This window comes from Oryctolagus cuniculus, chromosome 7 (assembly GCF_051225735.1).
Source record: "Oryctolagus cuniculus isolate XC-2025 breed Fujian yellow rabbit chromosome 7, ASM5122573v1, whole genome shotgun sequence".
In the NCBI taxonomy this organism is placed as follows: Eukaryota; Metazoa; Chordata; class Mammalia; order Lagomorpha; family Leporidae; genus Oryctolagus; species Oryctolagus cuniculus.
In genome coordinates this window covers 49,019,941-49,089,448 of record NC_142873.1, presented here as the reverse complement: position 1 = coordinate 49,089,448, position 69,508 = coordinate 49,019,941, and the positions used below count along the sequence as shown (strand labels likewise).

At 49.0% G+C, this 69,508-nt stretch overlaps 1 protein-coding gene and 13 non-coding genes across 14 annotated transcripts in view; 7 read left to right on the top strand and 7 right to left on the bottom strand.

Moving 5' to 3' along the window:
• LOC138850400 (NBPF family member NBPF6-like protein) overlaps window positions 1-1,355 on the top strand; it is a 12,570-nt gene extending 11,215 nt beyond the window's left edge. Inside the window, exon 8 of the mRNA XM_089299388.1 lies at window positions 1,255-1,355. Coding sequence (XP_089155514.1) covers window positions 1,255-1,355 — 101 coding nt within the window. The remainder of the gene's footprint in view (window positions 1-1,254) is intronic.
• Window positions 1,356-5,434: 4,079 nt separating this feature from the next.
• Window positions 5,435-5,506, bottom strand: TRNAQ-CUG (transfer RNA glutamine (anticodon CUG)). The gene has a single exon. It is a non-coding gene; the product is annotated as a tRNA-Gln (tRNA).
• Window positions 5,507-17,923: 12,417 nt separating this feature from the next.
• On the top strand, window positions 17,924-17,994 carry TRNAG-CCC (transfer RNA glycine (anticodon CCC)). The gene has a single exon. It is a non-coding gene; the product is annotated as a tRNA-Gly (tRNA).
• A 9,321-nt stretch (window positions 17,995-27,315) lies between these two features.
• Window positions 27,316-27,388, bottom strand: TRNAV-CAC (transfer RNA valine (anticodon CAC)). The gene has a single exon. It is a non-coding gene; the product is annotated as a tRNA-Val (tRNA).
• Window positions 27,389-28,542: 1,154 nt separating this feature from the next.
• On the top strand, window positions 28,543-28,614 carry TRNAE-UUC (transfer RNA glutamic acid (anticodon UUC)). The gene has a single exon. It is a non-coding gene; the product is annotated as a tRNA-Glu (tRNA).
• Window positions 28,615-36,756: 8,142 nt separating this feature from the next.
• Window positions 36,757-36,828, bottom strand: TRNAQ-CUG (transfer RNA glutamine (anticodon CUG)). The gene has a single exon. It is a non-coding gene; the product is annotated as a tRNA-Gln (tRNA).
• Window positions 36,829-37,078: 250 nt separating this feature from the next.
• TRNAN-GUU (transfer RNA asparagine (anticodon GUU)) lies at window positions 37,079-37,152 on the top strand. The gene has a single exon. It is a non-coding gene; the product is annotated as a tRNA-Asn (tRNA).
• Window positions 37,153-41,329: 4,177 nt separating this feature from the next.
• On the top strand, window positions 41,330-41,403 carry TRNAN-GUU (transfer RNA asparagine (anticodon GUU)). Its single transcript has one exon. It is a non-coding gene; the product is annotated as a tRNA-Asn (tRNA).
• A 1,061-nt stretch (window positions 41,404-42,464) lies between these two features.
• TRNAG-CCC (transfer RNA glycine (anticodon CCC)) lies at window positions 42,465-42,535 on the top strand. The gene has a single exon. It is a non-coding gene; the product is annotated as a tRNA-Gly (tRNA).
• Window positions 42,536-43,640: 1,105 nt separating this feature from the next.
• TRNAE-UUC (transfer RNA glutamic acid (anticodon UUC)) lies at window positions 43,641-43,712 on the bottom strand. Its single transcript has one exon. It is a non-coding gene; the product is annotated as a tRNA-Glu (tRNA).
• A 1,154-nt stretch (window positions 43,713-44,866) lies between these two features.
• Window positions 44,867-44,939, top strand: TRNAV-CAC (transfer RNA valine (anticodon CAC)). The gene has a single exon. It is a non-coding gene; the product is annotated as a tRNA-Val (tRNA).
• A 9,314-nt stretch (window positions 44,940-54,253) lies between these two features.
• TRNAG-CCC (transfer RNA glycine (anticodon CCC)) lies at window positions 54,254-54,324 on the bottom strand. Its single transcript has one exon. It is a non-coding gene; the product is annotated as a tRNA-Gly (tRNA).
• An 8,435-nt stretch (window positions 54,325-62,759) lies between these two features.
• Window positions 62,760-62,923, bottom strand: LOC127493881 (U1 spliceosomal RNA). Its single transcript, XR_007924418.3, has one exon. It is a non-coding gene; the product is annotated as a U1 spliceosomal RNA (small nuclear RNA).
• A 3,959-nt stretch (window positions 62,924-66,882) lies between these two features.
• On the bottom strand, window positions 66,883-66,956 carry TRNAN-GUU (transfer RNA asparagine (anticodon GUU)). The gene has a single exon. It is a non-coding gene; the product is annotated as a tRNA-Asn (tRNA).
• Between the last annotated feature and the right edge of the window lie 2,552 nt (window positions 66,957-69,508).

Below are 69,508 nucleotides of genomic sequence, written 5' to 3'. Positions count from 1 at the left end.
AGGCGAATCCTCCACATCACATTTTATTAAAGAACCTTTTGTTTAGTTCCTGAAGATATCCCTCGAAACGCCCTGAGGAGAAATTACCTTTGCAGAATGTTGCTTTCCCCTGGGCACAGGGGCACCAGCCGAGAGCTATGCCTTGCTCTTTACTTGGCAATTTCCCTTTTTCTGCTTCTGCTCACTCCTTTCCCCCACCCCTGCCTTCTATCTGTACAAGAACATTGACAAGACTCACCGGGCAAAGCCTGTTCCTGTCCCAGCCAAAGTCATGCTCACCCTGCAGAACATGTCCAGCTTCCTCCAGGTGGAAGCCCTCCCTCTGCCTTCCCTGACATTCTGTGATGAAGAGAACCATGTTGGTGTCCAGCTCTGGTTTTCAATTCTGAGTCATGTGGGTTTAGTCCTTAGCCCCTTTTTACCATGATCTTCTCACAGTCTTGTTCTTGTCCAAGGACCCTGGTGGCTCTCACACTGTAGGGCTCTCCCTGTGGCCCCACCCTCCTATGAAATGGATTTAGGAGAATTTTCCTGCAAATGTCTTCTCTTTGCTGTAACAAGTCTGTGAATGTGCATGTTTGAGATATGACTCTCATCCCGGGACCTGACAAAGACCTTTATTTTCTCTCGAGGGGTAGCACGGAGGGTAAACTGAGGCTGAGGAGGAGCTGGTGGGGGTCTAGCTAACTAACCTGCAGCAGCAGCTGAGAGCAGGGCTCTCGGCATCGGGAGGTGCTGGAGCCCTGTGTCCCACACCACGGGCAGCTAGCATACTTCAGGAGACTCTGACTTGCATTGCTAACGCCACCATCTCCTTCCGGCCTGTGGTCCACTCCTGTAACTTCTCCCCTTCCCCACAGTCGGGCTCCCCCTGGCCTCCATTTCCATCAGCTCCAGCACCAGCCCCAGGCAGTTGTCAGCAAGAGCACACAGAAGATTATTAATGAGTTGTTTTTGTTTGTTTGTTTATCTATTTCAGGTAACAACTGAAGTATTAAATGACTTGTTTAATTTCAATACCAAAAGTTAAGTCACCAATAATTCTCCAATTGATGAGAAAATAAAACAACAAAGCAAGTCTAAATCAAAGAAGTCACCATCTCTGAGAACCAAATTACACCGCAGGACCAATGGACCCTTTGCTTGGGGAAATCCCAGCCCTTCCGTCTGCAAATGTGATAGCCCCTAAGACACCAATGCCCAGATCAGGAGAGGATCCTCAAAGGCCCTCATCCTTTTCCCTCCCAACTTCAGCCTGGAAAGAGCAAGGATTTGGGTCCAGGAACGGGCAGAAAAAAGTCCCTGCAGATGGTTTACCAGCTCTCAAGCTCATGTTCATTTTACTTGAACAGTAGGGTTTATAAACCTCAGAAAATAAATTTTATTTTACATACATTTTGTTGCCTATCTTTTTTGTACAAGTTGAAATTAAAACTTTTATTCTCCAGCTTGAAACAGCAATGTTAATTCTTCTTTTTAAAGGTGTTTTTATTTGGAAGGCACAGTGACATGCACACACACACACACAGAGTGAAAGAGAAAAAGAGATAATGATAGAGATAGAGATATAAAGAGAGAGAGAGAGAGAGAGAATCTTCACTCCCCAAATGCCTCCAACAGCCAGGACTGGGCCAGGTGGAAGCTGGCGCCATGAGGCCAGTCAAGGTCTTAGTCCTGGCTGGCAAGTAACCCAGTCTGTGCACCGTCACTGCTCCCTCTAGGCACATTAGCAGACAGCTGGACTGGAAGTGGAGGCAGGTCTGATACTCGGCTCTGATACGGGATGCAGGTGTTCCAGTGGCAGCCCAGCCCATGGCACCACAATGTCTGCCCCTGAACTCCCATCTTTTTTTCTAATACTCAGATTAATTCTTTTTATTAAAGATTTATTTATTTTATTTGAAAGTCAGAGTTACACAGAAAAAGGAGAGGCAGAGAGAGACAGAGAGAGAGAGAGAGAGAGAGGTCTTTAATCCGCTGATTCACTTCCCAGTTGACTTCAATGTCCAGAACTGCACCAATCTGAAGAGAGGAGTCAGGAGCTTCTTCCAGGTCTCCCACGCAGGTGCAGGGGCCAAAGGACTTGGGCCATCTTCTACTGCTTTCCCAGGCCATAGTAGGGAGTTAGATTGGGGGTGGAGCTGCAGGGTCCTGGAATGGTGCCCATATGGGTAGCCGCACTGCAGGCAGCAGCTTTACCCGCTATGGAACAGCGGTGGCCCCTAAATTCCCATCTCCATAGGTGCACTCCTGTATACTACAGAGTGGTAGCACCAGTCCAGGTGCATCAATCATTCCAGAATCAAATGTCACTAAGTCCCTGGGATTACACAGAAAAACTGCATTGGGTCCCCCACTCTGACAACTGACATAGGTCAGGCAAGAAATTCTGTGTTGTAGGAGGCAGGTCTGTAGGGTGTGTAGGAGAGCAGGGTCACACAGGTTCACTGCTAGAAAACCCAAGGCAACAGTCATAAAATGTTTGCAGAGTCTTGAGAGGTCGCTCTTCACTCCTGACGTCGAAAGTCTTCCAGAGGACTCCAGATTTCCATATAAAGGTTTCAGTGTAGCGCACAGACTGAGACATGTGCCCAGATTGCACTGGGCATTTCACAAACTTCAGTCTTGTTTTATTTCTTTTTTTGAAGCTAAACTTTTCCTGTCCACTGACTTGTCTTTGGCAATCCAACATAAAGCTGGACATCTTTGAAACACAGGAAGCCCCAGGCTTACCAGACCTCTAGGCTAGCAGGCTGATTCAGGTAAGCACCAGGAAGACACTTCCCCCACCCCCTGGTGTGGGAGGGGCCTTGGATGAGAGTGTGCTGCAGATGGTGATCTCCATGTGCTGGTTCAGTGAATGCTGACGTCCATCAGCGACAAACATAAGGCAGAGCCCCACAGTTTCCATGCTGGGCGTCAGCCGGCTCTTCTCAGACTCCTGTTAAATTTTCATGCACACTTTCAAAATCTCATTTCTTACTGCACTGTAGTGATGGAGTTTAAGCCACATAGTTGTGTAGCCTGGGGTGTGTTGCTTGTGGGACTCGTCAAAGTGACAGGGGCCTGAGTGGAAAATGGAGATGACAACAGCAGGCCCAGAGGGAGAGTTGCGAAGACCATGGGAGCATAAAACGACCCTTCCCTGACCGGGAATCAAACCTGGGCCGCGGCAGTGTAAGCGCCAAATCCTAGCCACTAAACCACCAGGGACACACAGCAAGCAGTGTCTGGTCTGTTTCCCTAGCAGCAGAAGCTGGGTTGGACACACACATTGGAGAAGAACTAATCCATGTTACCACACCTGGGCCTAGTCCTGCCTTCAGGGAAGCCCTGGGAGGCCACCCCCTGCAGATTCCCACCAAAGTGTGAACCACACTGGATGCACCAGGAGCCCTTCCCACAGACAGCCAGGTGCCAGGCACTCTGGCATTTGAGATTGATGGACATGGTTCCAGCTGCCACCCAGCCACGTAGCTGCAGCTGCAGGACCTTGACCCTGGCCCTTTGCTTCCATCTGGCAGTCCCCTGCCCTGGCTCAGCAGATCCTTTTATGGGGACCTGGAGGACTCATGAGTTTGGCTTTAACAATTCATATGCACAGAAAGAAGTAAATGAGAAACTTGGACAAATTTCAGAAGTAAAAAAAGCATTCAGATCCATGCCTAATTCCTCAATCTAACCCAGTACACATTTTTGATTCAATTACTATGAAAAGGAAGGAGAAAAAAAACCCCTTTCACATATAGCTTTGCTGTAGGCCATTGCTGAAAGTTCAGAGTTGCCCTCTATGCACTAAACGTCAACTGAGCACCTCAGATGCAACTTCCCCGAGGGATTTTGTCAGACTCGTGTGGTCTTGTGTCTGCCTTTCGGAATGCAACAGGCACAGCAATGAACTAGGGCCTGGTGAGGTGAGGAGAGGGCCATGAGGAGATGGCAGTGTCCCGCCCCATGAGACTTGCCTGGTCCTCTTTGCTGGGGCAGCATAGCTTCGTCTTGGTGGAATTGTTACTGGGGAAATTGCAGGGTTCTTGTCTTCGCACAAGAATTCAGGTGTGAGACAGAGAGTAGTGGGAGGTAAAATAGCAAGGTTTATTAGGGCAGGGACATCCGTAAGGACGGATGGGCACCTCTCCAGACAGAGCCTGAAGACTGGGGCGGGGGCGGGGGGGGGGAGGAGCGAGGTTACATCTTGAGTAGAGAGATTACACCTGACCAGGCCAGGAGGGCAGCTCAGCAGAGAGGCAGAGGGCTGAGCCCAGTCCAGTTGAGGCTGGGGGTTTTTAAGGAGATGGGTCTTGCTTCCCCACCTCTGCTCCTCTTGTAACAAGGGGTTTTTTCGATGTAAATAGAAAAACTTCTATCTGAGTTTTCTCTTGAAGGTCTGCAACACTGCAGGCAGAACAGTCAAAGACTTCTCTGTTCCAGACTCACTTGCCTATTATGCTCAAAAGAATTTTTTTTAATTTATTATTTTGACAGGCAGAGTGGACAGTGAGAGAGAGAGACAGAGAGAAAGGTCTTCCTTTGCCATTGGTTCACCCTCCAATGCCCGCCGCGGCCGGCGCACCGCGCTGATCTGATGGCAGGAGCTAGGTGCTTCTCCTGGTCTCCCATGGGGTGCAGGGCCCAAGCACCTGGGCCATCCTCCACTGCACTCCCTGGCCACAGCAGAGAGCTGGCCTGGAAGAGGGGCAATCAGGACAGAATCCAGCGCCCCGACCGGGACTAGAACCCGGTGTGCCGGCGCCGCTAGGCGGAGGATTAGCCTAGTGAGCCACGGCGCCGGCCTGCTCAAAAGAATTTTAACAAACATTAGAGCACAAGAATGTTTTTCTTCTTTCAATGAAATATGCCTTTTCTTAACATCATCTCCCTTGCTCCTCCTGCCCAGAAAGCATGGGTGTCCTGGATAAGTCTTTTACCCACTCGAGTAGGTCCGACCCAGACTTTGCCGGGATCCAACCCAGACTCTGCTATACAATGGTCAGTGAGCATGCCGGGATATAAATCCACGGTCCAGACCCCAGCATTTCCCACCTGTCCCCGATAGCCATGGGTGATTTCCCCACCGGCTCAGGTTTCAGCCTCAGCAGGGCCAAGGGCAGCCTGTGTGCCTCTGCCCCTTCGTTCATGGCGAGGGCAGGAGCCCCAGCCTCGCCCAGGATGGGGATCCTCCAGATTGGGTCATTTCCCTGGGGACCGGGCCGGTGTAAAGAACCCATTTCTGGAAGGCGGACTCCAGAGAGTGCAGGAGAGCAGAACAAACCTGCGAGGTTCCAGGTGCTGCCGGGGACAGGAGGCATCGAGGCCCAGAGCAGTCCGAACCCTGCAGAGCTGCCTTCTTGTCCCTTACAAGGTGGAAGACCTCGGGAGCGGTAATAAATCCCATTGAAACAGTCAAAATGACAGTTCAGTAAGTTAAAGGCAAAGGTCCCACCGAGATTTAAACTCGGATCGCTGGATTCAGAGTCCAGAGTGCTCACCACTACACCATAAAACCGAGATTAAGACCTACCTGCTCTGGAGGCCTGTGGTCCGCAGTAACTGCCAGGCGCGGGCTCCTGAGGCGAGAAGACCACCTGGCTGCCCTGCGGCTGCCCGACCTCCCTAAGCACCGGTGGCCTGCGTGGCGCACATTGCGGCTCCCGCTTACTTCTCTGCAGTGGCCGGGCTCCGGAGCCCGAAACGTTTCCCTTCAAAGCCGGCGGTTGCCCGGGGAAGGTTCGGTCCCTGTGCCCTGGGAGCCGAGTCTCTGTGGCGCATTCAATTAGCGCGCGGATGGTCTCAGCTTCAGCTGTTGAGGCCATTTGGGGAGTGAACCAGAAGAAGGAAGACGTCTCTCTGTGTCTCCATCTTTCTCTAATTCTGTATTTCAAATAAATAAATATATTAAAAGAAGAGAAATATGTAGGGAGAGAAAGAAAGGAAAGGAAACCTGAAAGCATTTCCCTCTTGTAAATCTGGCAGGAGCGGGTTGACTTCATGCAGATGAAGCCTGTGCCCTGGTATCTTCATGAGACAATGTGGTGCCTTTCTTGTCCCCTTCCGGCCGCCATCGGTCACTTCCCCCATCCACACAGGATAACAAACCCCGCGTTTCCACGAACACGTTTAGGGTCCTGCTGGACAGAGAGGGCAGTGTCCGTTCTCCTGCGGGAGCAGCACGGGCGCCAGCCTCTGGGGAACCCGCACTCCCTGCGGCCCCGCACGCCTGCGCCTCGCCGTGCCCCCGCACGTCCCCGAAGCAGCCGCTGGAGCTCCTCCTCGGGACGCCCCGGGAGCTGCCGGGTGCCAGCCGCTCGCACAGGAGCCGCGCAGCCAGGGCCCCGCCACGGTCCCTGGGCCCGGGACAGGCCTGGCAGAGGGTGAAGCGGAGGACTGAGCCGACGAAGGCCTGCAAGGACAGCACAGTGCCACTGCCGGGGGGCGCGAGGGACATGGGTCTGCTCGCCTTGGTCCGCGCCGCTTACTTGAACTCTGTCACCAGGAGGAAGGAGCGGGTGACAGCAAGGCCCGTCCTCGAGCCACAGGAACACACGCGCTCCTGGCGGGTTAGATGTGGAGTCGAGGAACGCCCCGGCGTCAGAGCCCTCGTGTTTGGGATTGTTCTGAGCGTGGGGAGGATGGGGACCGAGCTCCAGCTGAGATGGAAACACTCAGGGGCGGCAGGGTTTGGGGGACGGGCTCGTGATGGTCTTTGGGGGAACTCAAGACCTACCTTGTTTGAAAGAGATTCCCTCGGGCGTCTGTGTCCCTGCTTGCGTGTGCGTTGTTGTCGGAGCTCGTAGCGGCTCAACTCAGCTCCTTGTACCCTGGGCGCCTCTGGGTCTCCCTCCCGCCGGCCACCCCCGGGTGCCCAAGCACCTGCGGACACCTCCCCAGAGGCCCGCTGTCTGTTCACTAAGGCTTCGTGGTTTCTAAGTTCAGCTGAAAGCCAGGCTGCCTGCGGGGCGGGGCTCCTGGTGCACCCGGTGCGGTTCGCCCTTTGTTGAGAATCTGCAGGGGGCGGCCTCCCAGGATTTCCCTGAAGTAAGGACAAGGCACAGCATGAAACATGGATCTTCTCAGACGTGCGTGTCCAACATAGCCGCTGCTCCTAGGGAAACACACCACAAAGACCTTACTGTGTGTCCCTAGTGGTCTAGTAGCTAGGATTTAGTGTTTTCACCGCCGCGGCCCGAGTTCGATTCCCGGTCGCGGAAGGGTCGTTTTATGCTCCCATGGTCTTCCCAACTCTCCCTCTGGGCCTGCTGTTGTCATCTCCATATCCCCACTCAGGCCCCTGCCTCTTGACAAGTCCCACAAGCAACATGCCCCAGGCTACACAACTAGGTGGCCTAAACTCTGACACTACAGTGCAGTAAGAAATGAGATTCTGAAAGTGTGCAGGAAAATTTAACAGCAGTCTAAGAAGAGCCAGCTGACGCCCAATATGGAAACTGTGGGGCTCTGCCTTATGTTTGTCGCTGATGGACGTCAGCATTCACTGAACCAGCACATGGAGATCACCATCTGCAGCACACTCTCATCCAAGGCCCCTCCCACACCACGGTGTGGGGGAAATGTCTTCCTGGTGCTTACCTGAATCAGCCTGCTAGCCTAGAGGTCTGGTAAGCCTGGGGCTTCCTGTGTTTCAAAGATGTCCAGCTTTATGTTGGATTGCCAAAGACAAGTCAGTGGACAGGAAAAGTTTAGCTTCAAAAAAAGAAATAAAGCAAGACTGAAGTTTGTGAAATGCCCAGTGCAATCTGGGCACATGTCTCAGTCTGTGCGCTACACTGAAACCTTTATATGGAAATCTGGAGTCCTCAGGAAGACTTTCGACATCGGGAGTGAAGAGCGACCTCTCAAGACTCTGCAAACATTTTATGACTGTTGCCTTGGGTTTTCTAGCAGTGAACCTGTGTGACCCTGCTCTCCTACACACCCTACAGACCTGCCTCCTACAACACAGAATTTCTTGCCTGACCTATGTCAGTTGTCAGAGTGGGGGACCCAATGCAGTTTTTCTGTGTAATCCCAGGGACTTAGTGACATTTGATTCTGGAATGATTGATGCACCTGGACTGGTGCTACCACTCTGTAGTATACAGGAGTGCACCTATGGAGATGGGAATTTAGGGGCCACCGCTGTTCCATAGCGAATAAAGCTGCTGCCTTCAGTGCCGGCATCCCACATGGGCACCATACCAAGACCCTGCAGATCAAAACTCACACAGAAATCAAGGGCCACTGCTTTGTTTCCCTTTAGGTCAGACTGACTAAAAGCAAACTTGAGACATTACTAATAAATGGAAACAATGTATGAGCTCCCAGTAGAGCAGGTTACCAATAGAGTTAGGACACATCCTTATATATCCATGAACAAAGAGTTTCCTTCTGCAGTCTCTGGGTTGGCTTTGGTGTTGTTGCTCAAGGTGTTAATGTTGACCTCTGTTTGGATCCCTTGCTTTTGGAATCCTCTCTAGTTTTCCTCGCTCCATCACCAGCCCCTCAGCATTCAGAGTTACCTGTGGGCCAGAGTCTCTTGTCTGTCTCTTTTCATTGTGATTCTCTGCAAAGCAAGACTAGAAAGCCAGTCAGAAACTAAGCAGGCCCCATTCAGACATCGCAGACATGGGTGGGACTCTATGAGCAGAGACTGAACCTGCTGTGTGTATACTCAGAAAGCTCTGGGAGAATTGCTCCAGGAGGCCTCTGGGTTCACCTGGATAGCAGAGCCTTGGAAGGATTTCCTATCCCCTGCACAGGGTGTACCCGATGTAGATGCAGGATGTCTATAGTGTCTTCTTCTCCAGCTCACAGGCCCTTTGCATAGTTGCCTTCAGGATTTCTCCAGCTGGAACCTTCATTTCCACCCCAAAGCTGCCCACCAGAGCGTGGTTTGATTCCCACTAATGCTCCTCCTGCAGACCCCACTGCAGTGTGGTGGGAGAGGACAGGCAACCCTGTCCACCTCTATCCCACCCAGAGCGCAGCCCAGGCACCATCAGGCCTGGGCCTCTGTTGCGCTCAGATGTTCCCAGAGGGAGTCTCTCTCTACAGAGAGACGCCAGAGAAATCCACTTTCCCAACACCAGCATCTGCTTTATCTGGTGCATAACCTGAACACTGAAAGGAAACAACTCACAAGCAAGGAATTCCAACTGACCCATTTTAGTAAAGAGGAAACAAATTCAGCATGGACCAATCACTTGATCAAAGGAAGGGCATGGATGAAATGAATTACAATGCTGAGATGAGAGCTGGCCTGGAAAAAGGGCAACTGGGACAGAATCCAGAGCCCCATCAGGACTAGAACCTGGTGTGCCAGCCCCACTAGGTGGAGGATTAGCCTACTGAGCCATGGCGCCGGCCTGGAAAATCTTTCTTAAAAAATGATCTCAAGTTTCTGGGCACTGCAGGCAGCCTCCTGGAAGAATGGAGCCGCTGTTCCAGCATCATAGATGTGGCTGAGAGCTAATTTTGAGTTGCTGGACAAGGTCGAGGCCACCACAGCAGCTGGGAAGACAAGGGGGTTGGAGGAAATCTCAGAGAGGAAAAAGCCAGGAAGGCAGTTCCAGGCATGTGTGGAGCTTGTGTGAGTTTGGGTGGCTCCAGGCAGTCCTGCTACAGCTAAAAGGACCCAGAGAGACCTCAGCTGCCATCTGCTGAAGGGGAGATGGGCACAAGCACGTGGGCCTCTCCTACCCATGGGGAGACTGGGTTGAGCCAGGTTTTGGCCTGACCCAGCCCCAGGTGTTGTGCACATTTAAGGAGTGAATTATTGGATAGGGGTCCTCTCTCTATGCCTCTCATTTTCTATCTGCCTCATTTTCTCTCATCCAAGGCCCTTCCCACACCAGGGTGTGGGGGAAGTGTCTTCCTGGTGCCTCCCTGAATCAGCCTGCTAGCCTAGAGGTCTGGTAAGCCTGGGGCTTCCTGTGTTTCAGAGATGTCCAGCTTTATGTTGGATTGCCAAAGACAAGTCAGTGGACAGGAAAAGTTCATCTTTAGAAAAAGAAATCCAACAGCCCTGCTCCCAGCTTCTGCTGCAGGTGAGTTAGCCAGACCCCCACCAGCTCCTCCTCAGCCTCAGTTTACCCTTCATGCTGCCCCTTCAGAGAAAATAAAGGTCTTTGCCAGGTCCCAGGATGAGAGCCGTAGCTCAAACCTGCACATTCACAGACTTCTTACAGCATAGAGAAGACATTTGCAGGAAAATTCTCCTAAATCCATCTCATAGGAGGGTGGGGCCACAAGGAGAGCCCTACAGTATGAGAGCCACCAGGGTCCTTGGACAATAACAAGACTGTGAGAAGATCATGGTGACAAGGGGCTAAGGACTAAACCCACATGACCTAGAGGTCAAAAGCCTGAGCTGGATACCGACATGTTTTCTGGTACATCACAGATTGTCAGGGAAGGCGGAGGGAGGGCTTCCACCTGGAGGAAGCTGGACAAGTTCTACAGGGTGAGCATGACTTTGGCTGGGACAGGAACACACTTTTCCCGGTGAGTCTTGTCAATGTTCTTGTACACATAGAAGGCCAGGGGGGGAAAGAAGTCAGCAGAAGCAGAAAATGGGAAACCTGACCTGATTATTCAGCCACACACACACACACACACACACACAAAAGACATGACTTGAGCCATCTTGTAGTCCTCAATTTCCTGTCCCATTTCCTCCCTAGCTTTCTACTTCTCCTCCTCAGATTCTTATTTATTCTTGTCCTCCTGGAGGGTGTCCTCTTTCAAGTCCGTGGCCTTGTCTATCAGGGCACAGGGGAAAAACTGAGAACTGTGCTAATATGGACAGTATTACTGCTGATTGAAATCAACTCAAATAATTGAACTTATCGTCTCTCTCAGGGTGTGTTGTGGTAAACTCCTCAGAAAAGTTCATCTTGAACATTTAGTTTTCCTCCAAAGAGAAATCTGAAGTGACAACTTCCAGAGGATGTAGAGTAAGCTCAAAACTGAAGCTCTGGCATTCACCAGGGATGAGGTGAAATAGCAGTAAAAGTTGCTGGGAGCCAGCTTCTAAGTGTGTAAAACAACCAAAGGGAAGTGATGCCTCTGTTGAGTTTGCAGATGGAGTTTACAAAAGCTGGCTTGCTGCCTTTCTTTCGTTTTTAGAGATTTATTTATTTATTTGAAAGTCAGCATTACAAAAGGAGAGGGATCTTCCATCCACTGGTTCACTCCCTAATGGTGACAACAGCCAGGGCTGGGCCAAGCCAAAGCCAGGAGCCAGAAGCCAGGAGCTTCTTCCAGGTCTCCCATGGGTTCACAGGGGCCAAAGCACTGGGTCATCTTGTGCTGTTTTTCCCAGGCCATTAGCAGAGAGTGGAGCAGCCAGGATGGGTCAGGCACCCTTATGGGATGCCAACATTGCAGACAGCGGCTTTATCAGTTAAGGCACAACTTATTCTTGAGAGAGATAAGGAACAGTTACAGGAGGGCAGTTGGCCTGCCAGTCTAGCCTTGAAATCATTTAACTACACGATGTTCCCATGATCCCAAAAATGTGTACTGTGACACGATTTCCCTTGTCATGTCCCCAGTGTCTGAAGTCTCCCCAGGTTTACAGATGTAAAGGAGTTTGGAAGAGCAGAGGATAAAAAGATGTAAGCCAAGGTTCTAGCAAGTTTCAGAGCATGACAAGAAGACTTCTTGGTGCAAGGTGTCCGGCGCATAACAAATCTTCCCAGGCAGATGAATCAATTAATTCACAGGCTTTTATGGGGTTCTGCTCCCGGGCAAGGTTCCCTGGTCCCAACAGAGCAACAGACTGGGGGCCAGAGAAGTCGCACATCAGAGATTGGGAGGGCTCCTTTCATAGATTCAGGGCATGGGGGTTAAAGGTTGAGGCAGGTCTGATCCTCATTGGTTGACCATTAGGCACCCTCAGGGACCTTGACAAGGACTCCCCCCACCCCCAGAAGTACAGGTAGGAACCTTCCATTCCCGGAAGTATAGGCCTTCATTCTATGTGGATCCCAAAGCTACCATCCCGACCTTTTGATGATAGGAAAGGGGGCGACGAAGAGTCTCTCTGGCTACTTCCTGCTGATTGGGGACATCCTCTACAGGGGCCTGCTGGGGGGTATCTTGGGGCTCCGCAGGGACAGGCATGTATGGATGGAGAAGCATCTGGTTGAGCGCCTGGTTGCTGAAGGCCTTGGTTCATTCCATTATCAGCTGCTGTAAACACTTAAACAGACACTGCAGTATACAAGTCAGGGTGAGAATAGCAACCAATGATACTAAGAGTGGCATTAACAAAGTAATGAGAGGATTTCATAAAGGAGAGGAAAAGAGGGGGTCTCTGGACCCTTGTTAGGATTGCTTGATGGACTGGTTTAAATCTGATCCCAGCTGAGATCAAGAGAAAGGCCACTCAACTTTTGCAGGTAGAGGCGTTGGTCTGTAGAGGAATTCTGAATAATCATATGACATTAAGTGGAGGAGAGGACATCAGTACACACAGGTTGGGATTAGAGCCATTGATGTTAGAGTAGAGGTTATGATTACAAAGGAATGAGACCCAAGTGGGCTAGACAGGGTCTAGAACAAAGGACAGAGTCATTATTAGAGGACTCAAGAAAGCTGCTGTCTAAGCCACAACTCAGTTTGCTGATTGAGAGGCAAATAGAACCTGACAGAAGGGGCTTGATAATAATCTAGTAGGCTTTAGGCCCTATAAGTTAAGAGGCCCGGATCTGTCTGTCTCTTCACGTGGGATACATCCTAAGGGAGGTGTGAAGCTCCTTGGGGAAGGCACCCTGTTGACTTCCATTACCTACCTGGCCTGGGAGGAGAGCTGGCCAAGTGAAGGCAGGTGGCATCTCTAACAGGAAACTTACAGTTCTGCCTGCAATGTTGCTGACGCTACTTGGCCATCTCTTCTCAGCAGTGGTGTTCACCTTGGAAGCTGGGCTGAGTGAAGCGCTTTTCAGCTTAGAGCCAATAAGATCTGTGGCTCGGACCTGAAGTCCTTCAACTCCAGGGCAGGTCCATTTCCAGTGATCCAACTCTTGGCTGGCAGAGCTGCCAGGGCTCTTCCTAAGCTGACTTCTGCTGAGGCCCAGGCTTACCACATTGAAAGCCACAGCAGTGGACTGGCCTGTTGGGACTGCTTGAGGGCAGATCACTGTACAGAACAGCTATTCATAGGCCTGCCACCTATCTTTCCATTTCTGATGCCTGGCTTTCTTTTCCTCCTGGTTTTTGTTAAAGCAGACCAGAGGATGCAAGTCCAGGGGCTGCTCAAGTCCCATCTCTAATCTAAAAATCAAATTGTGCACCTTGGAGAGTCCTTCAGAATAGAATTAGTTTCCTGGCCTCTTCTTTCTTCAAAATAACTCTTTCCTTTTAACCTTCCTTACCAAATGCACACTTCTGTACTTGTGATGTTTTCCATCTGCCAATTTCCTTGATCTACATTTCTAAATAACCTGTTAAAAATGTCAGATTAAGATGAAGGTAACACATCAAATTTCAGCCTGAGTTTCTCCAAGCAATGTTGAACTCTTTTCATAGACAGTTTATAAACTGACCCAAACTTTTTTATAGAATATAACTTGCTGAGTATACAAAAGTTTACATTTAGACACATTTATCTCATTTGCCTTTATCCAATTTAAATTAGCAGTTACACCTAAATGACTTAAGATGCTGATATTAAATATTGCTATCTGAATTCAAGTAAAGTTAAAATTGCATTCATCTAGAACAAGTACTAATTACCTGTTTTTGTTTCATTGAGTACTGATTACCCGGAAACCTGTCAAAATAAATTCAAAAGAAGTTTAGCAAGTTACAAAGCGATATTTTCAAAGGTAGTGTTCTTCCTAGATTCAAAGAGAAATTCCTTCAAGCTCAGTGTCTTTTTACAGTTACAGTTGCATTTTTCCTAAGAACACCTTAGGCCCATGATGTCATATTCAGTTGGCCACGTGGGGCTTAGGCACTTGACCTAAAACCCAGCAGACCAAAGGGGTGGGGTGAAGGAGGGAAAAAAGAGGGAGAAGGAGAGTGTGAGAGAGACAAGAGAGGAGAAGAGCTAGTGAGGAAAGAGAGAGATGAGAGGAGAGAGTGAGCAGGAGAGAAGAGAAAGGAGACCAGAGGAGGAGGCTAGAGAGCCATCTGGGGAGTGAACCAGCGGATGGAAGACTTTCTATCTCTCTCTGTCTCTCTACCTCTCTCTGTAACTCTGCCTTTCAAAAGATTTATTTTTATTTATTTTGAAAGGCAGAGTTACAGAGAGGCAGAGGCAGAGAGAGGGTTCACTCCCCAGATGGCCCCAATGGCCGGAGCTGCACCAAGCTGAAGCCAAGAGCCTCCTTTAGGTCTCCCATGTGGGTGTAGAGGCCCAAGCACTTGGACCATCTTCTACTGCTTTCCCAGGCCATAGCAGATAACTGGATTGGAAGTGGAGCAGCCAGGACTTGAACCAGTGCCCATATGGGATACTAGCACTGCAGGCAGCGACTTTACCAGCTATGCCACAGCACTGCCCCCCCCCCCCACACCTTTAAACATGTGAACTCAGAAATTGGTGGCATAACCCTATGGGAATCAAAGCCTTCTTTTGAATCTTTTCAGGTAGATTCCCTGCATTGTTGGATTTTGCTGCCATCCCACCAATGATCACATCCTCTTTGCCAGTATCATCTAAAGCAGATAACAAAAAGCCCTAGTGGCTAGAGTGTTGGTAGACATTAAAAATATATTTTTATTTGCACTGGAAATGAAAAGTGAAATTTGTCCTCAAAGTTATTTTCTTATATGGTCAGAATTGGATTCTTAGGCAGTTTTGGTGTGCTCAAAGTCCATTTCAAACTCTTGCTTGGTTCAGTAAACTTAGATCTATTCCATGAGGTTTTTTTTTTTTTAGTCCAAGGATGCAACTTGTATTTCTCATAATTCTTGCATCATCAAGCACAACCCTTCAGTAAAGAGTACATAGAAGTCTGTGAGAAAAAATAGATTGTAAATTTCAAATTGGGAAATGTGGGGTGCCAAAGCCAAGAGTGGGGCCTCCAAGGGACCCTAAGCCGGGACCCATCCAGAGCTGCAAGCTCCTTGCCTGAGGAATCAGGGATGCTTCCCGGGACTTTGTTTTTTTTTGTTTTTTTGTTTTGTTTTGTTTTGTTTTTGAGTTTGGAAATGCTGTTGACCTTTGTAGATTAGAAAGTGTTGATAGTTGAAGATGGCAGATGTCAGGTTTTCTGAAGGCAAATCCTAAAGCCCTCTCTCTGCATGGTTTCCATAGTGAAATGGTTATCATGTTCCCCTCACACGTGAAAGGTCCCCGGTTCAAAACCAGGCAGAAACAAAGGAGCGGCGTTTTTGTGGGACCTGTCAGGCATTTTATCCTGGTCTGGGAACAACAAACCGAAAACCAGCCGATCCTGTAGCACAGGTGCTGGTGTTACTTACTTGATGTCTATCACCTTCAGTTTGGTTCACTGGACCCCAAGTCACCAGGATGAGGGCATTTGGATGTGGGGCCTGGGAGAGGTAATTAGACTTAGAAGAGGAATAAGACGGTGGTCTGCAAGCCAGGAAGAGTGCCCTGCCAAGGAACTGAATCAGCTGGCACTTTGCTAGTGGCAGCCCACATTAAAATAGCTCACTAAGGGATTCAATGACAGGACTCTGCAAAGTTCATCATCTCCTTAGTTTCTTAGGTCAAGTAGTTCGTTGTCCTTAAATGTGAGTGCTGGCAAGAGATACTAGAATGATGAGCAAGTGGGAAGCAAGAGGCAGATAAGGTGCTAATGACTTAACTGATGAAAACAGGGATACTACACGGATTCAGGCTGCAGTTGTGTCCAGATTTCAGATGTGGACGGTTCACACAGGGTCCAGTGTGGAAGTGGATGGCATGGAATAGACTGGCTGAAGGGAAGGCAATTTTTCATCTGCTTTTATTAGTGGAAGTAAGAGATGATAGGTGGAAAGTAGTTGCAAAAAGTGGCAGTAAGCTTGTATTCAATAAACTTATGCCCTTTTTACATTAAACTGGAAGCAATTTACGTTGTGAGAATGAGAAAGTGCATCCAAAGAGTACAGCAAGATTTGTATTGGGAGTAAGCAAATTCAAGCCCTCAGGTGATACCCTGCTCTTCAGGAGGTGCTGTTCTTGGGTCTGATCATAGAGTATTGCCGTGCAGAGTGATGTCGTGATGCTGACAGGGAACTGTCTGCTGTGTTGAGCATTAGCATTTGACGTGATGCAGAGATTTAGCAGAGACTCTAAGATGCATGCAACATTGACCTGAGAATTGAGGGTTGAGAGTAGGAAGTGCAGGTTTGTGAGAATAAATATAGATGTTGTTGGCATATAGAGGTGGTATTTGAAGGTGTATTGGCCAGACCTGGTGTGTGTCTTGGGTGATGGACAGAGGACAAATAAAACCAAGGCTATGCAAGCTCAAAGTGAAGGTTGATTCCCTTGCTGAGCCCTAAGTTCTGACCCAGCGTGGACCTTGCATGGCCTCTCAGTGAGAGAAGCACGATCCCCTGTCACGGCTCCTGTCCTCCAAAGCCGTCAGGACTCCCAGACCTGACTTGGGGAACAACAACTCTCCAGGTTCTTCTCCTCATCTTCCTTTCCCCAGGGAGAACTGGGTACAGAACTCTCAACTATTTGAACTTCATCAAAAGACCAATATGTTAACATTTCAACCATCAACATTTCTTTAAAATAAAAGATCTCTGCGACTGAGATCCCAGTAGAAGGAATGGGCCATCAAAGAAGGAGGTACCTTTCTCTAAAGGGAGGAGAGAACTTCCACTTTGACTATGACCTTGTCTAAATAAGATCAAAGTCAGCGACCTCAAGAGGCTTCCATAGCCTTGGAAACTCATGACTAGAGCCTAGGGAGATTTCTGACGCCATAAGCAAGAGTGTCAAGTTGTTAAGTCAACAACAGGAGTCACTGTGTACGTACTCCTCATGTGGGATCTCTGTCCTTAATGTGTTGTCCAATGTGAATTGATGCTACAACTAGTACTCAAACAGTATTTTACACGTTATGTTCTGTGTGGGTGCAAACTGATGAAATCTCTATTTAATATATACTAAATCGATCTTCTGAATATAAAGATAATTGAAAATGAATCTTGATGTGAATGGAATGGGAGAGGGAGCGGGAGATGGGAGGGGTGCGGGTGGAAGCGAAGTTATGGTGGGGGGGGAGAGCCATTGTAATCCATAAACTGTACCTTGGAAATTTATATTTACTAAATAAAAGTTTAAAAAAAAATCCACGTCCTTACATAGCTGATAAATTAAAGCATACTAATTGAGGAAATTGGAAATTGGAAATCAACATTGACCTCAAGAGTTGTTGCTCTTTTTATATCACACATCCCTGTACATGCTTTAAACATCATATAAAATAGACACCATGTTTTTATCATAAGATTGGTTATTACTTTTAGAAAAAAAAAAAAACATACATCCTACAAAGTACAATTCCATGAACCAAAATTGACTTCTTCATTTCTCTATGTTGATTCTGTCCTTTGGTTTCCTTTCTTTTGCATCTGCTGCTGCTACTTTCTCCTCTGATCAGAACTTTACTTACCTACCCCTACCAGTTAGGTCACCTTCTAAGAACCACTAAAGCAACACTTTGAGGTTGGCCGTTGAAGACAGCAGTAGAAACAAGCAACCTGAATGAATTTCTGATGTTTCACTGTGGCGATCTGTCATAGAGTTGGAAAGAACCTTTTTTGAGTTGCTTCAGGTAAAGTTAGACATTTTGATATTGATAGTTTTGTGAAAGTCTTCTATTAAAATACTTCTGTGTGGGTGCGTTTGTTAGCTTTGACTCAACACTACAATAAACCTCTTTTGCAACAATGGCTGTTTTTGGGGATACTCTCAGGAGTGACCACTTTGAATACAGCAGTGGTAGGTGCATTGGTGGTTCAGTGGTAGAATTCTCGCCTCCCACGCGGGAGACCTGGGTTCGATTCCCGGCCAATGCAGGTATGTCTTTTGCATTTTTGGGATCTTTACACTTCTCTGCAAAATTGCACTGAATAGGCTGGTGCTAGGACCCTTGTCTAGGCGATCCTGAACTGATGACAAGAGCCCATGAAGCAGCAACACAATTTTAGTGATATCTCAAAGTTACTACACTCAATAAGAGCGTAGGAGAGTTTTTGCAGTTTGGAATGTTGGTTCTTGGAGCCACTGCCACTACCACCTAGGCTCCTGGACGGTCCCTGAAAACTTCAAGAACACCCAGGTCCTTGATCACAGAGTGCACCTTGGGCTGAGCGCTGAGCCGCCTCTCTGTGGCAGGAGAGGAGCCTCGGAGCCGGGGGGCGCACCCGAGGGCCTGGGGCACAGACACCGTGAACCAGATTTCTTGGCCTGGGCCGCCATCTCTGCCTCCGTAAGTTCAATGCTGTTCTGAGAATGGGTCCAGGTCCCCCGCAGTGTGTGTGTCAACAGGTGTTGGCCTGAAAATTACATCTTTAATAAAAGAAAACAAAGTGTTTATCTTTAAACAACAGTCAAATGTTGAGGAAGAACATGTAGACCTCCTGACCGAAGATAAGCGACCTAAAATTTCCTTTCTCTTCCCTGAAAGAACCTCAATCCCCTGTAGCCTGAGAGCTGAGACTGGGGGAAACCACACATCCTGAGAAGAGGGGCTGAGTAACAAAGCAAACTGAATTGCCAACTGGTGAGGCCAAGGCAACTTAGGCTGGCTGACAAGGTCACAGCAGAAGGTGTCTCAGCAAGGCGTGAGAATGACAGCTGTGGTCCTCTTGGTGGTTTTAGATTTGATGGGAACTACACTCTGCATAAGAAAGCCAGAGCTTCCTGGTGGTTCTGCTAAGGATTGCTGCATTTCTAATTTTAAGTGCAATAAAGAAAATAAAGAGTTACAGAGAGAACTACAAAAGAGGGGATACATTTTAAAAAGGGCCTGCTTTGAACTTGGGGCTTCTGGTAAACATTAGATTAGGCAGGTACTATTCTAGCTTGTGTAGCCAGTTTCTGCATAGCTGGACAGCACTCCAGGCCTTGGCTTGTGTGGGCAGCCCATTGTCTCGCACCTGTCTGTGATTGTAACCCATGCTCTAAATATGCCCCCGGAAAATCAAAGAAACTGTAACTAGATGTAGACATAGAATCTAGAGGCACCATAAAATACAAGGTCAATGGTTCTAAGGAAATTGACAACAGACTTGCTATTGTAAGAAGAAAGAATCACATGTGATTTATGCTATGAAGATAAGTCTGGTACCTGAAAGCTAGAGCCATGCCTTCAGCCTTGCTGTGAGTGTGTCTCTCATTTCTTCCTGTGCCAACGCCTCTCACACCTTCAGGAAATGCTGGACTGGCTGGAGCTGGACTCTGGCACCCAACTTGCACGGTGTCCACTGTTAAGTGAGGGAGTCGATAGAGAAGGGCTGGAATCATGGGAAGTGAAAGCGGCACATGTGAGAAAAGCCAGGTGAAGACGCAGGCATCAAAGCTCTAAATTTTGCTGTGTTCTCCTTGCCAGTAAAGGAGCCTTTCAACACGCATTGGAGGAGATTCACTCAACTCTGCCTGGGGAGCCTTCAGTGCTCTGCTCTGAGGCAATGGCCTCAGAACAGAATATGGAGTCCTCATGGACTCACCCACACTTGTCTTCTAAACCCCTAAGGAGGTGCAGTATATTCCAAAAGAGCTACGTGACTCTTCCAATTTACAAAGACAGAAACACATGAGATACATGTGGAAATTGATATTAAGGGTATAGGATTATAGTGAAGGAGTCGTAACATTGGATGGATGGACTTTCTGAATGCCTTACTCACAGTGTGGTGACGATGGCGTGGCTTCTGGTCAAGGAACTCACTCTGTAGCAAATGAGTTGCAGCCGTGGGCCTAGGCTCATGGAATTCATTGATTTCACCACATTCTCTCACATCCTGAAGCCTCTGGTCTGATTAGAACAGTGGAATGACCTCTTGAAGCCTCAGTTACCATGCCAGCTATGTGGGACAAGGTTCTCCAGGCAACCATTCACCAGGCGGTGCTGTTTCTCCCATAGCCAGGATTCACAGGTCCAGGGACCAAGGAGTGGAAATGGAAGTGGCACCACTCATTATTACTGCTAGTAATACATCAGCAATAGTTGGCTTTCTCTACCTTTGCCTTCACATTCTTCTGGTCTGGAAGTCTTAGTTCAGAAGGGAGGAATGTACCCATCAACAGACAATGATTCTATTGAACATTAAGACTGCCACTCAGCCACTTTGGGCGTCTTATGCCTCTGAATCCACAAGCAAAAAAGGAAGCTACCGTGCTGGCTAGGTTGGTGGACCCTGATTGCCAAGGGCAAGTTGAACTGCTTCTCCATCCATGGAGGCAGGCAAGGAAGAGTTATGTCTAAGCACAGGAGATCCCTTGGACATCTCTTAGACATCTCTTAGAGCAACCGTGTCCTGAGATAAGTCAGTGGAAAACCAAACCAGCTCAATTCAGACAGGATTGTTAATGATCCAGATACTTCAGGAATGAAGGTTCATGTACCCCCACCCCGCCCCCACCCACACACACCAGGTGAATAACAAAGACCAGCTGAGGTGCTTGCAGAGAGCAAAGGAACATGGAACTGAGTGAAAGAAGGCAGTTACAAATACCAGACTTGTATGAGACCAGTTGCAGAAACAAGCATGTAATAGTTACAAGTATTTCTTCCTTTCTCTCTCTCTCTCTCTCTCTCTCTCTCTCTCTCTCTCTGTCTCACTTCCTCTCTCTCCCTGTTAGTCTCTCTTGCTCATCTCCTTACTCCTACCACATAAGATGTATCAACTTAACAATAGCATTGAAGTTACAGGATGCTAATGGGAAGAATAGCCTCTTGGTTTGTGGATCGTGATAGTTTTCTTATGTTAGGCACAAGTGAAAAGGGGCCATGGTCTTTATGTGGAGCATGCTTAGAGAGATGTTTCTGAATGGCAAGTTGACAAAGATTGCGCTAAGATTGTACTATCTGGTGGACAAGACACCCAGGTTAGGAGGTTGTTGTCTTCTTTTCAGTAACATATTTGTAACAATGACCACAAACGCACTAACCCTCCTTTTACAAGTAAAGCTTGACTAGTCCCTGGGTGGGCTCGAAGCACCAACCTTCTTTGACGCCTTAACAGGCGAACACGCTAACCGATTGCGCCACAGAGACACGGGAAGTATCATGTTTCCGGTTTCAGAATACACTAGGCATTCACTGAAAGCCTAGGTTTGGCCTCCTCGCTGCAAGATAACTGCAAACTCCAAGCTTCGGGAGTGTTTGGGACCCTGTCGCGTCTGTCCCGTTAGAAACCCTGACACCAGAAGGGCTGCCGAGTGGCCTTGGCCCAGCCTTACCCCTCGCCTGCTTCGGAACGCCAGGGACGCCCGAGTCCGCCACCGAGTCCGCGGGAGCCGTGCTGGGGCCCACGGGGTCCGAGCGCGCCCGTGGGCTCTGTGCCGGCGCTTCCCACTCCGCGCTCCGCCCGGCTGCCCTCGGCGGAGTCCGTGAGGTCGGTGCGACTGGTGCGGGTGAGTGACCGCGCCAAAAGCAGACGCTGGAAAAGGAGCCAAAGAAAGCAGAGGCGTCGCTGAGACAAGGAGACCTCCCAGGAGGCCTGCGGGGAAGCACCGGCCAGATCCCAGGCGTGGGAATCGTGACTGTGTGGAAAAAGCGGGAGGAAGAAGCGGAGACGCGCATGGGAGAGAAACGCTCAAGGATCTCTACAGGTCCAAGAAGGAGGCAGCGAAGAGCGTATTTCGTTTTATTTTTGAAGTCGCCAAATGATAGGCGGCACACTGGTTGCCAGCAAGCTTCTCCAGCCTGGAGGTCTGCAATTCGAGCCCGGGACACCGCGACGCCTACCAGCCGCAGCTAGCGAAGGGACCGGTGTCGCTTGCCTTGGACTCCTGCAGCCACTGGCGCGGAGGGAGGTCCCTGGCTCAAAGCGATCCGAAGAGGAGTAAACCTCACCGTGCACAAACCCGGAGCAGGTCGCGTCAAAGAAGGAAACTTAGACGTGCTCTTTGTCACAACTGGACGGGAAATACCCCCAACGGTGAACTGTTGCCTCTCAAGGACCACGCAGCAGGCGCTTCCACCAATGAAATAATGTGGCTGTAGCAGTTCTCCCGGGAGAGGCTTTTTTTTTTTTTTTTTTTAGTGCGAAAGGTGCATAAGAGCTTTTTTTAAGAGAGAGAAATCTGGGTTCATACCGCGCACAAGGAACCAGCCACGTGGAGGAGCATCTAGCCCAGGAAGCCTGGAGGCTCAGGACTATAGCAAGCCCCCACCTGGGAAGAGGCCAGGGAAGAAGAGAAGGGGCCTGGAGAAACCGTGTCCCAGGCTTTTAACCCACTTCCAAAGGGGAGTGGTTAATTAACCTGATTGGCTGGTGGGCACCCAGGTGTGGCCAGGTAGGGGCATGAGGTCACACAGGGGCTTGGTGAAGGTATCAGGTAGGGCGTGAGGTCACACAGGGGCATGGCGAAGCCGTGGTCTTCCAGCTCACAGACCTAATGGATTTTAACCTATATGCCTGCCTACTTCATTCCCCCCTCAGGGACTCCATCCCTTTAATCCTAAGGGGAGTGGATGGACTTTGAATCATCTCTTCTGTAACTGCTTCCTGCTTATTGAGGGGCGTAGCACAGGCCCTGGCCTATCCAGGGTCTGGAAGTCTCTGTCTATCCTATCTAACAAATTTGCTTTGTGAGCTGGAGCAGTCTCAGTCATTGCCAAGGTCTGTGTCCCCTGCATGGTCAGTTACTCCCAGGAGTCGAGTTCTGAAACATAAGTTGTTAATTAGTATAAGCAAAACCAATTGTAGGTGGGTGCCCCTTTAGATGAAAACAACATAGCTTACAGATTCCCAGATAGTGGGTAGTGATAGGCTATCCTTATGTAGATTATACACGCATTTAGCTTGAGTATAGAGAATTGCAATAGAATAAAGCATTAGGTAGCTTTATCGTCAATAACAGTCCCCAGAGATAACTAAGAAAGGCAGGGACAGCATGTTTGCCTTAAGGAGACAAAGGCAAAAGTTTTACTTATCCCTTTTGCTTTGCAGTACTTAAGGCTTCTGGTTGGCTTCTAGGAACAGTCAGTCATGTCATTCACATTCACCTGTGGAGACTTAAGAGGTAGAAGTTTAATGCTAATTTCATGGAGGTAGTCCTGCTCAACAGCACCTGGTAAGGTCCCTGTCATGTACGCTGAAACGGATCTGAAGAGGATCTGAAGAATGGCTTGCTCAGGAATTCCTAATGTTGCAGTTTTTGTCACAAACTCCTTGATTCCTTGGAACACCTTGGCGGCTCCCCTGTCCAGCACAGTGTCTGTTTCAGAGGCTTTTAAGCAAACACAAGGCTTAGAATCCAGATCCTGGAATCCATAGCAACTTTTGTAGCTACCCTTTTCAGTACAAAGTCTGCATCAGGGCCTCTTTAAAGCTATATATGAAAGCTTGGAATCTGAATTTTGGAATTCCAATTCCATAGAGTCCTGTCATCAGCAATTCCCAATACCGGAGCTTTAGTTAGAAACTCCTTAGTTCTCTGGAACAACTTTTGCAGCTACCCTTTTCCGTACGGAGACTGCATCAGGGCATCTTTAAAGCTACACGAGAAAGCTCGGGATCCAAATCTTGGAGTCCCAAGTCCACAGAATTTTGCCATTTTGAGAAATCTCCTCGGCTGTCTTTAAATATCTAACCCTATGTTAAAACATACGAGCTAGGAATTTCACAAGATTTTACATTTGAGGCACCTAATAAACTTTAAAGAAATACCTAAACACACAGGCAATGGAGTTTGACACTTAGACATAACTAGAACTTATGATGCATAATATCACAATAGAACAAAGCAAATCTTTGGGATCAAGTTTTACCATTAATGTTAATACTGTAGTTCTTTTGAGAACAGAGATCCTACATGGGCAGTTAGTACACAGTGACTCCTGTTGTTAATTTAACAATTAACACTCTTACATGTGACGTCAGTGATCACCTGAGGCCCTTGACATGAGCTGCCTAGGCCATGGAAGCCTTCTGAGTTCTGCAAACGCCATCAGTGTTCAGACAGGGCCATACGCAAAGTGGGAGTTCTCTCCTCCCTCCAGAGAAAAGTACATCCTTCTCTGATGGCCACTCTTATCCACTGGGGTCTCACCCAGGGAGATGGGAGAGCTATTTCAAATACCAGTCAGACTTCTTCTTCTTCTTCTTCTTCTTCTTCTTCTTCTTCTTCTTCTTCTTCTTCTTCTTCTTCTTCTTCTTCTTCTTCTTCTTCTTCTGTTTTTTTTTTTTTACACGAAGCCAGATTGAGTTTAGAATGAACTGAATGAGTTTAGAATAAAATGAGTTGAATGAGTTTAAAATAAAAAGCCGTGGTCCAGACTGGCTTGTCTCCACTCCCTGTATCCTAGTTTTTATGGGAACAATAAATTATTGCACTGCAGTACACATTGTAAATTACTGCACTATGGTACAGCACTTTTAAAAAGAAGTGAGTATTGCGGTATGTTTAATTCTGATAAATGCAGTCAGCATCCAGGTCAAGTTATAGAAGATTACTATGATTCAAGAAAGGTGTGTGGAGCCCCTTTCCAAGCCATTCCTTCCCTCTCTCTCTCTTAGTTAATCACTATTCTGAGTCTTATCACCAGAGCTCACAATTGCCTTTTAAAATTCATGTCAATGATTGTACAAGGGTACTCAAAATATACTGGAAAATGGCAGTCAAAGATAAGTTTCCTTGGCTGTAACTTTTTTTTTTTTTTTTTGGAAATCCATTCAGATGAGCAGTCTTCACAAAGTTCACCAAAAAAAATCATATCATGAAAAAAAATGCTTGGATTTAAAATTTTTTTTCACCAAAGCAAATGTTTTAATTTCATTTTCCATGAAGTTTTTGAAGTGCCCTTGTGTACTTTTTTGTACCTGGCTTCCCCCCACCCCTGGGTAATTATGCCCATTATGTTCATGAGATATATCCAAGTTATGTGTATCATTTCTAAAATTTGGTCCCAAAGTTTCCTGAGCTTTTGATGGAAGAACAAGTAGGAAAGTCACTGAACCCCATATGGAATGCTGGACTTCCATGGCTGAAATAAATATCTTCCTAGGGATTTGTTTCTTGAACTCCAAATATTGCTCTGAATTAATTCAAAACTCACTTTTTAGTTAAGTTTTCTGCCAGCACCATGTATTCAAAGCAATGTAATTCGGTTTTCTATTCAGTGTAGATATGCATAGCATCTCTGTACTGTAATATATGTAGCTAGCCCATAATTGTAGGCATCTAACCCCCCCCCCCAAGCTTGCAAAATGAGTGAGCAATAGTAAAATGGTTGTGTCCATGCAGGTATCATTATGAGATCAGAGCAATTATTTCTCCTGCTTTCCTTTATATCTTCAGAGATCTTGCTTTGGCTTCCACAGGAAGTGATGAGAAGCCAATGCTTCTTCTTCTGCTATACCATGGTCAGTGAGCATGCAGATAACTCTCTCCATAGTATTCCTTGCCAGATGTTTGCTGGGGCTCTGCCCAGACCATCTGTCCATGTGAGATGCATCACTGGAGCCAAAGGAACCTGCACCCGACAGGCTGACCTGGCCCCTAGCGCTATGGGCTCATAATTCCTTGGTTCTTCTGTTTCTCCCATGCGCAGAAACAGAGCTCTTGACTCCTGCATGCTGAACCTGGGTCCTGGACCAAGGCTTTAGTTCTTTCTTTTAATTTTTGCATCGTGATTTCTCCCACCAGGGGCATCGCTGGGGGTTTCTGAGTGTCATGTTTCAAGTGAACTTCTGGGGTGATCTCTGTTAGGTGGTGATTGACAGAGATGCATTCTCTGTTTGATGGTGTGTGACAGGAAAACTAGTCTGCGAGTGTCTACTGATTGTCCATTATCCTGGAGAGGCTGGCATTTCCTGGCATTTGAGCCTGCAGCAGTGCGGAGCTGTTCACATCTCATCTTGCCAGTGTGTGGTGAAGTTATTATGGGACTATAGCTGTCAAGCAACAGATTTCTTTTTTTTAAGATTTATTTATTTATTTGAAAGGCAGAGTTACAGAGACTGAGAGAGAGAGAGAGAGAGAGAGAGAGAGAGAGAGAGAAATCTTCCATCTGCTGATTTACCCCCCCAAATGACCTCAAGAGCTGGGGCTGTGCCAGGCTGAAGGCCAGGAGCTTCTTCCGAGTCTCCCACGTGGGTGCAGGGGCCCAATCACTTGGGCCATCCTCCACTGGCCACCCAAGCCCTTCCAAGCAGCACCATCTAAGACCAAGGCACTAAAGCTCTCCTGGGAGAGAAGGCAAAGCTCTGGCTGTGGTGAAGACAGCACACCAGTGAAGACAGCACCAAGAACTCCAGGGACAAAGCAGAAGAGAGGGTGGGCAAGGGGTTGGGTGCCACAGGACGCACTCAGCACACGCTGGATTTCCAGTTTTAAACTGTCGGCTGCCTGCACCTTCAGAGGGGGCGTGCAACCCTCACAGTGTCCTGAGGATCCTCTAGGCTAAGGGTGGGTTAATGTAAATATACACTTTCAACCGGGGTGCCTGAGGAATATTGACAGTATCAGCTTGGTTTGAGATCCAGATGCAGATTTAAATTCAGGTTCTCTCCACCAATCAGTGGGTTCTGCCGCTGTGCTCCCATAGGATGGGAAGACAAGCAGGCCCCTCCTCAGCTCCCCTCTGGAGCTCACAAACCAGAAAGCACTGGTTCAGTGTCAGCTTAGGCAGAGGACTGAGACCTATGGAGAAGATTCACTGTAAGAAACCTGAAGAGCCTACACTGTGGTGTGCGGCGCTGGCTTCCCCATCGGCTCCGGTTTTTGTCCCAGCTGCTTCCCTGGATAGTAGTGGAGGATGGCCAAGTCCTTGGGCCCCTGCACCCACCTGGGGATTTGGAAAAAGCTCCTGGCACCTGGCTGTGCATTGTCTCAGCTTCAGCTGTTGAGGCCATTTGGGGAGTGAACCAGCAGAAGGAAGACGTCTCTCTGTGTCTCCATCTTTCTCTAACTCTGTATTTCAAATAAATAAACAAAGAAATATTTAAAAGAAAAGAAGAGAAATATGTAGAGAGAGAAAGTGAGAAAGAAAGGAAAGAAAACCTGAAAGCATTTCCCTCTTGTAAACCTGGCCGGAGCGGGGTGACAATGGCCAGCACGGGAGAAGAGAAACGAGGTCTGGTTGATGTGAGCTGCGTGGACACGTGGACACGGCCGCTTCTCCTCCTCACTCTGCTCTTATTCTCCTGGCTTCAGGAAAAGAGTTCTGTTTCCGCCCGGTTTCGAACCGGGGACCTTTCGCGTGTGAGACGAACGTGATAACCACTACACTACGGAAACCAACCGCGGTAGCACCTGCTAAAATATTTCCCCGAAAGCCATGCAGATGAAGCCTGTGCCCTGGTATCTTCATGAGACAATGTGGTGCCTTTCTCGTCCCCTTCCCGCCGCCTTCGGTCACTTCCCCATCCACACAGGATAACAAAGCCCGCGTTTCCACGAACACGTTACGGTCCTGCGGAACAAAGGGGCCAGTGTCCGTTCTCCTGCGGGAGCAGCACGGGCGCCAGCCTCTGGGGATCCCGCACTCCCTGCGGCCCCGCACGCCTGCGCCACGCTGCGTCCCCGCACGTCCCCGAAGGAGCCGCTGGAGCTCCTCCTCCGGATGCCCCGGGAGCTGCCGGGTACCCGCCACAGTGCCTGCGCCCGGAGCAGGCCTGGCAGAGGCTGAAGCGGAGGACAGAGCCGACGAAGGCGCGCAAGGACAGCCCAGTGCCACTCCCAGGGGGCGCGAGGGACATGGGTCTGCTCGCCTTGGTCCGCGCCGCTTGCTTGAACTCCGTCACCAGGAGGAAGGAGCGGGTGACAGCAAGGCCCGTCCTCGAGCCACAGGAACACACGCGCTCCTGGCGGGTTAGATGTGGAATCGAGGAACGCCCCTGCGCCAGAGCCCTCGTGTTTGGGATTGTTCTGAGCGTGGGGAGGATGGGGACCGAGCTCCAGCTGAGATGGAAACACTCAGGGGCGGCAGGGTTTGGGGGACGGGCTCGTGGTGGTCTTTGTGGATCTCAAGGCCTTGCTTGGGAGAGATTCCCTCGGGCGTCTGTGTCCCTGCTTTGTGTGCGTTGTCGTCGGAGCTCGTAGCGGCTCAACTCAGCTCCCTGTACCCGGGGCGCCTTCGGGTCTTCCTCCCGCCGGCCACCCCCGGGTGCCCTGGCGCCTGTACACACCTCCCCGGAGACCCGCTGTCTGCTCCGCAAGGCTGCGTGGTTTCTGAGCTCAGCCGGGACGCCAGGCTGCCTGCGGGAAGGGGCTCCTGGTGCGTCCGGTGCGGTTCGCCCTTTGGCGGGAATCTGCAGGGGGCGGCCTCCCAGGGCTTCCCTGAAGGCGGGACGAGGCGCAGGTGTGGTAACATGGATTAGTTCTTCTCCGACGCGCGTGTCCAACGCAGCCGCTGCTGCTATGGAAACAGACCAGACAGTGCTTGCTGTGTGTCCCTGGTGGTCTAGTGGCTAGGATTCGGCGCTTTCACCGCCGCGGCCCGGGTTCGATTCCCGGTCAGGGAAGGGTCGTTTTATGCTCCCATGCTCTTCCCAACTCTCCCTCTGGGCCTGCTGTTGTCATCTCCAATTCCCACTCAGGCCCCTGCCGCTTGACTAGTCCCACAAGCAACATACCCCACGCTACACAACTAGGTATGTGGCTTAAACTCCATCACTATAGTGCAGTAAAGAGTGAGCTTTGGAAAGTCAGCAGGAAAATTTAACAGGAATATGTCAAGATCAGGCTGACGCCCAGCATGGAAACTGTGGGGCTCTGCCTTATGTTTGTCGCTGATGGACGTCAGCATTCACTGAACCAGCACATGGAGATCACCATCTGCAGCACACTCTCATCCAAGGCCCCTCCCCCACCAAGGTGTGGGGGAAGTGTCTTCCTGGTGCTTACCTGAATCAGCCTGCTAGCCTAGAGGTCTGGTAAGCCTGGGGCTTCCTGTGTTTCAAAGATGTCCAGCTTTATGTTGGATTGCCAAAGACAAGTCAGTGGACAAGAAAAAGTGATTCTCTCTCTCTCTCTCTCTCTCTCTCTCTCTCTCTCTCTCTCATCTCTATCTCATTTTTTCTCCCTTTTGCTCTCTGTGTGTGTATGTGTGTGTGCATGTCACTGTGCCTTCCAAATAACAACACCTTTAAAAAGGATTGACATTGCTGATCAAGCTGGAGAAAGAAAGTTTTAATTTCAACTTGTACAAAAAAGATAGGCAACAAAATGTACGTTAAATAAAATTTATTTTCTGAGGTTTCTATACCCTACCATTCAAGGAACATGAACATGTGCCAGAGAGCTGGTAAACCATCTGTAGGGACTTTTTTCTGCCCGTTCCTGGACCCAAATCCTTGCTCTTTCCAGGCTGGAGTTGGGAGGGAAAAGGATGAGGGCCTTTGCGGATCCTCTCCTGATCTGGGCATTGGTGTCTTAGGGGCTATCACATTTGTAGATGGAAGGGCTGGGATTTCCCCAAGCAAAGGGTCCATTGGTCCTGCGGTGTAATTTGGTTCTCAGAGATGGTGACTTCTTTGATTTAGACTTGCTTTGTTGTTTTATTTTCTCATCAATTGGAGAATTATTGGTGACTTAACTTTTGGTATTGAAATTAAACAAGTCATTTAATACTTCAGTTGTTACCTGAAATAGATAAACAAACAAACAAAAACAACTCATGAACAATCTTCTGTGTGCTCTTGCTGACAACTGCCTGGGGCTGGTGCTGGAGCTGATGGAAATGGAGGCCAGGGGGAGCCCGACTGAGGGGAAGGGGAGAAGTGACAGGAGTGGACCACAGGCCGGAAGGAGATGGTGGCGCTAGCACATGCAAGGCAGAGTCTCCTGAAGTGTGCTAGCTGCCCGTGGTATGGGACACAGGGCCCCAGCACCTCCCGATGCCAACAGCCCTGCTCCCAGCTGCTGCTGCAGGTTAGTTAGCCAGACCCCCACCAGCTCCTCCTCAGCCTCAGTTAACCCTCCATGCTGCCCCTGGGGAAAATAAAGGTCTTTGTCAGGTCCCGGGATGAGAGTCATATCTCAAACATGCACATTCACAGCCTTGTTACAGCACAGAGAAGACAATTTGCAGGAAAATTTTCCTAAATCCATTTCATAGGAGGGTGGGGCCACAGGGAGAGCCCTACAGTGTGAGAGCCACCAGGGTCCTTGGACAAGAACAAGACTGTGAGATGATCATGGTGACAAGGGGCTAATGAATAAACCCACATGACCCAGAGGTGAAAAACCCAAGCTGGACACCAACATGGTTCTGCTACATCACAGATTGTCAGGGAAGGCGGAGGGAGGGCTTCCACCTGGAGGAAGCTGGACAAGATCTACAGGGTGAGCGTGACTTTGGCTGGGACAGGAACACGCTTTGCCTGGTGAGACTTGTCAATGTTCTCGTACAGTTAGAGGGCAGGGCTGGGGGAAAGAAGTGAGCAGAAGCAGAAAAGGGAAATTGCCAACTAAAGAGCAAGGCATAGCTCTCGGCTGGTGCCCCTGTGCCCAGGGGAAAGCCACATTCTGCAAAGGTATTTCTCCTTAGGGCATTCCAGGGATATCTTCAGTAAATAACCAAAAAGTTCTTTAATAAAATGTGATGTTGAGGATTAGCCTAGTGAGCTGCTTTGCCAGCAGTCTGGGTTCTTGCCCCGATGGTGTCTCCGGTTCTGTCCCCGTTGCTCCTCTTCCTGTCCAGCTCTCTGCTGTGGCCTGAGAAGGCAGTGAAGGATGGCCCAAGTGCTTGGGCCTGGCACCCGCATGTGAGACCAGGAGGGAGCACCTGGCTCCTGAATTTGGATTGGCACAGCCAGCCGGCTGTAGAAGCCATTTGGGAGGTGAACCAACTGAAGAAAGACCTTTCTCACTGTGTCTCTCCCTCACTGTCTAACTCTGCCTGTCAAAAAAATTAAAAAAAAAAAAAAAGAAAAGTGGAAAAGTGCTCATTTCTCATACCTTAGATGTTTCCCATCAACCCATCTTCTTAGGGAAGGATTTGGAGTTTGGTTTTGATTTGTTCCATCCATTGTAGGGGAGGCAATTGCAAACCCAGAAGCTATTCCCTAAAGGTTCGCGTTCCTTGCTGTTGGGTTCTCTTTGGGAGAAGAAGACCTAAAAGCTCTCTGTGTAGTTTCTTTCATGAGAAGACTCATTGAAGGCAACATTTTCAAAGACCTCCCGCTGTGCCCTCACCACTTACCTCTGCACGCAGGGTTCCTGCACACTGGGAGTCTCTGGTATTTTTCCCTGAGGACCATGTTTTCATCATACAGCTGAACAATGGAATCCAGGACCTGCCAGTAGAGGTTGGAGGTGCATCCTGTCCAGGAGAGAATTATGGTCAGGCAAGGCATTCACATTTGCTTAAGGGAAGGCTTCCTGCTAATTTCCTGAACTCCACTGCAGGGCCTGAGGGCTGCACTGACAGGCTGATGGGGAACAAGCTTCATGGTCACCTGCTTCCCAGCTCCAGCACATTCACATCATTCTCACACCCGGTGCTGCAATATGAGGAAGACTGGGCCATGTGTGAGATTCGATCACACTTTTGGGGCCCAGCCCAATGATGCAGCATGGTGGCCTTGGCATGAGAGCAGTGGAAGGCGAGGGCTGAGGCAGAAGAACCCTAGGATCCACGAGGAGCCTTCGGAGCAAGGACCAAATGAGACACAGGAGGCAGATGAGGATGGAAGCAGAGGAGAGTGATAAAGGCGGGACTCAGAAACCTGGGTTTTACTGAACCACACTCACATAAGCCAACAGATGCAGACCGTGCACAGAGTCAGAGGCATGAACACGGTTTGGAGGTCAGATGGCTATAAGTGGGAGGAAGAGGGCCCAACTCCTCTAAACGTCTGTCTGAACTGAGCTGTAGCATCTGTGTAGACAGGCCTAGAAGCTTCTCCTTGAAAAGGCATATAGGTTGAAAACAGCGCTGGGCTCAGGTGTCAAGTGCAGTCCTGGGTGGGTCAGATGATTTTCAGTGTTCCTGGTTGACATCTCACCTGAGTCACCCTGCCACCACTGGCATAGAGCATCTGATGCACGCACAGTGGCCCATAGAGGAGAGTGAAGGGAGCACGGGAAAGCTTCACCCAACTCCACAGTCCATGTACACAACCTGCCTTTCATGGGACAGCAATTTTCCTGAGATGGTCTTTTTTTCCAAGAGTTATCTATTAGTTTGAAAGGCAGAGTTACATTCTGGCAGAGAGGGGCAGAGTGAGAGAGAGAGAGAGAGAAAGTGAGAGAAAGAGAGAGAAAGAGAGAGAAAGAGAGAGGCCTTCCATCTGCTAGTTCATTCCCCCAATGTCCACAACAGCAGAGCTGATGTGATCTGAAGCCAGGAGCCAGGAGCTTTATTTGGGTCGCATGCATATGCAGAATACATGGACTTGGGCCACCTTCTACTGCTTTTCTAGGCTGCAGCAGAGAGCTGCATTGGAAGTGGAGCAGCTGGGACCAGAAACCCTCCCCCCATATGGGATGCCACTACTGCTGTCATTGTCTTTACCCACTATTGCACAGCACCAGCCCTCATGCCCTGCAATGGTCTCAATAATTATAAAAAGATTTATTTGTGTATTTGAAAGTCAGAGCTACACAAAAAGGGATAGACGGATGCTAGTGTGGGAGAGATCTTCCATCTGCTGGTTCATTCCCCAGATGACCTCAAATGCTGGGGCAGGGAATGGCCAGAGCTAGGAGCCAGGATCTTCTTCCTCTTCTCCCACATTTGTTGCAGGGGCCCAACACTTGGGACAGCTTTCGCTGCTTTTCCCAGGCTATCATCTGGGAGCTGGCTTGGAAGAGGAGTAACGGGGGTCGAACCTCTACAAATACTGGATACTGGTGTCGTGTCAGTTTAACATTTACACCATGGCACTGGCACCATTAACGAACTTTCCTACAAGAGATGTTTTCCAGCTTTTACAAATACTCTTTGATTTTAAAAATATTTCCTCTCTACTCATTTTTAAAGCACTATAGTGCTATTGGGAACTGGATAATTGAGCAGCTATTGCCTAGAAAATGATTTATTACTTTTCTCAAGGCCAGCATTGCCCGTTCCTAGAGAGTTTCAAACATAGGGTAAATCTTTTTAGAAAATGCCATTAGTTACAGTCACCATGTCTATAAGAAAGAGCAAGTCTAGCAAGTACAGCAGATCACTGAGATTCCATGTGTGTCAGAGATGGTGCCAACCATTTGTACAGGTGAGTGTGACCTCGAGAACCTCTGCAGGAGATGCTGTCAGCACTGTTCTCTTACAGGTGAGCCAGCCCAGGAAAGTTAAGAAAATGGGTCAGGGACACACAGTTGGACATGCACTGTTGTGTCCTCCCATGGCATTAGATCCGTTTTACCCATATGTTACTTCATGGAGAACCCCACGCCCTACCTCACCCCAACCCCACAACCCCACTGATAGTCTTGGTCCGGTTCAGCCATGGATATTTCCACTTCTCCTTGCACAGACTTGCTCCTTACCCCAGCCTCGCAGCTGATCGCATCTCCTCAAAGTCAGGCTTCTCCTCCAGCACCGATGCAATGAGGTCTTTGTACTCCTCACACCCTGAGGAAACAGAGTCGCGCCCTCCTCAGCGGACAGGTGGCCATGCAGCCGAGGTCACTGTCTATGGGGAGGACGCACAGTCCCCTCCACCACACAGGAAACCCAGGGACCAGGCTATGTGCAGAGATTGTCACTCCTGTACTCCTTGGACTCCTGAGTGTTCCCCAGTTTAGAGATGAGGAACGAGAAGCTCATGGAAGGTAGAGCAACGTGACGAGAGGACTGGATTTGAATGAGGCAATGCCAGGGTTCACATCTCCTAGGCCTCATCTAAGTCATGGGCCACTGCAAGCAGCAAGCCCTGGGGCTTCTTCAATGAAACGTTGACCTGGGAATTGCAGCAGTGATTTCCTTGTTTGGGAGGACACCAAGGACTGTAGGACTGATGGTTCTCCTGTGTGGAGTTTCAGTAATCCCCGAATAGTTTGAAGATTTAAAAAACTTTCTTGGGAGCTGCATTTTTGGACATCAGGTTACACGTCTGTCTTTGAGGCCACCAGCCTCTATGGGAGCGCTGATTCAAGTTGTGGCTGCCGCACTTTGCATCCAACTCCTACTAGTGAGCTACCGGGAAGGCAGTGGAAGATACCTCAGGTACTTGGAACCCAGCCACCAAAGTGGAGACACTTTGGCCTGTCCAGCCCTGTCAGTTTTAGCCACTTGGGGAGGGAATCAGGGGATGTAAAATCTTTCACTTTTTGTGGAGCTTAGAGCTTCTTCTGGGTCTCCCACATGGGTGCAGGGGCCCAAGGACTTGAGCCTTCTTCTGTTGCTTTCCCAGGCCAGGCAGAGAGCTGGATCAGAAGTGGAGCAGCCAGGACTCAAACCAGCACCCATATGAGATGCCAGCACTGCAGGCAGTGGCTTTTTTTTTTTTTAATTTGTAGATAGAGTTAGACAGTGAGAGAGAGAGAGAAAGAGAAAGGGAGAAAGGTCATCCTTTTGTTGGTTCACCCCCCAAATCTGCGCCGATCTGAAGCCAGGAGCCAGGTGCTTCCTCCTAGTGTCCCACACGGGTGCAGGGGCCCAAGCACTTGGGCCATCTTTTACTGCCTTCCCGGGCCACAGCAGAGAGCTGGACTGGAAGATGTGCAACCGGGTCTAGAACCTGGCGCCCACATGGGATTCGGCGCCGCAGGGAGAGGATTAACCATGTGAGCCATGGCGCAGGCCCCCTAGGCAGTGGCTTTACCCGCTATGCTCCTCTTTTATTTTTAAAGAGAGATCTGCTATACTGTGAGTCAGATTCCAAATGCCTACAACAGCCAGGTCTGGGCACAGGTTGAACACGGAGGCTCCACCTGGGTCTTCCATGAGAGCACAGTCAGGGAGTTCACTGTGACGACGGAGAGGGAAGATACAGTGGAGAGTGTCCACTTCTCAGTCTGGGCCCCCAACTCTGCAGACCTTCCGTGCCTCTGCAGGAAGTAAACAGTAGCTCTGGCAGTGAGGAATTTTTCTCTCAGGTCTTAGACGTTCTGCTGGCTCCTCTCCAGCTTGGCCCGCAGGTCGTAGTAGGGGTCCAGGGCACTGCTTTTAGCCGTTGCGCCAGAAATTGTGCTGGGAGTACTTCCATGAGGAAGCTGTATCAGAGCAGAGCCAGAGCCTGGGCAGAAGAAAGCCACGTAAATAATGAGCTACGCACACGTGAGTGCACTGTGCTGAAGGTGGTCTTGCTTAGTTCCCGTATAAAGATACTCTTGGATGACCCTAAATGTTGCGTGTATCGAGAGCGATGAATTCGAAAAGGGTGCTCGGCACTCGGACAAAACTCCTAAGCCTGACGCAGTGTAAGAATGGGCGCAGTCCGGACAGACCAGGGCCGAGGCCTGGGCCGGGGCGCCCGCAGGGGTGGGGTTTGGAGGGACGGGGCGGGCACAGCTGTCACTCTGAGCTCGCCTAGGGTCTGCTGGTGGAGCAGCTGCTGGGCGCGGGGAGGGTGGGGCGCCTCCCGTGACGTCGCGTAAGGGTCTGAGCTACGTAGATAGAGCAAGCAGGGGCTGCTGGGCCGGGACCTGCTGCAGATTCACGACCGCTTTCCAGTGCTGTGGGAGAAAGCGCGGCACCGCTGGCGGCACATACGTGCGCTGTGCGTGCTTCAGGTCGAAGGGCACCCAGGGGCGTGAGGGGCGCAAAGTGAGCGCGTGTGAAGAGTTCGGGGCGTATGAGGCTGTGCGATTTGTCGGCTGCAGAATTTTTGGTCGTGGGGCACTGCGTTGGCACTCTCCCCCGGCTTTGATAAGTGGAAGAGCAGGTGGCTACTAAGTTGCAGTGTGCAAATCCTCCGTGCAAAGCAGGTTATGTACTTTTCAAATCCTACGCAGGGTAAATATTGTGGGCTACTCTCCTCTACACAAACATCTCTCCGTTCTGGGACTCACTTGCACTTTCTCTGAAAGGAATTTTAACAAACATTATAGCACAAGGATGTTTTTCTTCTTTTAATGAAATATGCCTTTTCTTGCAAAGAGTCCTTCATTGACTGATGTAAGGTGGTTTTTGCAAAGCCCCCTGGGCGGAGCCTAGTGCCAGGGCGGGAGCTCTCTCCTGGGACCTGTAGACGGCCTCTCCCCTGCTCCTCCCGCCCAGAAATCCTGGGTGTCCTGGATAAGAGTCTTTTTTACCCACTCGAGTAGGTCCCACCCAGACTTTGCCGGGATCCAAATCCGCGGTCCAGACACCGGCGTTTTCCACCTGTCCCTGATAGCAGTGGGTGATTTCCCCACGGGCTCAGGTTTCAGCCCCAGCAGGGCCAAGGGCGCCCTGTGTGCCTCCGCCCCTTCGTGCATGGCGAGGGCAGGAGCCCCAGCCTCGCCGAGGACTGGGATCCCCCAGGCTCGGTCATTGTCCTGGGGACCTGGCCGTTGTAAAGAACCCATTTCTGGAACGCGGACTCCAGAGAGTGCCCTAGAGCTGGATGAACGTATGAGGTTCCAGAGGCGGCCGGGGACTGGAGGCATCGAGGGCAGAGCAGTCTGTTCCCTGCAGAGCTGCCTTCTTGTCCCTTACAAGGCGGAAGGACCTCGGGAGCGGTAATAAATCCCATTTAAATGATCAAAATGGCAGTTTAGTAAGTTAAAGGCAAAGGTCCCACCGAGATTTGAACTCGGATCGCTGGATTCAGAGTCCAGAGTGCTCACCATTACACCATGGAACCAGGCTTAAAGTTTGCGGGAACCGGCTGCAGGCGGACCGCGTTGACTGCCAGGCGCGGGCTCCTGAGGCTAAGAAGACCACGCAGCTGGCCCGCAGCTGCCCGACCACCCTAAGTACCGGTTGCCAGCGTGGCGCATACCGCGGCTCCCGCTCGCCTCTGGGCGGTGGCCGGGCTCTAAAGCCCGAAACGTCTCCCTTCAAAGCCGGAAGTTGACCCGGGGAAGGATCGGTCCCTGTGTTCTCAGAGTTGGGTCTCTGTGGCGCAATCGGTTAGCGCGTTCGGCTGTTAACCGAAAGGTTGGTGGTTCGAGCCCACCCAGGGACGGCTGCTGTTGCATTTTTACCAGGTGCTGCCCGCGGAGCACATTCTTGTCTCTCGTCTTTACTTGTCTGCTGTCCCCACAAAAGCCACCTCCCCACGTCATTCCACTCTCCCAGACCACCTGCTGGGAGCCCAGGAGGCCTGAAACACATACTGGAGGAAACCAGTCCTCGGGCCAAATGGGCTGGCGCCGGTGAGGTCCGTTGGGGGACTTGCATTTGACATCTGTGATACAACACCCACAGCAGTGTTTGGTCCCCAAGCGTGTGCCTCAGTTGTGCTTGCTTTATCAACAGCGTTCTCACCATTATAAATAATAATTTGTAAAAAGAAGTTTCTGTACTCTGTGCAAGTACTTTCAAAATCTTCTGAAGCCTGGTTGGCTTCATGAGAGCACCACAGAGGTCGTTGTATTGTGCACTAGGAAGATGTATCATGCACATTTTAGCCCCTGTGCAGCTGTGTCCACAGTGTAGCGTTGCCTGTGCAACTGCTTCCTTATGGCTGTTATACATGGCTTCGAATATCAGCCAACTTGGAAACTGCTCTTTTTCTAGAAAGGCACTAAGTCATATTCCAGGTGGTTTATGAACTCCATTAGTGTCCCTCTCTTCACTTACTTGTAGGCACAAGCTTACTATTCAGGGATCTTGAACCTCCAACAAGGGGAGTGGGCCCCCCTGCTTGACTAAGAGCTTGGTGCAACAGGAGGATTTGGTGGGCACTCCCCACAGCTGCTCAGCTGTGGGTGTTGACAGCTAAACTTGTAAGCTAGCTTGCAGACTTCCAATAACTGCAACTGTTGTCTGTGATGACCTGGTTACATGCATCCAAAGAACCCTGCCAGATGACCTCTTTTATGGCTTTCAGCCAAGCCACTATTCCAGAGGGGAATCCTCATGGTGTCAGACACCTGTTCTCCTGCTTTCCTTTATATCTTCAGAGATCTTGCTTTGGCTTCCACAGGAAGTGATGAGAAGCCTGTGTGTCTTCTCCTGCTATACCGTGGTCAGTGAGCATGCAGATAACTCTCTCCATAGTATTCCTTGCCAGATGTTTGCTGGGGCTCTGCCCAGACCATCTGTCCATGTGAGATGCATCACTGGAGCCAAAGGAACCTGCACCCGACAGGCTGACCTGGCCCCTAGCGCTATGGGCTCATAATTCCTTGGTTCTTCTGTTTCTCCCATGCGCAGAAACAGAGCTCTTGACTCCTGCATGCTGAACCTGGGTCCTGGACCAAGGCTTTTGTTCTTTCTTTTAATTTTTGCATCATGATTTCTCCCACCAGGGGCATCGCAGGGGGTTTCTGAGTGTCATGTTTCAAGTGAACTTCTGGGGTGATCTCTGTTAGGTGGTGATTGACAGAGATGCATTCTCTGTTTGATGGCGCATGTCAGGAAAACTAGTCTGCGAGTGTCTACTGATTGTCCATTATCCTGGAGAGGCTGGCATTTCCTGGCATTTGAGCCTGCAGAACTGAGAAGCTGTTCACCTCTCCACTTTCCAGTGTGTGGTGAAATTATTATGGGCCTATAGCTTTCATGTAACAGCTTTTTTTTTTTCTTAAGATTTATTTATTTATTTGAAAGGCAGAGTTACAGAGACAGAGAGAGGGAGAGAGAGAAAAATCTTCCATCTGCTGATTTACCCCCCCAAATGACCTCAAGAGCTGGGGCTGTGCCAGGCTGAAGCCAGAGGCTTCTTCCAGGTCTTCCACATGGGTGCAGGGGCCCAATCACTTGGGCCATCCTCCACTGGCCACCCAAGCCCTTCCAAGCAGCACCATCTAAGACCAGGGCTCGAAAGCTCTCCTGGGAGAGAAGGCAAAGCTCTGGCTGTGGTGAAGACAGCACACCAGTGAAGACAGCGCCAAGAACTCCAGGGACAAAGTAGAAGAGAGTGTGGGCAAGGGGTTGGGAGCCACAGGACACACTCAGCACATGTTGGAGCTCCAACAGAAAAAGGGAAATTGCCAACTAAAGAGCAAGGCATATATCTTGGCTGATGCCCTGTGCCCAGGGTAAGCAACATTCTGCAAAGTTATTTCTCCTTAGGGCATTCCAGGGATATCTTCAGGAAATAACCAAAAATTCTTTAATGAAAAGTGAAAAAATGCTCATTTCTCATTCCTTAGGTGTTTCTTGTCAACCAGTCTTCTTAGGGAAGGATTTTGGGTTTGCTTTTTGATGTGTTCCATCTGTTGCAGGGAAGGCAAATGCAAACCCAGAAGCTATTCCCTAAAGGTTTGGTTTCCTTGCTGTTGGGTTCTCTTTGGGAGAAGAAGACCTACAAACTGTCTGTATAGTTTCTTCTTGAAAAGACTCATTGAAGACAAAGATTTTCAAGTTGTTGTCCTGCTCCAGGCTTGCGTTGTGAAATCAAGACTGTAAGCACTTACTACTGAGATTGTACTGAAATAATAGGGGCTGGTTGCTTCTAGCAAAGGTTCTTGTTTCTTTGATTTTTTTTTAAGATTTGCTTATTTTATTTGTGAGGTAGAGCTACAGGGGTGGGGTGGAGGAGGGAGAGACCGTGAGAGAGTTGTTCCATGACCTGGCTCACTCCCCAAATGGCCACAAAGGCCTGAGCTGGTCCAGTCTGAAGCCAGGAGCCAGGAGTTTCCTCTGGGTTGGCCATGTGGGTGCAGGGGCCCAAGTAACTGGCCATCTTCCACTGCCTTCCCAGGCATATCAGCTGGTAGCTGGACTAGAAGGGCAGTTGTCCACGCTCAAAGCTGCCTTCATATGAGATGTGGGCCCACAACACCAGCCCCTGCGTTTTTACTCAGTTTACTGTCCATGCTACAGGTCACAGAGAACTGTGTGCTTCTCACTACATTTTGAGGACAGAGGTCTAGGAGAAAGTTGCTCTATCTTTTTCTCTTCATTTTTCCCCCTGCTGTGCAAATATGATCATTGAAAGAGGAAGAATTCTATCAATGTCTCTTGTTACGACTCTTCTATGAAGAAGGTTCTCGCTTGGGATACTTCTAGGCTGGTGACCTGAGCACATTCACATTCCTTGTCATCTCTAGCCAAAGGCTAGAAGCCCCTGGGTACTTTGAAAACTACTAATGCTCCAAACCCACCTGAAGCCACTTCAAACTGAGATTGCTAGGAACAGAAACCAGCCATTCATGGTAGTTATAGGCTCACCACGTGATTACAACATGATAGCATGATTAGAAGCTACTGCATACACCTGGTCTAATTCCCACCCTTCTCTGATTCCTTGTCTCTCCCATGATGGGTGTCTTGCCCATGCAAGCAGAACATCTTTAGTCTTCCTCTGCACAGTCTCACATGTGTCACTCTCTGTCATAATTGGACCTTCTGTGGCAAGGATTTATCCATTTCTATGTAGATCTTTAAAAGGTGGCCCCTGCGTTCCCTTTTCCCCAAGCCTTATTCACTACAAAATCAACTAGCTGGGCTTTCAGATACCTGAACCTGTCAATCATAGGTAAATGCTCTGCACAGGGTTCCTGGGTGCTGTAGGATTGGCAGAAACCCCCAGGGACTTCCAGCTCTCTGAGCCATCAGGCAAAATGACTCCAGTAAGCTGACAATTCTCCCCCTCATTAGGGACTTTGGGAACAAAAACAAACCATGGGCCTGAGAGAGCAAAAGAAAGCCTAGGTGATGGAGGCCTCTACCTAATGGATCTCATGCAGAGCTGGATACTGAGGTGGGCTTGCAACAGTAGGAGTTCAGGAAATGCTGTATCTGGTGCACAAGGGACAGGCTGAAGATAGTTTGAGACTTTTAAATATTTCCACTAAGCTGAAGATATTTTTGTGTTTTGTTTTTCTCCTCAGTCAGAGTCTAGTACAATGAGGAGATAGGATGTTATAATTTGAATCCAGTAAATTTGTATTTTATCAAAGACCAACATGAATCATCCTTGCTTCATCTTTTAGCACATTTTTTTTCAGCAGTTTGAAAAAAAAGTATTTTGCTCATTTCTTTCTGAAAGACTACTGACTCCTGAGGCGGTGGGGTGAAGGCCGTGCGGCTGTCCCCGCGGCTGCCCGACCTCCCAACGCACCGCGCGGCTCCCGCTCGCCTCTCCGTGGAGTCCCGGGCGCTGGAGCGCAACAGCGTCGCTCTGCAAGGCCGGCGGCAGCCCGGGACACGCGGGCCGGGGAAGGGGCAATCCCTGTACTTCTGAATCTGTAGTCTCTGTGGCGCAATCGGTTAGCGCGTTCGGCTGTTAACCGGAAGGTTGGTGGTTCCAGCCCACCCAGGGACGGCTGCCTTCACTTTTAACCCACCTGCTAAATCAGTCAAATACCCTCATTTCTGACACCATCAGAGGCCCCCTTCCCCTGCATCGCCAACTAGGCACCAAATGTTAGGGAAAGAGGCACAGAAGTGAGAGGAGGCAGCCAGACCCAATTTGTTCAGAGAAAAGAAATCCCAGAGGTCGCTTGGTCGACCAGCTGCCTGCATATACAGGATGGACCACGTGGCAGAAGGCCCCGACCGCCAGGGGCCGGACCTTGAAGAAAGACTGGGGCTGGGGGTGGGAGTAGTGAACAGCAAGCAAAGGGGATTCAAGGAACTGGGTGAGGCTATGCGAACCTGCAAAAGAATGCAGGATGGGGCCTGCACCGCGCCTCACTAGGCTAATCCTCCTGGTTCTAGTCCTGGTTGGGGCGCCGGATTCTGTCCCGGTTGCCCCTCTTCCAGGCCAGCTCTCTGCTATGGCCAGGGACTGCAGTGGAGGATGGCCCAAGTGCTTGGGCCCTCTACCCCATGGGAGACCAGGAGAAGTACCTGGCTCCTGCCATTGGATCAGCGCCGTGGGCCGGCTTCAGCTGCCACCGGAGGGTGAACCAACGGCAGAGGAAGACCTTTCTCTCTGTCTCTCTCTCAAAATTGTCTTCTTCATTTCTCTATGTTGATTCTGTCCTTTGGTTTCCTTTCTTTTGCGTCTGCTGCTGCTACTTCCTCCTCTGATCAGAACTTTACTTACCTACCCTTACCAGTTAGGTCACCTTCTAAGAACCACTAAGGCAACACTTTGAGGTTGGCCATTGGAGACAGCAGTAGAAACAAGCAACCTGAATGAATTTCTGATGTTTCGCTATGGAGATCTGTCATAGAGTTGGAAAGAACCTTTTTTGAGTTGCTTCAGGTAAAGTTAGACATTTTGATATTGATAGTTTTGTGAAAGTCTTCTATTAAAATACTTCTGTGTGGGTGCGTTTGTTAGCTTTGCCTCAACACTACAATAAACCTCTTTTGCAACAATGGCTGTTTTTGGGGATACTCTCAGGAGTGACCACTTTGAATGCAGCACTGGTAGGTGCATTGGTGGTTCAGTGGTAGAATTCTCGCCTCCCACGCGGGAGACCCGGGTTCGATTCCTGGCCAATGTAGGTATGTCTTTCGCATTTTTGGGATCTTTACACTTCTCTGCAAAATTGTACTGAATAGGCTGGTGCTAGGACCCTTGTCTAGGCGATCCTGAACTGAGGACAAGAGCCCATGAAGCAGCAGCACAATCTTAGTGGGATCTCAAAGTTACTACACTCAATAAGAGCGTAGGAGAGTTTTTGCAGTTTGGAATGTTGGTTCTTGGAGCCACTGCCACTACCACCTAGGCTCCTGGACGGTCCAGGGGCATCAATCATTCCAGAATCAAATGTCACTAAGTCCCTGGGATTGCACAGAAAACTGCATTGGGTCCCCCACTCTGACAACTGACATAGGTCAGGCAAGAAATTGTGATGTAGGAGGCAGGTCTGTAGGGTCTGTCGGAGAGCAGGGTCACACAGGTTTACTGCTAGACAACCCAAGGGAACAGTCACAGAATCTTTGCAAAGCGTCTTGAGAGGCTGCTCTTCACTCCTGATGTTGAAAGTCCTTCTGAAGAGCCCCGATTTCCATCCTAAAGGTTTCAGTGCAGCCCACAGACTGAGACCATGTGCCCAGATTGCACTAGGCATTTTCAAAAACTTGATTCTTGTTTGAATTTCTTTTTCTGAAGATGAACTTTTCCTTCCACTGACTTGTCTTTGGCAATCCAACATAAAGCTGGACATCTTTGAAACACAGGAAGCCCCAGGCTTACCAGACCTCTAGGCTAGCAGGCTGATTCAGGTAAGCACCAGGAAGACACTTCCCCCACACCTTGGTGGGGGAGGGGCCTTGGATGAGAGTGTGCTGCAGATGGTGATCTCCATGTGCTGGTTCAGTGAATGCTGACGTCCATCAGCGACAAACATAAGGCAGAGCCCCACAGTTTCCATGCTGGGCGTCAGCCTGATCTTGACATATTCCTGTTAAATTTTCCTGCTGACTTTCCAAAGCTCACTCTTTACTGCACTATAGTGATGGAGTTTAAGCCACATACCTAGTTGTGTAGCGTGGGGTATGTTGCTTGTGGGACTTGTCAAGTGACAGGCGCCAGGTGGGAAATGGAGATGACAACAACAGGCCCAGAGGGAGAGTTGGGAAGAGTATGGGAGCATAAAACGACCCTTCCCTGACCGGGAATCGAACCCGGGCCGCGGCGGTGAAAGCGCCGAATCCTAGCCACTAGACCACCAGGGACACACAGCAAGCACTGTCTGGTCTGTTTCCATAGCAGCAGCGGCTGCGTTGGACACGCGCGTCGGAGAAGAACTAATCCATGTTACCACACCTGCGCCTCGTCCCGCCTTCAGGGAAGCCCTGGGAGGCCGCCCCCTGCAGATTCCCGCCAAAGGGCGAACCGCACCGGACGCACCAGGAGCCCCTTCCCGCAGGCAGCCTGGCGTCCCGGCTGAGCTCAGAAACCACGCAGCCTTGCGGAGCAGACAGCGGGTCTCCGGGGAGGTGTGTACAGGCGCCAGGGCACCCGGGGGTGGCCGGCGGGAGGAAGACCCGAAGGCGCCCCGGGTACAGGGAGCTGAGTTGAGCCGCTACGAGCTCCGACGACAACGCACACAAAGCAGGGACACAGACGCCCGAGGGAATCTCTCCCAAGCAAGGCCTTGAGATCCACAAAGACCACCACGAGCCCGTCCCCCAAACCCTGCCGCCCCTGAGTGTTTCCATCTCAGCTGGAGCTCGGTCCCCATCCTCCCCACGCTCAGAACAATCCCAAACACGAGGGCTCTGGCGCAGGGGCGTTCCTCGATTCCACATCTAACCCGCCAGGAGCGCGTGTGTTCCTGTGGCTCGAGGACGGGCCTTGCTGTCACCCGCTCCTTCCTCCTGGTGACGGAGTTCAAGCAAGCGGCGCGGACCAAGGCGAGCAGACCCATGTCCCTCGCGCCCCCTGGGAGTGGCACTGGGCTGTCCTTGCGCGCCTTCGTCGGCTCTGTCCTCCGCTTCAGCCTCTGCCAGGCCTGCTCCGGGCGCAGGCACTGTGGCGGGTACCCGGCAGCTCCCGGGGCATCCGGAGGAGGAGCTCCAGCGGCTCCTTCGGGGACGTGCGGGGACGCAGCGTGGCGCAGGCGTGCGGGGCCGCAGGGAGTGCGGGATCCCCAGAGGCTGGCGCCCGTGCTGCTCCCGCAGGAGAACGGACACTGGCCCCTTTGTTCCGCAGGACCGTAACGTGTTCGTGGAAACGCGGGCTTTGTTATCCTGTGTGGATGGGGAAGTGACCGAAGGCGGCGGGAAGGGGACGAGAAAGGCACCACATTGTCTCATGAAGATACCAGGGCACAGGCTTCATCTGCATGGCTTTCGGGGAAATATTTTAGCAGGTGCTACCGCGGTTGGTTTCCGTAGTGTAGTGGTTATCACGTTCGTCTCACACGCGAAAGGTCCCCGGTTCGAAACCGGGCGGAAACAGAACTCTTTTCCTGAAGCCAGGAGAATAAGAGCAGAGTGAGGAGGAGAAGCGGCCGTGTCCACGTGTCCACGCAGCTCACATCAACCAGACCTCGTTTCTCTTCTCCCGTGCTGGCCATTGTCACCCCGCTCCGGCCAGGTTTACAAGAGGGAAATGCTTTCAGGTTTTCTTTCCTTTCTTTCTCACTTTCTCTCTCTACATATTTCTCTTCTTTTCTTTTAAATATTTCTTTGTTTATTTATTTGAAATACAGAGTTAGAGAAAGATGGAGACACAGAGAGACGTCTTCCTTCTGCTGGTTCACTCCCCAAATGGCCTCAACAGCTGAAGCTGAGACAATGCACAGCCAGGTGCCAGGAGCTTTTTCCAAATCCCCAGGTGGGTGCAGGGGCCCAAGGACTTGGCCATCCTCCACTACTATCCAGGGAAGCAGCTGGGACAAAAACCGGAGCCGATGGGGAAGCCAGCGCCGCACACCACAGTGTAGGCTCTTCAGGTTTCTTACAGTGAATCTTCTCCATAGGTCTCAGTCCTCTGCCTAAGCTGACACTGAACCAGTGCTTTCTGGTTTGTGAGCTCCAGAGGGGAGCTGAGGAGGGGCCTGCTTGTCTTCCCATCCTATGGGAGCACAGCGGCAGAACCCACTGATTGGTGGAGAGAACCTGAATTTAAATCTGCATCTGGATCTCAAACCAAGCTGATACTGTCAATATTCCTCAGGCACCCCGGTTGAAAGTGTATATTTACATTAACCCACCCTTAGCCTAGAGGATCCTCAGGACACTGTGAGGGTTGCACGCCCCCTCTGAAGGTGCAGGCAGCCGACAGTTTAAAACTGGAAATCCAGCGTGTGCTGAGTGCGTCCTGTGGCACCCAACCCCTTGCCCACCCTCTCTTCTGCTTTGTCCCTGGAGTTCTTGGTGCTGTCTTCACTGGTGTGCTGTCTTCACCACAGCCAGAGCTTTGCCTTCTCTCCCAGGAGAGCTTTAGTGCCTTGGTCTTAGATGGTGCTGCTTGGAAGGGCTTGGGTGGCCAGTGGAGGATGGCCCAAGTGATTGGGCCCCTGCACCCACGTGGGAGACTCGGAAGAAGCTCCTGGCCTTCAGCCTGGCACAGCCCCAGCTCTTGAGGTCATTTGGGGGGGTAAATCAGCAGATGGAAGATTTCTCTCTCTCTCTCTCTCTCTCTCTCTCTCTCTCTCAGTCTCTGTAACTCTGCCTTTCAAATAAATAAATAAATCTTAAAAAAAAGAAATCTGTTGCTTGACAGCTATAGTCCCATAATAACTTCACCACACACTGGCAAGATGAGATGTGAACAGCTCCGCACTGCTGCAGGCTCAAATGCCAGGAAATGCCAGCCTCTCCAGGATAATGGACAATCAGTAGACACTCGCAGACTAGTTTTCCTGTCACACACCATCAAACAGAGAATGCATCTCTGTCAATCACCACCTAACAGAGATCACCCCAGAAGTTCACTTGAAACATGACACTCAGAAACCCCCAGCGATGCCCCTGGTGGGAGAAATCACGATGCAAAAATTAAAAGAAAGAACTAAAGCCTTGGTCCAGGACCCAGGTTCAGCATGCAGGAGTCAAGAGCTCTGTTTCTGCGCATGGGAGAAACAGAAGAACCAAGGAATTATGAGCCCATAGCGCTAGGGGCCAGGTCAGCCTGTCGGGTGCAGGTTCCTTTGGCTCCAGTGATGCATCTCACATGGACAGATGGTCTGGGCAGAGCCCCAGCAAACATCTGGCAAGGAATACTATGGAGAGAGTTATCTGCATGCTCACTGACCATGGTATAGCAGAAGAAGAAGCATTGGCTTCTCATCACTTCCTGTGGAAGCCAAAGCAAGATCTCTGAAGATATAAAGGAAAGCAGGAGAAATAATTGCTCTGATCTCATAATGATACCTGCATGGACACAACCATTTTACTATTGCTCACTCATTTTGCAAGCTTGGGGGGGGGGTTAGATGCCTACAATTATGGGCTAGCTACATATATTACAGTACAGAGATGCTATGCATATCTACACTGAATAGAAAACCGAATTACATTGCTTTGAATACATGGTGCTGGCAGAAAACTTAACTAAAAAGTGAGTTTTGAATTAATTCAGAGCAATATTTGGAGTTCAAGAAACAAATCCCTAGGAAGATATTTATTTCAGCCATGGAAGTCCAGCATTCCATATGGGGTTCAGTGACTTTCCTACTTGTTCTTCCATCAAAAGCTCAGGAAACTTTGGGACCAAATTTTAGAAATGATACACATAACTTGGATATATCTCATGAACATAATGGGCATAATTACCCAGGGGTGGGGGGAAGCCAGGTACAAAAAAGTACACAAGGGGACTTCAAAAACTTCATGGAAAATGAAATTAAAACATTTGCTTTGGTGAAAAAAAATTTTAAATCCAAGCATTTTTTTTCATGATATGATTTTTTTTGGTGAACTTTGTGAAGACTGCTCATCTGAATGGATTTCCAAAAAAAAAAAAAAAAAAAGTTACAGCCAAGGAAACTTATCTTTGACTGCCATTTTCCAGTATATTTTGAGTACCCTTGTACAATCATTGACATGAATTTTAAAAGGCAATTGTGAGCTCTGGTGATAAGACTCAGAATAGTGATTAACTAAGAGAGAGAGAGGGAAGGAATGGCTTGGAAAGGGGCTCCACACACCTTTCTTGAATCATAGTAATCTTCTATAACTTGACCTGGATGCTGACTGCATTTATCAGAATTAAACATACCGCAATACTCACTTCTTTTTAAAAGTGCTGTACCATAGTGCAGTAATTTACAATGTGTACTGCAGTGCAATAATTTATTGTTCCCATAAAAACTAGGATACAGGGAGTGGAGACAAGCCAGTCTGGACCACGGCTTTTTATTTTAAACTCATTCAACTCATTTTATTCTAAACTCATTCAGTTCATTCTAAACTCAATCTGGCTTCGTGTAAAAAAAAAAAAACAGAAGAAGAAGAAGAAGAAGAAGAAGAAGAAGAAGAAGAAGAAGAAGAAGAAGAAGAAGAAGAAGAAGAAGTCTGACTGGTATTTGAAATAGCTCTCCCATCTCCCTGGGTGAGACCCCAGTGGATAAGAGTGGCCATCAGAGAAGGATGTACTTTTCTCTGGAGGGAGGAGAGAACTCCCACTTTGCGTATGGCCCTGTCTGAACACTGATGGCGTTTGCAGAACTCAGAAGGCTTCCATGGCCTAGGCAGCTCATGTCAAGGGCCTCAGGTGATCACTGACGTCACATGTAAGAGTGTTAATTGTTAAATTAACAACAGGAGTCACTGTGTACTAACTGCCCATGTAGGATCTCTGTTCTCAAAAGAACTACAGTATTAACATTAATGGTAAAACTTGATCCCAAAGATTTGCTTTGTTCTATTGTGATATTATGCATCATAAGTTCTAGTTATGTCTAAGTGTCAAACTCCATTGCCTGTGTGTTTAGGTATTTCTTTAAAGTTTATTAGGTGCCTCAAATGTAAAATCTTGTGAAATTCCTAGCTCGTATGTTTTAACATAGGGTTAGATATTTAAAGACAGCCGAGGAGATTTCTCAAAATGGCAAAATTCTGTGGACTTGGGACTCCAAGATTTGGATCCCGAGCTTTCTCGTGTAGCTTTAAAGATGCCCTGATGCAGTCTCCGTACGGAAAAGGGTAGCTGCAAAAGTTGTTCCAGAGAACTAAGGAGTTTCTAACTAAAGCTCCGGTATTGGGAATTGCTGATGACAGGACTCTATGGAATTGGAATTCCAAAATTCAGATTCCAAGCTTTCATATATAGCTTTAAAGAGGCCCTGATGCAGACTTTGTACTGAAAAGGGTAGCTACAAAAGTTGCTATGGATTCCAGGATCTGGATTCTAAGCCTTGTGTTTGCTTAAAAGCCTCTGAAACAGACACTGTGCTGGACAGGGGAGCCGCCAAGGTGTTCCAAGGAATCAAGGAGTTTGTGACAAAAACTGCAACATTAGGAATTCCTGAGCAAGCCATTCTTCAGATCCTCTTCAGATCCGTTTCAGCGTACATGACAGGGACCTTACCAGGTGCTGTTGAGCAGGACTACCTCCATGAAATTAGCATTAAACTTCTACCTCTTAAGTCTCCACAGGTGAATGTGAATGACATGACTGACTGTTCCTAGAAGCCAACCAGAAGCCTTAAGTACTGCAAAGCAAAAGGGATAAGTAAAACTTTTGCCTTTGTCTCCTTAAGGCAAACATGCTGTCCCTGCCTTTCTTAGTTATCTCTGGGGACTGTTATTGACGATAAAGCTACCTAATGCTTTATTCTATTGCAATTCTCTATACTCAAGCTAAATGCGTGTATAATCTACATAAGGATAGCCTATCACTACCCACTATCTGGGAATCTGTAAGCTATGTTGTTTTCATCTAAAGGGGCACCCACCTACAATTGGTTTTGCTTATACTAATTAACAACTTATGTTTCAGAACTCGACTCCTGGGAGTAACTGACCATGCAGGGGACACAGACCTTGGCAATGACTGAGACTGCTCCAGCTCACAAAGCAAATTTGTTAGATAGGATAGACAGAGACTTCCAGACCCTGGATAGGCCAGGGCCTGTGCTACGCCCCTCAATAAGCAGGAAGCAGTTACAGAAGAGATGATTCAAAGTCCATCCACTCCCCTTAGGATTAAAGGGATGGAGTCCCTGAGGGGGGAATGAAGTAGGCAGGCATATAGGTTAAAATCCATTAGGTCTGTGAGCTGGAAGACCACGGCTTCGCCATGCCCCTGTGTGACCTCACGCCCTACCTGATACCTTCACCAAGCCCCTGTGTGACCTCATGCCCCTACCTGGCCACACCTGGGTGCCCACCAGCCAATCAGGTTAATTAACCACTCCCCTTTGGAAGTGGGTTAAAAGCCTGGGACACGGTTTCTCCAGGCCCCTTCTCTTCTTCCCTGGCCTCTTCCCAGGTGGGGGCTTGCTATAGTCCTGAGCCTCCAGGCTTCCTGGGCTAGATGCTCCTCCACGTGGCTGGTTCCTTGTGCGCGGTATGAACCCAGATTTCTCTCTCTTAAAAAAAGCTCTTATGCACCTTTCGCACTAAAAAAAAAAAAAAAAAAAAGCCTCTCCCGGGAGAACTGCTACAGCCACATTATTTCATTGGTGGAAGCGCCTGCTGCGTGGTCCTTGAGAGGCAACAGTTCACCGTTGGGGGTATTTCCCGTCCAGTTGTGACAAAGAGCACGTCTAAGTTTCCTTCTTTGACGCGACCTGCTCCGGGTTTGTGCACGGTGAGGTTTACTCCTCTTCGGATCGCTTTGAGCCAGGGACCTCCCTCCGCGCCAGTGGCTGCAGGAGTCCAAGCCAAGCGACACCGGTCCCTTCGCTAGCTGCGGCTGGTAGGCGTCGCGGTGTCCCGGGCTCGAATTGCAGACCTCCAGGCTGGAGAAGCTTGCTGGCAACCAGTGTGCCGCCTATCATTTGGCGACTTCAAAAATAAAACGAAATACGCTCTTCGCTGCCTCCTTCTTGGACCTGTAGAGATCCTTGAGCGTTTCTCTCCCATGCGCGTCTCCGCTTCTTCCTCCCGCTTTTTCCACACAGTCACGATTCCCACGCCTGGGATCTGGCCGGTGCTTCCCCGCAGGCCTCCTGGGAGGTCTCCTTGTCTCAGCGACGCCTCTGCTTTCTTTGGCTCCTTTTCCAGCGTCTGCTTTTGGCGCGGTCACTCACCCGCACCAGTCGCACCGACCTCACGGACTCCGCCGAGGGCAGCCGGGCGGAGCGCGGAGTGGGAAGCGCCGGCACGGAGCCCACGGGCGCGCTCTGACCCCGTGGGCCCCAGCACGGCTCCCGCGGACTCGGTGGCGGACTCGGGCGTCCCTGGCGCGCTGTTTCCGAAGCAGGCGAGGGGTAAGGCGGGGCCAAGGCCACTTGGCAGCCCTTCTGGTGTCAGGGTTTCTAACGGGACAGACGCGACAGGGTCCCAAACACTCCCGAAGCTTGGAGTTTGCAGTTATCTTGCAGCGAGGAGGCCAAACCTAGGCTTTCAGTGAATGCCTAGTGTATTCTGAAACCGGAAACATGATACTTCCCGTGTCTCTGTGGCGCAATCGGTTAGCGTGTTCGCCTGTTAAGGCGTCAAAGAAGGTTGGTGCTTCGAGCCCACCCAGGGACTAGTCAAGCTTTACTTGTAAAAGGAGGGTTAGTGCGTTTGTGGTCATTGTTACAAATATGTTACTGAAAAGAAGACAACAACCTCCTAACCTGGGTGTCTTGTCCACCAGATAGTACAATCTTAGCGCAATCTTTGTCAACTTGCCATTCAGAAACATCTCTCTAAGCATGCTCCACATAAAGACCATGGCCCCTTTTCACTTGTGCCTAACATAAGAAAACTATCACGATCCACAAACCAAGAGGCTATTCTTCCCATTAGCATCCTGTAACTTCAATGCTATTGTTAAGTTGATACATCTTATGTGGTAGGAGTAAGGAGATGAGCAAGAGAGACTAACAGGGAGAGAGAGGAAGTGAGACAGAGAGAGAGAGAGAGAGAGAGAGAGAGAGAGAGAGAGAGAAAGGAAGAAATACTTGTAACTATTACATGCTTGTTTCTGCAACTGGTCTCATACAAGTCTGGTATTTGTAACTGCCTTCTTTCACTCAGTTCCATGTTCCTTTGCTCTCTGCAAGCACCTCAGCTGGTCTTTGTTATTCACCTGGTGTGTGTGGGTGGGGGCGGGGTGGGGGTACATGAACCTTCATTCCTGAAGTATCTGGATCATTAACAATCCTGTCTGAATTGAGCTGGTTTGGTTTTCCACTGACTTATCTCAGGACACGGTTGCTCTAAGAGATGTCTAAGAGATGTCCAAGGGATCTCCTGTGCTTAGACATAACTCTTCCTTGCCTGCCTCCATGGATGGAGAAGCAGTTCAACTTGCCCTTGGCAATCAGGGTCCACCAACCTAGCCAGCACGGTAGCTTCCTTTTTTGCTTGTGGATTCAGAGGCATGAGACGCCCAAAGTGGCTGAGTGGCAGTCTTAATGTTCGATAGAATCATTGTCTGTTGATGGGTACATTCCTCCCTTCTGAACTAAGACTTCCAGACCAGAAGAATGTGAAGGCAAAGGTAGAGAAAGCCAAATTTTGCTGATGTATTACTAGCAGTAATAATGAGTGGTGCTGCTTCCATTTCCACTCCTTGGTCCCTGGACCTGTGAATCCTGGCTATGGGAGAAACAGCACCGCCTGGTGAATGGTTGCCTGGAGAACCTTGTCCCACATAGCTGGCATGGTAACTGAGGCTTCAAGAGGTCATTCCACTGTTCTAATCAGACCAGAGGCTTCAGGATGTGAGAGAATGTGGTGAAATCAATGAATTCCATGAGCCTAGGCCCACGGCTGCAACTCATTTGCTACAGAGTGAGTTCCTTGACCAGAAGCCACGCCATCGTCACCACACTGTGAGTAAGGCATTCTGAAAGTCCATCCATCCAATGTTACGACTCCTTCACTATAATCCTATACCCTTAATATCAATTTCCACATGTATCTCATGTGTTTCTGTCTTTGTAAATTGGAAGAGTCACGTAGCTCTTTTGGAATATACTGCACCTCCTTAGGGGTTTAGAAGACAAGTGTGGGTGAGTCCATGAGGACTCCATATTCTGTTCTGAGGCCATTGCCTCAGAGCAGAGCACTGAAGGCTCCCCAGGCAGAGTTGAGTGAATCTCCTCCAATGCGTGTTGAAAGGCTCCTTTACTGGCAAGGAGAACACAGCAAAATTTAGAGCTTTGATGCCTGCGTCTTCACCTGGCTTTTCTCACATGTGCCGCTTTCACTTCCCATGATTCCAGCCCTTCTCTATCGACTCCCTCACTTAACAGTGGACACCGTGCAAGTTGGGTGCCAGAGTCCAGCTCCAGCCAGTCCAGCATTTCCTGAAGGTGTGAGAGGCGTTGGCACAGGAAGAAATGAGAGACACACTCACAGCAAGGCTGAAGGCATGGCTCTAGCTTTCAGGTACCAGACTTATCTTCATAGCATAAATCACATGTGATTCTTTCTTCTTACAATAGCAAGTCTGTTGTCAATTTCCTTAGAACCATTGACCTTGTATTTTATGGTGCCTCTAGATTCTATGTCTACATCTAGTTACAGTTTCTTTGATTTTCCGGGGGCATATTTAGAGCATGGGTTACAATCACAGACAGGTGCGAGACAATGGGCTGCCCACACAAGCCAAGGCCTGGAGTGCTGTCCAGCTATGCAGAAACTGGCTACACAAGCTAGAATAGTACCTGCCTAATCTAATGTTTACCAGAAGCCCCAAGTTCAAAGCAGGCCCTTTTTAAAATGTATCCCCTCTTTTGTAGTTCTCTCTGTAACTCTTTATTTTCTTTATTGCACTTAAAATTAGAAATGCAGCAATCCTTAGCAGAACCACCAGGAAGCTCTGGCTTTCTTATGCAGAGTGTAGTTCCCATCAAATCTAAAACCACCAAGAGGACCACAGCTGTCATTCTCACGCCTTGCTGAGACACCTTCTGCTGTGACCTTGTCAGCCAGCCTAAGTTGCCTTGGCCTCACCAGTTGGCAATTCAGTTTGCTTTGTTACTCAGCCCCTCTTCTCAGGATGTGTGGTTTCCCCCAGTCTCAGCTCTCAGGCTACAGGGGATTGAGGTTCTTTCAGGGAAGAGAAAGGAAATTTTAGGTCGCTTATCTTCGGTCAGGAGGTCTACATGTTCTTCCTCAACATTTGACTGTTGTTTAAAGATAAACACTTTGTTTTCTTTTATTAAAGATGTAATTTTCAGGCCAACACCTGTTGACACACACACTGCGGGGGACCTGGACCCATTCTCAGAACAGCATTGAACTTACGGAGGCAGAGATGGCGGCCCAGGCCAAGAAATCTGGTTCACGGTGTCTGTGCCCCAGGCCCTCGGGTGCGCCCCCCGGCTCCGAGGCTCCTCTCCTGCCACAGAGAGGCGGCTCAGCGCTCAGCCCAAGGTGCACTCTGTGATCAAGGACCTGGGTGTTCTTGAAGTTTTCAGGGACCGTCCAGGAGCCTAGGTGGTAGTGGCAGTGGCTCCAAGAACCAACATTCCAAACTGCAAAAACTCTCCTACGCTCTTATTGAGTGTAGTAACTTTGAGATATCACTAAAATTGTGTTGCTGCTTCATGGGCTCTTGTCATCAGTTCAGGATCGCCTAGACAAGGGTCCTAGCACCAGCCTATTCAGTGCAATTTTGCAGAGAAGTGTAAAGATCCCAAAAATGCAAAAGACATACCTGCATTGGCCGGGAATCGAACCCAGGTCTCCCGCGTGGGAGGCGAGAATTCTACCACTGAACCACCAATGCACCTACCACTGCTGTATTCAAAGTGGTCACTCCTGAGAGTATCCCCAAAAACAGCCATTGTTGCAAAAGAGGTTTATTGTAGTGTTGAGTCAAAGCTAACAAACGCACCCACACAGAAGTATTTTAATAGAAGACTTTCACAAAACTATCAATATCAAAATGTCTAACTTTACCTGAAGCAACTCAAAAAAGGTTCTTTCCAACTCTATGACAGATCGCCACAGTGAAACATCAGAAATTCATTCAGGTTGCTTGTTTCTACTGCTGTCTTCAACGGCCAACCTCAAAGTGTTGCTTTAGTGGTTCTTAGAAGGTGACCTAACTGGTAGGGGTAGGTAAGTAAAGTTCTGATCAGAGGAGAAAGTAGCAGCAGCAGATGCAAAAGAAAGGAAACCAAAGGACAGAATCAACATAGAGAAATGAAGAAGTCAATTTTGGTTCATGGAATTGTACTTTGTAGGATGTATGTTTTTTTTTTTTTCTAAAAGTAATAACCAATCTTATGATAAAAACATGGTGTCTATTTTATATGATGTTTAAAGCATGTACAGGGATGTGTGATATAAAAAGAGCAACAACTCTTGAGGTCAATGTTGATTTCCAATTTCCAATTTCCTCAATTAGTATGCTTTAATTTATCAGCTATGTAAGGACGTGGATTTTTTTTTAAACTTTTATTTAGTAAATATAAATTTCCAAGGTACAGTTTATGGATTACAATGGCTCTCCCCCCCCACCATAACTTCGCTTCCACCCGCACCCCTCCCATCTCCCGCTCCCTCTCCCATTCCATTCACATCAAGATTCATTTTCAATTATCTTTATATTCAGAAGATCGATTTAGTATATATTAAATAGAGATTTCATCAGTTTGCACCCACACAGAACATAACGTGTAAAATACTGTTTGAGTACTAGTTGTAGCATCAATTCACATTGGACAACACATTAAGGACAGAGATCCCACATGAGGAGTACGTACACAGTGACTCCTGTTGTTGACTTAACAACTTGACACTCTTGCTTATGGCGTCAGAAATCTCCCTAGGCTCTAGTCATGAGTTTCCAAGGCTATGGAAGCCTCTTGAGGTCGCTGACTTTGATCTTATTTAGACAAGGTCATAGTCAAAGTGGAAGTTCTCTCCTCCCTTTAGAGAAAGGTACCTCCTTCTTTGATGGCCCATTCCTTCTACTGGGATCTCAGTCGCAGAGATCTTTTATTTTAAAGAAATGTTGATGGTTGAAATGTTAACATATTGGTCTTTTGATGAAGTTCAAATAGTTGAGAGTTCTGTACCCAGTTCTCCCTGGGGAAAGGAAGATGAGGAGAAGAACCTGGAGAGTTGTTGTTCCCCAAGTCAGGTCTGGGAGTCCTGACGGCTTTGGAGGACAGGAGCCGTGACAGGGGATCGTGCTTCTCTCACTGAGAGGCCATGCAAGGTCCACGCTGGGTCAGAACTTAGGGCTCAGCAAGGGAATCAACCTTCACTTTGAGCTTGCATAGCCTTGGTTTTATTTGTCCTCTGTCCATCACCCAAGACACACACCAGGTCTGGCCAATACACCTTCAAATACCACCTCTATATGCCAACAACATCTATATTTATTCTCACAAACCTGCACTTCCTACTCTCAACCCTCAATTCTCAGGTCAATGTTGCATGCATCTTAGAGTCTCTGCTAAATCTCTGCATCACGTCAAATGCTAATGCTCAACACAGCAGACAGTTCCCTGTCAGCATCACGACATCACTCTGCACGGCAATACTCTATGATCAGACCCAAGAACAGCACCTCCTGAAGAGCAGGGTATCACCTGAGGGCTTGAATTTGCTTACTCCCAATACAAATCTTGCTGTACTCTTTGGATGCACTTTCTCATTCTCACAACGTAAATTGCTTCCAGTTTAATGTAAAAAGGGCATAAGTTTATTGAATACAAGCTTACTGCCACTTTTTGCAACTACTTTCCACCTATCATCTCTTACTTCCACTAATAAAAGCAGATGAAAAATTGCCTTCCCTTCAGCCAGTCTATTCCATGCCATCCACTTCCACACTGGACCCTGTGTGAACCGTCCACATCTGAAATCTGGACACAACTGCAGCCTGAATCCGTGTAGTATCCCTGTTTTCATCAGTTAAGTCATTAGCACCTTATCTGCCTCTTGCTTCCCACTTGCTCATCATTCTAGTATCTCTTGCCAGCACTCACATTTAAGGACAACGAACTACTTGACCTAAGAAACTAAGGAGATGATGAACTTTGCAGAGTCCTGTCATTGAATCCCTTAGTGAGCTATTTTAATGTGGGCTGCCACTAGCAAAGTGCCAGCTGATTCAGTTCCTTGGCAGGGCACTCTTCCTGGCTTGCAGACCACCGTCTTATTCCTCTTCTAAGTCTAATTACCTCTCCCAGGCCCCACATCCAAATGCCCTCATCCTGGTGACTTGGGGTCCAGTGAACCAAACTGAAGGTGATAGACATCAAGTAAGTAACACCAGCACCTGTGCTACAGGATCGGCTGGTTTTCGGTTTGTTGTTCCCAGACCAGGATAAAATGCCTGACAGGTCCCACAAAAACGCCGCTCCTTTGTTTCTGCCTGGTTTTGAACCGGGGACCTTTCACGTGTGAGGGGAACATGATAACCATTTCACTATGGAAACCATGCAGAGAGAGGGCTTTAGGATTTGCCTTCAGAAAACCTGACATCTGCCATCTTCAACTATCAACACTTTCTAATCTACAAAGGTCAACAGCATTTCCAAACTCAAAAACAAAACAAAACAAAACAAAAAAACAAAAAAAAACAAAGTCCCGGGAAGCATCCCTGATTCCTCAGGCAAGGAGCTTGCAGCTCTGGATGGGTCCCGGCTTAGGGTCCCTTGGAGGCCCCACTCTTGGCTTTGGCACCCCACATTTCCCAATTTGAAATTTACAATCTATTTTTTCTCACAGACTTCTATGTACTCTTTACTGAAGGGTTGTGCTTGATGATGCAAGAATTATGAGAAATACAAGTTGCATCCTTGGACTAAAAAAAAAAAAAACCTCATGGAATAGATCTAAGTTTACTGAACCAAGCAAGAGTTTGAAATGGACTTTGAGCACACCAAAACTGCCTAAGAATCCAATTCTGACCATATAAGAATATAACTTTGAGGACAAATTTCACTTTTCATTTCCAGTGCAAATAAAAATATATTTTTAATGTCTACCAACACTCTAGCCACTAGGGCTTTTTGTTATCTGCTTTAGATGATACTGGCAAAGAGGATGTGATCATTGGTGGGATGGCAGCAAAATCCAACAATGCAGGGAATCTACCTGAAAAGATTCAAAAGAAGGCTTTGATTCCCATAGGGTTATGCCACCAATTTCTGAGTTCACATGTTTAAAGGTGTGGGGGGGGGGCAGTGCTGTGGCATAGCTGGTAAAGTCGCTGCCTACAGTGCTAGTATCCCATATGGGCACTGGTTCAAGTCCTGGCTGCTCCACTTCCAATCCCATTATCTGCTATGGCCTGGGAAAGCAGTAGAAGATGGTCCAAGTGCTTGGGCCTCTACACCCACATGGGAGACCTAAAGGAGGCTCTTGGCTTCAGCTTGGTGCAGCTCCGGCCATTGGGGCCATCTGGGGAGTGAACCCTCTCTCTGCCTCTGCCTCTCTGTAACTCTGCCTTTCAAAATAAATAAAAATAAATCTTTTGAAAGGCAGAGTTACAGAGAGAGGTAGAGAGACAGAGAGAGATAGAAAGTCTTCCATCCGCTGGTTCACTCCCCAGATGGCTCTCTAGCCTCCTCCTCTGGTCTCCTTTCTCTTCTCTCCTGCTCACTCTCTCCTCTCATCTCTCTCTTTCCTCACTAGCTCTTCTCCTCTCTTGTCTCTCTCACACTCTCCTTCTCCCTCTTTTTTCCCTCCTTCACCCCACCCCTTTGGTCTGCTGGGTTTTAGGTCAAGTGCCTAAGCCCCACGTGGCCAACTGAATATGACACCATGGGCCTAAGGTGTTCTTAGGAAAAATGCAACTGTAACTGTAAAAAGACACTGAGCTTGAAGGAATTTCTCTTTGAATCTAGGAAGAACACTACCTTTGAAAATATCGCTTTATAACTTGCTAAACTTCTTTTGAATTTATTTTAACAGGTTTCCGGGTGATCAGTACTCAATGAAACAAAAACAGGTAATTAGTACTTGTTTTAGATGAATGTAATTTTAACTTTAATTGAATTCAGATAGCAATATTTAATATCAGCATCTTAAGTCATTTAGGTGTAACTGCTAATTTAAATTGGATAAAGGCAAATGAGATAAATGTGTCTAAATGTAAACTTTTGTATACTCAGCATGTTATATTCTATAAAAAAAGTTTGGGTCAGTTTATAAACTGTCTTTGAAATCAGTTCAACATTGCTTGGAGAAACTCAGGTCTGAAATTTGATGTGTTACCTTCATCTTAATCTGACATTTTTAACAGGTTATTTAGAAATGTAGATCAAGGAAATTGGCAGATGGAAAACATCACAAGTACAGAAGTGTGCATTTGGTAAGGAAGGTTAAATGGAAAGAGTTATTTTGAAGAAAGAATAGGGCAGGAAACTAATTCTATTCTGAAGGACTCTCCAAGGTGCACAATTTGATTTTTAGATTAGAGATGGGACTTGAGCAGCCCCTGGACTTGCATCCTCTGGTCTGCTTTAACAAAAACCAGGAGGGAAAGAAAGCCAGGCATCAGAAATGGAAAGATAGGTGGCAGGCCTATGAATAGCTGTTCTGTACAGTGATCTGCCCTCTAGGAGTCCCAACAGGCCAGTCCACTGCTGTGGCTTTCAATGTGGTAAGCCTGGGCCTCAGCAGAAGTCAGCTTAGGAAGAGCCCTGGCAGCTCTGCCAGCCAAGAGTTGGATCACTGGAAATGGACTTGCCCTGGAGTCGAAGGACTTCAGGTCCGAGCCACAGATCTTATTGGCTCTAAGCTGAAAAGTGCTTCACTCAGCCCAGCTTCCAAGGTGACCACCACTCTGAGAAGAGACTCCAAGTAGGGTCAGCAACATTGCAGGCAGAACTGTAAGTTTCCTGTTAGAGATGCCACCTGCCTTCACTTGGCCAGCTCTCCTCCCAGGCCAGGTAGGTAATGGAAGTCAACAGGGTGCCTTCCCCAAGGAGCTTCACACCTCCCTTAGGATGTAACCCAATGAAGAGACAGACAGATCCGGGCCTCTTAACTTATAGGGCCTAAAGCCCACCAGATTATTATCAAGCCCCTTCTGTCAGGTTCTATTTGCCTCTCAATCAGCAAACTGAGTTGTGGCTTAGACAGCACCTTTCTTGAGCCCTCTAATAATGACTCTGTCCTTTGTTCTAGACCCTGTCTATCCCACTTGGATCTCATTCCTTTGTAATCATAACCTCTACTCTAACATCAATGGCTCTACTCCCAACCTGTGTGTACTGATGGTCCTCTCCTCCACTTAATGTCATATGATTATTCAGAATTTCTCTACAGACAAACCCCTCTACCTGCAAAAGTTGAGTGGCCTTTCTCCCGATCTCGGCTGGGATCAGATTTAACCACGCCCATCAAACAATCCTCACAAGGGTCCAGAGACACCCTCCCCTCATTTCCTCTCCTTTATGAAATCCTCTCATTACTTTGTTAATGCCACTCTCAGTATCATTGGCTGGTATTCTCACCTTGACTTGTATACTGAAGTGTCTGTTTAAGTGTTTACAGCAGCTGATAATGGAATGAACCAAGGCCTTCAGCAACCAGGCGCTCAACCAGATGCTTCTCCATACATACATGCCTGTCCCTGCGGAGCCCCAAGATACCCCCCAGCAGGCCCCTGTAGACGATGTCCCCAGTCAGCAGGAAGTAGCCAGAGAGACTATTCGTCGCCCCCTTTCCTATCATCAAAAGGTCGGGATGGTAGCTTTGGGATCCACATGGAAGGAAGGCCTATACTTCCCGGAATGGAATGTTCCTACCTGTACTTCCGGGGGTGGGGGGAGTCCTTGTCAAGGTCCCTGAGGGTGCCTAAAGGTCAACCAATGAGGATCAGACCTGCCTCAACCTTTAACCCCCATGCCCTGAATCTATGAAAGGAGCCCTCCCAATCTCTGATGTGCGACTTCTCTGGCCCCCAGTCTGTTGCTCTGTTGGGACCAGGGAACCTTGCCCGGGATTGGAACCCCATAAAAGCCTGTGAATTAATTGATTCATCTGCCTGGGAAGATTTGTTATGCGCCGGACACCTTGCACCAAGAAGTCTTCTTGCCATGCTCTGAAACTTGCTAGAACCTTGGCTTATATCTTTTTATCCTCTGCTCTTCCAAACTCCTTTACATCTGTAAACCTGGGGAGACTTCAGACACTGGGGACATGACAAGGAAATCGTGTCACAGTACACATTTTTGGGATCATGGGAACACCTTGTAATTAAATGATTTCAAGTTTAGACTGGCAGGCCAACTGCCCTCCTGTAACTGTTCCTTGTCTCTCTCAAGAATGAGTTGTGGCTTAACTGATAAAACCGCTGTCTGCAATGTTGGCATCCCATAAGGGTGCCTGACCCATCCTGGCTGCTCCACTCTCTGCTAATGGCCTGGGAAAAACAGCACAAGATGACCCAGTGCTTTGGCCCCTGTGAACCCATGGGAGACCTGGAAAAAGCTCCTGGCTTCTGGCTCCTGGCTTTGGCTTGGCCCAGCCCTGGCTGTTGTCGCCATTAGGGAGTGAACCAGTGGATGGAAGATCCCTCTCCTTTTGTAATGCTGACTTTCAAATAAATAAATAAATCTCTAAAAATGAAAGAAAGGAAGCAAGTCAGCTTTTGTAAACTCCATCTGCAAACTCAACAGAGACATCACTTCCCTTTGGTTGTTTTACACACTTAGAAGCTGGCTCCCAGCAACTTTTACTGCTATTTCACCTCATCCCTGGTGAATGCCAGAGCTTCAGTTTTGAGCTTACTCTACATCCTCTGGAAGTTGTCACTTCAGATTTCTCTTTGGAGGAAAACTAAATGTTCAAGATGAACTTTTTAAGGAGTTTACCACAACACACCCTGAGAGAGACGATCAGTTCAATTATTTGAGTTGATTTCAATCAGCAGTAATACTGTCCATATTAGCACAATTCTTAGTTTTTCCCCTGTGCCCTGATAGACAAGGCCACAGACTTGAAAGAGGACACCCTCCAGGAGGACAAGAATAAATAAGAATCTGAGGAGGAGAAGTAGAAAGCTAGGGAGGAAATGGGACAGGAAATTGAGGACTACAAGATGGCTCAAGTCATGTCTTTTGTGTGTGTGTGTGTGTGTGTGTGTGTGTGGCTGAATAATCAGGTCAGTGCAAATGCCTGATCTGATATGTGAGTAGGAAGGAGCAGTGTGTGTGTGTGTGTTTGTCTCTGTGTGTGTGTACACAAGAAAGCACTATGGTAGCAAAGATCCAGTTTGCTAAAGTACACTGATTTAAGTCTTTATGAGATGGTGCTATTGTTCTACTTTTAGCATATTTGTAGTGATACTGTTAGACCAAAACACTTGAGACCAAGGATTCTTTGAGCCTTAGCAAGAAAAGCACTGGGTCCTTGGACAAATTCCCCAGCCCCCAGGAATAAGGATGATCGTAGGAAATAAGTCCACTGGACTAAGAACCATTTTTGTAAAAAAAAAAAAAATTTAGAGAAGGAAAACCTATAAATTGCTTATATTGAACTTACAGTGGTTACAGATAAGAGATGAGATAGGTTATATTAAGCAGGGTAAGTTTTGGGGTAGGAGGCCAATCCATAAAAAGTAGTTGTGGTTTCTGGATCGGTTGAGGCTCACTGTCTTGAAAGTGTATACAAAAGCAGGAGGCAGTGGCTCCTATGGGATGTTCCTATGGGATCATAGGAAGAGAATGTGGTGAGGCTGTAGATTTTGAAACCCTAACCAGCACTGAGCTTCCTGTTACATGAGAAGCAGCCCTTCTTTCCTCGTTTGAGGCGGTTTATTTGCATTTTCCTGTAAAACCTGTAAGGATGTCCCTTGAATAATTGTCTTAGAGGGGCCTACTGCTCCTCTTCAGGACCTGGCACCACCAGGGATCATGGCTCTGGGCTGCAAATGAGATGCAAATTGCAGCAAGCCCTAGAGGGAAAAGTACAAAGAACATAGTGAGGTATGAGAAAGTGGAAATACAATGAGTAGAACCGCAAGCTTGTGCCAGTTTATGTGGAGAGAAAGTGTGAGTGGTGGCTCTATGAGTCCAGAGGGAGTAGATCCAAGGAGGAAGAAATGTAACAGTGAATGAGACTGCAAGAAAATTATCAGTGTAGATGCAGTAAGTAGGGTTGTGGAACCCATCAAAGTTGGAAATAGAAAGATGCAAGTACTTGCTCACCGACGACAGGGTAATAACCACCTACTGTTCAACGAAGCACAGCCAGGGCAGAGCGCGAACGCAGTGCCCCACTACCACAAATTCTGCAGTCTAGTTTCCCGCATGTGGGGAAATCGCAGGGGTCAGCACTCCCGCAGAGCAATGAGAGAGCCTCGCTCTGGGAAAACCACCTGCCTGATCATGGTGTCTCCCCTGCCAGGTAAGTATGAGGACCAAACCCTCCACCCCAGCACAGCCTCACACGCCTCGCACTCTCACACGCGCTCACTTTGCGCCCCTCAACCTCCCCCGCCCCGGGCCCTCTTCGTCCTCACGCACGCACAGCGCACGTATGTGCCGCCAGCGGTCCCGTGCTTTCTCCCACAGCACGGGAAAGCGGTCGTGAATCTACAGCAGGTCCCGGACCAGCAGCCCCTGCGTTGCGTTGCTCTATCTACATAGCCCCGCCCCGTCCGGGACGCCACCGCAGGCGCCCCGCCCACCCCGCGCCCAGCAGCAGAACCACCAGCGCGCCCTCCAAGAGCTGAGTGACAGCTGTGCCCGTCCCGTCCCTCCCTCCCCCACCCATGCGGGCGCCGCGCGGAGACCCGATCCTTCTCCATGCATTACACCTGCTTTGATAAGCCTGAGGAGCATCTACTCTTTGAACTGGAGAAAAATCAGGGGAGAGCGAGCACACAGTCCCCACTACCACACATTCTGCAGTCGAGTTTCCCCCATATGGGGAAGTCGCAGGGGTTAGCACTGCCGCAGTGAAATGGACGAGCCTCGCCCTGGGAGCACTGTTACCAGAGATTGGCAGGGTTCTTGTCTGGGCCCAAGCAAGAAATCAGGCGTGAGACAGAGAGTAAGCGGAAAGCAAAACAGCAAGGTTTATTAGGACAGGGCCAAAGTAAGAATGGATGGGCACCTCTCCAGACAGACCCTGAGAGAGAGTGCCCAGTCAGTCCCTCAGACTGGGGGAGAGTGAGGTTACATGGTTGAGTGGAGAGAGTACACCTGGGCAGGCCAGGCGGGTGGCTCAGCTGCTAGGCAGAGGGTTGAGGCCAGGGGCTCTGAAGGGGATGGGCCTTGCCTTGCTGCCTCTGCTCTTCCTGGAACAAAGGACTTTTGGATGTAAATGCGAAAAGTTCCTATCTGAGTTTTGCTTCTGAAGTTCTCAGAAACAGCAGGAAGCCTGGCTGCCATTGCCCTGCTTAGAGGAAGGATGGGCAGGACACTCTGGAAGATCCCTAGGATGTTTGAAGTGCACATACTGGGCTGCACCTGGAAGGTGATCAGGCAGAAGGGGCGGGGACCCCCACCTGGCAGGTTACTGGGTAGAGGGAGCAGGGCAGGATGCAAATACTGGGCTGCCCCTGGCAGGTTATTGGGATGACTTTGAGATGCATATGCTGGACCTACATGTCAACTCTTTAGGCCTTGGTCACACACACATAGCTCATATGTGACTTCCTACCTAACAGAACCACCTGCGTGATCATGGTGTCTCCCCTGCCAGGTAAGTATGAATTCCGCCCCTTCTGTCCCAGCACAGCCTCACACAACTCGCTGTACACACACACAGTGAGTTCCTCCCGCTTCCTGGGCTCTCCTTGGGCTGATCCACAGATCCCAGCGAGTTTCCTGAAAGAGGCTGTGATGTGACCTTTTTCTCGCACGGGACTCGGGTGTGCTTCCTCACCCGGAGACTGAGCAGCTGACCCGCTGTCCCCAGCTGCATGGACGTTGTCCCCTCTGCGTTTTTCAGGCAGCGCCCTTCGCCCATCCCACTTCCGGCCCGTATCAGCGCCTGCATGTGTGATCCTGGGGCTTTAAATCACACCTCCAGGGTGGGTGCACTCTTTCACCCAGAACTGGCAGAGGAAGGCACTGATCCCCTGGGGAGAGTCAGACTGGCTCTAAGGAGATCCTGGCTATCTTGTGTGACCCTTGGCTTTTTAAATCACACCTTCAAGATAGTTACAGTCTTCCACCCAGAGCTAGCAGAGGAGGGGACTGAGCCCGTAAAGAGACTGGCTGTCTCCAGGAGACCCCCACTATCTTCATGAGCCCCAAGCCAGTCAACATACAGTATGTGAAAGCCCTGTCCCATGGGCGCCCCCAATAGGATAACCTAATGAACAGGCAGTAACGGCTTAAAACTTGGGACATGTCCTCAAAGCCAGTAGTGCCCAGTTCAAGCACTCTGCTGCTCTGCTCTCGGACCAGACGCCTTCTCTGTCACTTGCCAATCAAATACAAGTTTCTTTTCGAATAAAAGTTTCTGGCTCTCTGCCAACTGTTTCTTGGCTTTTTATTTCTCTACTAAGCTGAGGAAAAGAACCCTTGCAACTCTCCTGCAGGTGCTCTCCCCTGGGCCACCAGTAAGAAATGCCTTCCACCAGCATATGCAGTAACGGGTGTGTTGAAGTAGACACTGAGACTACTGGTGTGGCCAGGTGGGGGAGCTCAGGGCAGGAATCACTGACAGGGAGCAGAAACTGTGCTGCCACACGACAGGGCATTCAAGAAGCATGAGAAGATAGGAAATCATTCCACAGAACTCAGTGCATGCTTTGTTTGGGGCTAATGGGGGGTAACAAGGAGCATGAATAAACTGGACTGAACCTGAGAGAAACTATTGTAGGACAACTATTGTAGAACAAGCAAAGTATTCTAGGTGGTTCTTTGAAAACTTTTGATGCCACTTGAAAAAGCTTGAAATATCTACCATTTACTAGAAAAAGAAACAGGGGAGAGCACGCACACAGTCCCCAGACAGCCACATAATCAGTACAGCCACAGTACAACGGCCAAGCCTTGCTCTGGAAGAACCACCTGGCTCATCGTGGTGTGTCTCCTGCTAAATGAGTATGACCACCGTCCCTTCCACCCCAGCACAGCGGCGCACAACTCGCTGTGTACACACGCGGTGACTTCCTCTCCTCCTCAGGCTCTCCTTGCGCAGATCCGCAGATCCCAGCGAGTGTCCCGCAACAGGCCAGGAGGATTTCCACAGCGTGGGACTCGCGCGTGGATCAGCAGCCGGTGCCGGAGCAGCAGCCCCCGCGCGGCCTCATCTGCATGGGCGCCGCCCCTCAGGGTCCCCGAGGGCCGCGCCCTTCCCTTAGCCTGCTTCCAGCCTCGCGGTCGTGCCTAGGGACCTTAGGTGGTGGCACAAAGCAGCCATAGGTGTGCACCCAGCGAGAGCGTCCCGGAGACTGCCCATCAGCCACGCTTACCGCGTTTTGTCGTTTGTTTTAGCCCCACTTGGTGCTAGAAAGACGGTTTTCAGTCGAATTCCACCAAGACGAAGCTATGCTGTCCCAGCAGAGAGGACCGGGCAAGTCTCACACGCGGGGCGGGACACTGCCATCTCCTCACGGCCCTCTCCTCACCTCACCGGGCCTTAGTTCATTGCTGCGCCTGCTCCATTCCGAAAAGGCAGACACAAGACCGCACGAGTCTGACAAAATCCCTCGGGGAAGTTGCATCTGAGGAGCTTAGTGGGTGACTTTCAAAGGGTTGACGTTTAGTGCATAGAGGGCAACTCTGAACTTTCCGCAATGCCCTACAGTCTGTAAGTAAAATGGCGCAATCTTATCTATGGTGTGATCTATACCCGGACAGCATCCTAGGCGCTAGCCCCCACCTCCTCGCCCCACCCCCCGCCGCCATGGCTGGAACCAGGTGGCCACATGGCGCAACTGATGGAACAAGGACATAAAGGCTCAGCCATTCTCCCTAACTGCCCAAAAGAGAGAAACTTTGGTATGTATTTCTTGCCCTGGCACCTCCATTGGTTCTCACACCGTATTGCCTTCATATTCCACCCTGCATTCTTTTCCAGGTTCCCAAAGCCTCGCCCAGTTCCTTGAGTCCCCTTTACCTGCTGTTCCCTACCCCCACCCCCAACCCCAGTCCTCCTTCAAAAGGTCCAGCCCCTGGGGGTCAGGGCCTTCCTCTACGTGTTCCATCCTGTATTTGCAGGCAGCTGGTCGACCAAGCGACCTCTGGGATTTCTTTTCTCTGAACAAATTGGGTCTGGCTGACTCCTCTCTATTCTGTGCCTCTTTCCCTAACATTTGGTGCCCAATTGGGGATGCAGGGGAAGGGGGGCTCTGATGGTGTCAGAAATGAAGGTATTTGACTGATTTAGCAAGTGGGTTAAAAGTGAGGGCAGCCGTCCCTGGGTGGGCTCGAACCACCAACCTTTCGGTTAACAGCCGAACGCGCTAACCGATTGCGCCACAGAGACTCCACGCCCAGAAGCACAGGGACCGCCCCTTCGCCGGTCCCATATCCCAGGCTGCCGCCGGCCTTGCAGAGCAACTCTGCCCATTCCAGCTCTCCGGACTCCACGGAGAGGCGAGCAGGAGCCGCGCGGTGCTTTGGGAGGTTAGGCACCCGCGGGGACAGCCGCATGGCCTTCACCCCACCGCCTCAGGAGTCAGTAGTCTTTCAGAAAGAAATGAGCAAAATACTTTTTTTCAAACTGCTGAAAAAAATGTACTAAATGATGAAGCAAGGATGATTCATGTTGGTCTTTGATAAAATACAAATTTAATGTATTCAAATTATAATATCCTATCTCCTCATTGTACTAGACTCTGACTGAGGAGAAAAACAAAACACAAAAATATCTTCAGCTTAGTGGAAATATTTAAAAGTCTCAAACTATCTTCAGCCTGTCCCTTGTGCACCAGATACAGCATTTCCTGAACTCCTGCTGTTGCAAGCCCACCTCAGTATCCAGCTCTGCATGAGATCCATTAGGTAAGCACCTAGGCTTTCTTTTGCTCTCTCAGGCCCATGGTTTGTTTTTGTTCCCAAAGTCCCTAATGAGGGGGAGAATTGTCAGCTTACTGGAGTCATTTTGCCTGATGGCTCAGAGAGCTGGAAGTCCCTGGGGGTTTCTGCCAATCCTACAGCACACAGGAACCCTGTGCAGAGCATTTACCTATGATTGACAGGTTCAGGTATCTGAAAGCCCAGCTAGTTGATTTTGTAGTGAATAAGGCTTGGGGAAAAGGGAACGCAGGGGCCACCTTTTAAAGATCTACATAGAAATGGATAAATCCTTGCCACAGAAGGTCCAATTATGACAGAGAGTGACACATGTGAGACTGTGCAGAGGAAGACTAAAGATGTTCTGCTTGCATGGGCAAGACACCCATCATGGGAGAGACAAGGAATCAGAGAAAGGTGGGAATTAGACCAGGTGTATGCAGTAGCTTCTAATCGTGCTATCATGTTGTAATCACGTGGTGAGCCTATAACTACCATGAATGACTGGTTTCTGTTCCTAGCAATCTCAGTTTGACATTCAGGTGGGTTTGGAGCATTAGTAGTTTTCAAAGTACCCAGGGGCTTCTAGCCTTTGGCTAGAGATGACAAGGAATGTGAATGTGCTCAGGTCACCAGCCTAGAAGTATCCCAAGCATGAACCTTCTTCATAGAAGAGTCCTAACAAGAGACATTGATAGAATTCTTCCTCTTTCAATGATCATATTTGCACAGCAGGGGGAAAAATGAAGAGAAAAAGATAGAGCAACTTTCTCCTAGACCTCTGTCCTCAAAATGTAGTGAGAAGCACACAATTCTCTGTGACCTGTAGCATGGACAGTAAACTGAGTAAAAACGCAGGGGCTGGTGTTGTGGGCCCACATCTCATATGAAGGCAGCTTTGAGTGTGGGAACTGCACTTCTAGTCCAGCTACCTGCTGATATGCCTGGGAAGGCAGTGGAAGATGGCCAATTACTTGGGCCCCTGCACCCACTTGGCCAACCCAGAGGAAACCCCTGGCTCCTGGCTTCAGACTGGACCAGCTCAGGCCTTTGTGGCCATTTGGGGAGTGAGCCAGGCCATGGAACAACTCTCTCACAGTCTCTCCCTCCTCCACCCCACCCCTGTAGCTCTACCTCACAAATAAAATAAGCAAATCTTTAAAAAAATCAAAGAAACAAGAACCTTTGCTAGAAGCATCCAGCCCTATTATTTCAGTACAATCTCAGTAGTAAGTGCTTACAGTCTTGATTTCACAACTCGAGCCTGGAGCAGGATCACAACTTGAAAATCTTTGCCTTCAATGAGTCTTCTCAAGAAGAAACTACACAGAGAGCTTGTAGGTCTTCTTCTCCCAAAGAGAACCCAACAGCAAGAAAACCAAACCTTTAGGGAATAGCTTCTGGGTTTGCATTTGCCTCCCCTGCAACAGATGGAACACATCAAAAGCAAACCCAAAATCCTTCCCTAAGAAGACTGGTTGACTGGAAACACCTAAGGAATGAGAAATGAGCATTTTTTCACTTTTCATTAAAGAATTTTTGGTTATTTCCTGAAGATATCCCTGGAATGCCCTAAGGAGAAATAACTTTGCAGAATGTTGCTTACCCTGGGCACAGGGCATCAGCCCAGATCTATGCCTTGCTCTTTAGTTGGCAGTTTCCACTTTCTGCTTCTGTTCACTCCTTTCCCCCACCTGGCCTTCTATGTGTACAAGAACATTGACAAGACTCACCGGGAAAAGTGTGTTCCTGTCCCAGCCAAAGTCATGCTCACCCTGTAGAACTTGTCCAGCTTCCTCCAGGTGGAAGCCCTCCCTCCGCCTTCCCTGACAATCTGTGACGTAGCAGAAAAAATGTTGGTGTCCAGCTCAGGCTTTTGACTTCTAGGTCATGTGGGTTTAGTCCTTAGCCCTTGTCACCATGATCTTCTCACAGTCTTGTTATTGTCCAAGGACCCTGGTGGCTCTCATACTGTAGGGCTCTCCTTGTGGCCCCACCCTCCTATGAGATGGATTTAGGAGA